Here is a 72,089-nt window from a genome sequence, read left to right as displayed (position 1 = left end):
TGGCCCTACAGGGCTAGGAATCGGCTATAATTTTAATTCTGGTCTGGTCTGGTCCTCCATAATGACGTCTCAAAATGTTGTGCATGATATAAGTACACGCACGATTGAACTTGATATGAGTGGTGTTGAGTCCTCTCAAGACGAGATTAATGAAACAATAGTTGAGGAACCAGAAGTCAATACTTCTGGAAGCAGAACTGTTCATAAGTCTCAAATTACTACATCTAAAATTAAGCTTCCTATTGCTGAAATGTCACGTACATACAAATGATACACTCATAAATAAATTTGGAAAATTACTTGAATCAGCTAGCATTGATCCGATTAAGGTACAGCTGATTATTTCAACTTCGATTCAAATTTTATAACAGCCTAACAATAGCTCAAGTATTTAATGCCCTCCCAGGACCCAGATTTCCAAATTTGATGTAAATACTTGTATATATTTGGACTGAATTGTGTTCATCTTTCTTTTTTTTTGTATCTTCATATCCTCGAGTAGTTTTTCATTGTATTATTGGCACCCTATGAACGCGCACAAAAGTTGATTTTTCCCTCTGCATATAGTAATTTTAATTTATTTTAGTATGAGCACTTACTGAACAGAACATATATTTTTTTTGTCTTCTTGTCTAATATTGTTTGTAAAATCACATGTGTATTTTACTGAACATTTTCGATTTTCATCATCCAAAATGCATGAATAATTTTTGAATAACATCTAATTCAGGGGTTCTTTGCGATGCGACACCCATTCAGTGTTTTTCCTACCTGATTCGAATGTGACTTTTTTTTTTCTTTTCAAGCCGAGCGCAACTCAGGTCTATCGCCATGGGCAATTTACTACCTAGTGAGTTGTACCGGAAGTGTAAGTATGTGTATCTAACAGTCTGAGTGCGTATCTAGTGTTATGTTGGATTTTTTTAGTGCTGCCATCTATATCTCAGAAGTGAAGTGAGTGAAGTGTAATGACTGAACATTTGTACTGTTTGTAAAACTGTTGCTCTCTGTGGCGAGACTTTTTAACGGGGAGATCGGCTCGCATTTGCGCCTTGAAGTTGGGAACCAAAGAAAACCAACTTCAGCCAACCACCACTGTGGTGACGGTGGGGCTCGAACCCGGATCCCCGCGATGCGAGTCCGTCACTATGACCACTCGACCACCACGGCGGCGATTCGAATGTGACTGTTGAATGGTGCTTTTTTTTCCTTGGTGAAATTCGTGAAATCCCACAGAAAGAGCGTAGATGGTTGTGGCGGCAATGATTTCTCTGGCTTAATTTAGGACAGCCTGAGAAACTGAGAGATTGTGACCATATTTTTCTTTTATTTTTCTTTCTTTCTCTCTTCATGGGTCTTCCTGGCCGATTTGTATGCCGATAGTTGTCCTTAATAGGATGGGAATCGGCTGAAAATTTCATTCTGGTCTGGTCTAACGTCATAAAGGTAAAACGTCTCCGAGGAAGAATCTCGGGAGCTGAATAGAACAGCAAAACACTCGTAGGAAAACGAAAAACGATACCAATACGAGTTGAAAATTGTATTACGTTGTACATAGAAATAACCAAAAAAACTCAGAATTATTTAATCATATTTAATCAAAAATTGTAATTAAACAGGAATATTTAATCTATTAAAACACGAATTTATGCAAGATAGAATTACTCTATATAAGAGTAAAGAATTTAAAAAATCAAAAAGAGAAAATAATTTTCCTTCCGGGGAACCCCGTATGGCGAATCCTATTCGCCGGGCAGGGGTAAGTTACTCATGTATATATATGGGAAGCAAATAGAAAATGATTTAAGAGAGAAGGAAGTATGCAACCAATATTAATCTCAACATTAATCCATATTTAATCAAGATTATCCTCTTGATTACCCTCATTATAAATAAAGTTCACACAAGATGTTAAATCAGGGGACCTCAAACTGAGCTCCGCGGTGACCTCCTCATGCACAGCCAACTTTTTCCGGACCTGACAAATGTTCTTTGAACCGAGTTTTTGTTAGTGTTGCTTAATGAAGCCGCAAATAAGTGTTGATTAGGTAAATGGGGCACAAGCGAACGCAAAAAGTTTGAGAACTCCTGCCCTAAATTAATCTTCAAATTCTATTGTTGAATGCTAAATTCTGCAGCTATATATATATATATTTCTCTCGCGCCTTTTTTGACTTAAAGGAACAAAACTTCGAGTTAAGGAAACATTCCATGATTAAAATACGGAAAATTTTCCGTATTTTAATCCGTGTTTTTCCGTATTTTTTTCCGTATTTTTTCCCGTATTTTTCCGTTTCCGCTCGAGTGAAATTTTCGACTTAAAAAGATATTCGAGTTATCGGAGTTCGCAGGGCCGCAACTACGGGGTAGCAGGCGAGTCTGGTGCCCCGGGCGCCGAACCGGGGGGGGGGGAGGGTCGTAGATTTCAACAATAAACCCCTCCTTCAGCATTACATGGGGGTGCCAAAATGCGCTCTTGTCCTGGCTGACCAAACGTCTAGTCGCGGCCCTGGGAGTTCGACTCACTCAACACGAATTGACTGTATACGTCTCTAACGTGGATAATGACAGCGAAATTCCTCACAAGTATAAATAATTTTTGTCGAACTGAAAGTGATGGAAGGAGAACCCCGTAAAAGCAAAACTCTTATTCCTGAAACAATCCAGGTAAAAATTTCAATCTTGATTATTTCATTTTAAAGTTTTGTTTAATAGATGGCGCTTCTCCTCATCTCTCAGTAAATCTAAAAAGCAGGGATTCCCAACTAGGGTTACCAGTCGTCCTTCTTTTTGATGTCATTTCAAGCATCCTCTTACGTTTCGGAAAATTCTCCGTTTTATCCTCCTTTTCAGGTTTTTTGGGGAAATCTTTCTATCCTGGGGAAAAGGTTTTTTTTTTTTTTTCACTCTTCATTCATATAAGAGTTTTGTGTGCTTTTTTTTTTTTACCCACACGTTAGCTTTGACCAATCGCTGTCTAAATTCCCAGAATGAAGGAACCCACGTTGTGCCTTAAACCAGGGCAGATGTTATTCTACCAAGGTCCAGCTTGCCTCAGGAAAAAGACAAACCGAAAAACCAGCTATGGAAGAACAAAATAGGGGGGGGGGGGAAGCGCTCTTTCATGGATATATTCTTATGTATTTTATTTCGTAAAACACCAGAAGGAATATAAAGCGCTTGCACTGGATAAAAACATGCAAACAAGACATAAAGTTTAGAAGGGCAAGCACGTTGTAAACGAAGCAAGGTCAAAGTCAGCGACGGTTGAAGCGAATCTTGAGTATGATGAGCACACAAGGTCTGATGGTAGTCTATTCCATATTCTGGCTGATCTGCTTCTGAAGCCGTGGAAGAAGCCGTCTTTTCTGGCCATCGGGATATGTATTTGATATGGGTATCTCTCCGCAGGTTAACCTTGGTGTCAGTGATGACAAAAAATGGGACGCCCGATGGTAAATGTACCATGTTATGGACCATTTTGTAACACAATTTGAAGTCGGAAACGATTCTGCGACGTTCTAGGGAATGTAGACCAAGAATTTCAATCCTCTCAGAGTAGGACAGCCCAGGGATGACAATCGTTTTGTAAAAGATCTTTGGGGCTTTTCTAAGAGCATTGTGTATTTGATCTTATATACAAATACAAATACAACAGGCAAATTGCCCGAAGCTGACTTAAGAACATCATGGATCCCCGAGCCATTTTTTGGAGGCCCTACCTACTACTACACCACACATGCACCCCGCCCACTTCCCCCCCCCCTCGCGGAACCCCCCCCCCAACGAATCGGTACATGCGGGAATGTGCGTGTACGTGTAGTGAAACCTGACGTGAAGTTTTGTTGTTTCTCTGTAATGCTTGTTATGTGTAGTGCTGCCATCTGCCACTAGTTTTTCTAACTATGAGTGAAGTGTTATGATTGAATGATTTGTCGTTGTAGGATTGTTGCTCTCTGTGGCGAGACTTTATAACGGGGAGATCGGCTCGCATTTGCGATTTGAAGTTGGGAGCCACAGAAAACCAACTTCAGCCGACCACCACTGTGGGGTTCGAACCCGGATCCTCGCATCGCGAGTTCGTCACTATAAATTATATGGTCTCCAGACGTGTGAGCAAAAAACCTTGATGTTGCAAATATTAACCAAGTACAACATAAAAATGACAACACGAATAAATTATTTTCTTAGTATATAATAAATTAAATATATATTGATAGGTATGTATTGTTCTTATATTAATTTATATTTCAGCGTAAATCATGGCTGCCAGATCTGAATATAGAGCTGTAATTGAATAAAGGTATAAAATTGAGAAAACGTGACGCAAAAACTGGTATGAATAAATCATACGCATCATCCGAGAAATTTGGTGGAACTTTGTTTTATGTGTCTTCCTTTTATGAGAAACTTTTTCTTGTCTTTAACAGATGTCGCTGATGGGGAAATTTTTTGGTGTTTGTTAAAACACATATTCGCTACACTTACTCAAAGATCATTTGTATAAAAATAGTATAACCGTTTTGTATTTTTTTTTAGCGTAATGATTCAATAATAAAGCTATTATAAATCATCTGTTTTCTAAATCGCTGATGAATAACAACTGCCTAAGATAGAGTTGAAATATAACGTCACCATACTGATCGACCAAGAATGTAATTCATTATAGACATTTATTTTACGTAATGAGTTGGGGACAACAAGGATGTTGTTAATAATGATAGTTTCTTAAGACACTTCAAAAAACATGCGTTAACTTTGTTTCATAGTCGCTTCAACTTCCCTGCTGCCACTCCACCAACCACTTCTTAAACATTCCCCCCACTAAACCCAATCTCCATCGGAGGATTGTTCACAGGCTGGCTGGTTCATTTGACCAGCCCTGCATTGCGTAGTCATATATAGTAAGGGCTGTGTCATCTCTTCGATTTGGCTCAGTGGGCGTGGTCTCGGAGGTGCTGTGTGACGCGACACTGTCCTGCTACTTTTTTATAGCTGTCGACATCGGAATATGATTGAGAGAGATTTCTTGTTTATGGTGTTGTTTGTTGTTTTTGCCAGAGGCGGATTTAACGGCCAAAAACACCGGGTGCGCCCTGAGCTCTCAACTTCTGAAGGACCTGGAAAACCCCAACTCTACACTTGTTTCTAATTTAAGGGGCCTACTGTTATGTTCTGAGCCCGGTGCCTCAACACAACTTCATCTAATTCTGGTTTTAGTGGCCCAGGTATGCGCATGTAGTATTTTTATAGTTAATCTATTAAGCTAAGACTAATCCATGCAATAGTCGGTGAGTTACAATGTCTTTTGATATATCATTCACAATAATAATTATGAATCAAAACATTGTACATTATGAATATAATTTGTATATATTATGAATCTGTCCCAATTTGGCTATCGATCAACCCAATGAATTATAACCAATGCATGATTCCACTGAAATGGATCCGAGAAAAATATTCCCAGCGGAAGTTACCTCATAAACAAAAGCGAAATTTATAATGTTAAATGTTGAAATGGTTCAACGGAGCGCAAGCCAATAAATAAACGGATAATGATAAAGATAATCGAAAATATAGTTCTGGGAAAAATTCGGTAAAATAGGCAGTACAGCGAATTGTACAAACTACCTCAATTAACAAGGTAGCAAACACAGCGCACTCGGTTTTGCAGGCTAATGACGTCAAGCGTGCCATCTGGTACCGACTCCGGCACCTCATGAGTCAGCCTTTATTATATGGGCCTGAGTCAAACTTGTTGAGAAAATCGGTTTTGCGATGGAGTTTTGAAAGTCTTTTTTAGTGGTTCCAGGGCCGGTTCCTAACTTCGAGGTGCAAATGCGAGCCGATCTCCCCGTTAAAAAGTCACGCCACCGAGAGCAACAAGCCTACAACGGTACAATTATTCAATCATCACACTTCTTCCATAGTAAGAAAAATTGATGGCAGATGGCATCATCGCACATAACAAGCAACAAAACTTCATGTTAAGTTCACAACACGTAAACGCACATTTCAACACGTACTAGTTCGTTAGAAGTTCCGCATAGGAATGTGAACGAGGTGCATGTGTGGTTTAGTAATAGTAATTTCATGGGTTTTTTTAGCGTGTGACCTTTCCTGTTGTGTGCGCGCTTTCAGCCCATTGCGTATTGTTTTTCTAAATCACTCGTAGTTAGCAACACACTAAGATACAGTTCAATACTAGCGTCTCCATATTGTTCCGCAGAGAGAGAAAGTTCTTCTCAATAACTTGAACCTTAAAACATTTCATCAGTCTTCTTTACTTACCCTGTCACCAAAATAAAATAATTCGCACATGGACATTGGAATTTTTCAATATAGTACAGTATAAGCAGTCGCATGTGAATATTATAGTGTAACTGTAGCATTGTATTGTTGGACACTGATGTTCATAATGATTCCCTATAATATTGCTCTGAATTGTGCAGACGGACATTGATGTTCATAACGATTTCCGATGCCATCATTTTCATATTTTTTTGGATGGTTATTTTGTGTATATTTTTTCCTTTGCAACATGTTTTATCCTACACATGTGAATATCATGGTGTAACACTGACACATTGCATCGCATTGATGGACACTGATGTTCGTAATGATTTCCTCTGCCATCTGTATTATATTTCATGGAGGCATGTTATTGCTACGTATTATCTGTAATCCATGTAAATCTGTTATCTGTATCGATATAATTTCGGTTATCCTACCTTTTGCTTCGTATCATATTGACGAACATTGTTGTTCGTAGTGTTTTCCGCTGCAGTAATTTTCAGATTTTTGTAACAATATGTCATATAATATGTGTATTTTTCCCCTTTTCCCGGAGGGGTGATACCTGAGGCATCACTTCTCCGGGGGCTAAAGCTTTTTATGCTGGCTTTTCTGAATGCTTTAGGGGTTGGTTGCTGCTGTTGCGACCTCTGTGTGGTGGCTCTCCCGGCCTGGATGCTGAAAGGCTTTTCCAGTATGACTTCTTAACCGCTTATATCCCCTTTTGGGACAGAGTGGGAGTCATGTTCTGGTTTGGTAGGGGTGTCACCAAAAGCAAAATGCAAGCGTACTCTTACCATCTTTCCCATAATATTCTATGGAAGTTATACTTTCCATCCCATGTCAATACATTGAATACTGACTTAATCCAGGACCGCAAGTTTCCATGTGGAAAATGTATTGCCCTAGCAATTTAATCCTTTAACGGCCCACGGCCTTTCCACATTTCATCAACTGGATTTTCAAAAATTATTTTTTTTTCAAAATTACTTCTTTCATTAACTCTGAAATTATTTCTCTGATTTTTCCTGAAATTTTCATTAATACCGAAATAACTGGTTTTATAAACTCTATTGCCTTTTTTCATTAATTCCGAAATTACTTATTTCATTAATTCAGAGATTATGCCTTGTAATGATACTAAAAATTATTATTTTGCTCAAGTCTGAAGTTATGTTCTCCATTAGTCATGAAATTATCTTTTTGATCAATTCTGAAGTTTTTTTCATTAAATCAGAAATTATTTCTTTTCCATCATTGTGGGAATTATTTCCTTGATTAACCTGAATTTTCATTAGTCACTAAATTATGTTTTTTCTTATTTCTGAGATTATTTCGATTTTAATTTGAAGATAATTTCTTCAATTAATTTTGAATTTCCATTAATTTTTAATTTATGTCTTCCATTAAATTATGAATATTCATTTATTTCTTTATATCTTCCATTAATTCTGTATTTTTTTCATTTTTATCATTAGATTTCTGTTCAGGTACTTATATTTTCATATCGGTATTTTCCTGAATTCCAGTAAAATCTGTGGTTAACCGTTGGCTGCGTATATAGTTGAAGATGTACTTCTCCACACCCACTCTGCAGGGCCACATGGGGGAACGTGGCACTTCGATTAAGGCCCAGAAACTTTCAGGGACCCGAAATTGGCTGCTCTTTGTGTCATGGGCACAGGCCCTTCCTCACGCCCCTGCCTCAAAGAACACAACATATTAGGGAGTCCCAAAAATCCGTATTTACCCAGGACCTGAACTTGAATAGCCTACAAGCCCCCGGTCCCTCTGCGCAAAGCGGAAAATTTTCAAAAATTCCATTGGAAAAAACATCATGCCCACCGCAAATTCCAGAACACTTGACTAGAGTCCTCAGCTCGGGATTTACCAGAGGCCGCCTATTAAATTCATAGCACAAAAAAAATTAGAATAAGGTTAAGTTTGGCCCAAAGGAGGGAACCCCCCCCCCCCATGTTTATTACAGAGCGCAAGTTCTTATAAGCGTCCCATTTGCATATTTCCTCCGAAGTCGCCCGTACCAGCGCCACCTGCCGGCTGTTTTTTAGGGGGGGGGGTTTCCTGATAAAAAAAAATTTCCGTGACCTTTAGGGGCCGTTCAAGTATTACGTCACCATCGATGGGGGGGGGGTCCGATTTGCTGACTGTTGATGACGTGGGGGGGGATTTGGATAATGCTTACGTCATCAACCACCTTTTATGAAAATATGAAATATTTTTAATGGCATCTTACTCGGTGCGCCGAAAACGGGAAAAACCTTTCGATAGTTTGAGGGCATTTGAAGTAACATGCCCTATTGATAAGTGCCTTACAGGGCCACTTTAGTAATCTCAATGTTTCGCGTATCCAAGTCATCTGGAAATGTGCCCGGGCCGCTTAAGTGCTCTGGAACTGAGCCACGCATCACTTGAATAATCTGAGAATGTGCCGCGGGTAATTTGAGCGATGTAGAACCGCACTGGGGGCCAGTTAAGTGCTCTAAAACTACGTGACATGTCACTCAAGGGATCCTTAAATGTGTCACGGATCGCTTAAGTGTTCTGGAACCGTGTCTCGGATCATTTAAGTGATCTGAAAATATGCCACGGGCCGCTTAAATGTTCTGGAATTGTACCACGGGACACTTAAGCGATCTGTAAATGTGCCGCTTAGTTCATTTTTACAAAATTAGGTTTGAAGAGGGCAGGCCGCATCAGATAACCCCCCAGGGCCATATCTGGTCCGCGGGCCAAGGAACTTTGTGTGATTTATCATTATATGGCTAAGAGGGTGGGTCGCAATGAATGTATTAAAGATAAATTTTGAGTTCATAGCCTTCAAATAACATGGAAATTAACAGAAGTTGATTATAATAACATATAAAGGTATTTTCTTCCGAAATTTCAATTTAAAAAAATTATTTCTTTTTGCATTAAAAAAAATAAATTTTTGATCGTGGGAAGAGGCACGAGGGAGCCGCCAATGCCCCCCCCCCCTCCCGTGTACATCTCTGATCCCAACAATATGCGTTAGATTGCAGAAGGGCAGAGCTGATGCCGAAATTTTGCTGACGGGGGGGGGGAGGGGGGTCAAAAATGGCTAAAAATTTGCTCAAGTAATACTTGAACGGCCCCTTAGATGCTAACCCTGCAAACCGTTTTTCATTTCGGTTATTTTTCCGGTTTTTATGAATTTTCAAAGCTTCTACGTACATTTTTGCCCACCCTGTATATAACAATATGACTCAAAAATAAGCATTTACCCAATGAATGTATGTCCTAAGAAAAGAAATTACGAAAGTATTTGTAATAGAGAGATATTGCGCCGTTTTCGTCAGATATTCATGAGGGCCAATAGCAATTATAGTGAACTTTTAGTAGAAAAAGCTTTCAGCTAATCGATGAAGAGGACCGACGAAAAAGTATTCGTTAACGACATTAAAAAAAAAAAACCTATAGAAGTATTTTTCCCCCCGTGTTCTACTTTTCCGGAACGAAAAAGGTTTTCCTGGGACCAGGGGGAAAAAATAGTTCAAAGACCCTAAACAACAGGGGAAAAAAAAAACTTGTCAGAGGATATTGACCTAGACGTTATCGACTACCTTCGTGGGAACTTATTCCGCGATCTTTCAAACTGGGAAAATTTATACCGTAAACTGGAATGACTTGGTAACTGCAGGATGACTTGAATGAAATCGGAAGATTCAGGTTCGAACCCCGTTGACGGAACAGTGGTGGTCGGCTGAAGTTGGTATTTTCTGCGGTTCTTCCAAGTACGAGACGAGAATTCGAGCACACATTTGAAAAAGTCTCTCCTCAGAGAGCAGGGCAGATCTTCTACACGAAACTTACACAACATGAAAAATTCAAGCATTTACCATGTTTACTTTAAAATATGGAAAATTAGATGGCAGCACCAGCAAAACACAAAACGGTCACAATTCTAATAACGTAAATACGTTAGGGCAGTAGTTCGCAACCTGGGGTTATATGCCCCCCATCACGGTCCTGCGATATTCTAAGGGGACCACGGGTTGGAATCAGGTGAAAGGGGAGAAGCCACGACAAGTGGTAAAGGAAGATCTGAAGAGAGAAATATGATGGAGTTGTACGTGGAGCAAGGGCCATCTTAAACCATGTGGGCTATTATGATTTCCGAGTGCAAATATGTAAGCTGTTACGGTTTCTTCCAGCTAACTATAGGACCCAGAGCATAGCTTTGCCCAGGAACCCAGGATGGTGAGACGGCCATGCACAAGAAAAAAACTCAATGAACTCTAGCCGAGGGTAGGCGCGGACCCATAGGGATGTGTCGGGAGGAGCGATTTATTGTGCAGGTTCACTGGATCGTTCCATTTTTACATAGACATTTCTTTTTATATATAATTCGGCTCTTCAGAGCGATGATTATCACCTACTTCCCCCCTTCCATGTGAGGTGGACCATGATGGCCCAGGGCAACAGAAATCGATCTTATTTATAAAATTTTTGTTCTTTGTAAAAATTTAGTTGGGATTAAACTCAAATTCAATAGTTGGGAAGGGTCTCACTCCTTCTTGACGGTGGGAGGAGGGGGCCATGGGCTGAAAAGGTTGAGAATCACTGCGTTAGGACCATGTGTATACATGCACTCACACAACACGTTCCGACAAGTACCGATTCGTTTGAAATTCCACGGAGAAGTGTGTACGAGGTGCATGTACATTTAAGAAGAAGGGTTACTTGGGTACATAGAAAAGGAAGTCCATAATTAAAAGACCCTATTTTAAAATAGCCTACTGGCGAAACCAGACATCCGAAAATGGCGAAATTTTGGGGAGGACTTCACGAAGTGATGAAAATTTGTTTCAGGGGGAAAAATTAGTTGGCACATGTCGCCACCAGGGGGCGTTTCATTAAGGAATGAGACACATTTAGGCAAACGTTTACAATTTTAACAATTTCTAAACACTTTTTACAATTGTTACTGCAACAAAACATGTTCCACATGATGGCCATCATCTTCAGATACCATGTGAAATCGCAAGATGGCATGTTCCACAACTGACCGAAGTGCACGTGGGGAAATGTTCAGCACGTTGCGTGAAATGTTGCTTTTAAGGTCAGGTAAATTTCTTGGATTGTCACGACTTACCAATCGTTTCAAATGCCCCCAAAGCCAAAAATCGCCTGATTAATCACATTTTAAGGTGATAAAGAGACAAATACCGCTGTTCAAGACAAAGAGTCAAAAAGTCCGACTGTTTGTCTTGAACGGCGAGTAACTCCTGCAATAAAAGTTATTTTGTCTTTCCACTATTTGTCTCTGCTACTGAAGAAGGAACTTCATACAGTTCCGAAACGCATCTAGCTGTTGTTCTCTTCTAATTTTGGTATGCTCACGTTGTTTTCCCTACTATATTGTCTCACCCAAAAGGTAATTCCAACATTCTAAAGGTAATATTCTAACGATAGCTAGCATTACAAGATTTATAATAATTTATATGTTTTTATCATTATAACATCATTTTCATTTCATTTAATTCCTCCCATCAAGTACGGAAAAAACTGATAAGTGGTTCAATTTGATGATATTTCTGCATGATTTGGTCCATATTTATGTTACTTATCAACTACATTCGGGAATTATGCGTAATCCCTGATAAAAGTGATAAATGTAGGAAAATTAATCTATTTTATACCGACGCGATTGGTGATTACGCATAATAACTGCAACATATACACATGAGTTCATACCATTCGCACAAAATGAATTTTGATAGCTTTTCAATGAAGTATTTTCTCTAACATACAAATATGGGGTAAACGAAGTACTTGAAAATTATAATGAATATATAAGAAAGACACCTGAAGTAGCAATTATTAAATTTGTGAATTTTTATTAAATTTGTGAACCGATAGTAGAAAAATAAAAGAATGAGAAAAAGTCCCCACATAAAAATACACAGTAGGCTACAAAAATTCAGTAAAATGTTCCGCATCGCGAGGCATTGAGAACTAGCGACACATTTGCAATATTAATAATATTCTCGCATATTTCTCGAGGATTCCTTGCATTAAGTTTGCACCAGTCCATATTACATCATTTATGTCTTCCTCTTCCGACTCGGAAACGGAGGATTTAGATCAGCGGTTCTCAACCGGTGCTCCGCGGAGCCCTTGGCGCTCCGTGTGCACTTCCCATGAGCTCCGCGACGACCCAAGGAAAATAAATATGTAAATGTGACAGATAAATAAAAAAAGAGGCCTACGGAGTTCCGCCATAAAAATTATATACAGAAAAGGCTCCTCGAGTCAAATAGTGCTCCGATGGAAAAATTATGTACTGATCCGCGAGTCAAAACTGGTTGAGAACCGCTGGTCTAGATCGTAATCGAACACGATCCATTGAGAGAGAATGGCATTTAAATTAATTTTACAAAATTCATAAATTATTAATAATAATTGGCGCGTGATCCACCTGCTGACACTTCATCGTGGCTCGAACCATATTTGAACAGTCATAAAATTTTGTCATACTTTTAAAGCGCTTCATCATTTCTTTGTCAAATATACGTTGCAATTCGATAACTTTGATTATTTTTCGAATATTTTATTGCTATTTTTGTTTAATTAATGTAAATTAATAGAAGTAAAGGAATCAAGTACTGGAATTCCATGACCCCCCCCCCCAAAAGGGTGGGGTTGACAGGCAGGATCGTCTTAGGAGCATCATGGGCCCCCGAGCCAAGGGATTTTTCGGAGGCCCTACCTGAAAAATTCTCGAAAAATTCAACTACGTCTCGTTTTTCTGAGGCACCTCTTCTCTTGAGGCCCTTCGGGCACGGCCCGGGGTCGGGGAAGCATGCGTTAAGACGGCACTGCATAAGGTTCGCAACAGGCGTCCTATTTTTTTCAGTTTTGAATTTGGTGCCCCTATTTGAAGACGACATAATCAGTATTTTCACTTTATTTGTTCGATCATCCATATTGTCCGAATGTTTTTGTTGAAAGAAATAATTATTTTTTCCTACATAAAATCGATTGTTGCAAATGTACGAATTTTGTTATCAAAATTTTCGTCTCATAAAAAAATTTTATGCCAAAAAATAACGAACAACTCTCTCTCTTTTTTCATCATCGCACGAGTTGCCTGAAATTTCGAGATTAGATGGCAGCACCAACAGTATATAAATCCATCGAGCTTATATTACTGGAGAGAGTATGACATCAGCGGTCTCCGCCTTGGCAGCGCTGAGAAATAAGGCGACTGTATAAGGATAGGGCCCTTATATAGTGGCTATGTAGGGAACTGTGCCTAAGTGGCACAGTGGTAAAGATGCTCGTCTTCCACTACGAAGGTTACCATCAAGGTCCATGGGTTCGAATCCGGGCATAGAACATCGAAGCTATGCTGAGAACTGTCGCCCAACACCTTCCGTCGTGACATCACGCGACTCGGTGAAAGCAAACACGATTCCCCGTTATTTTCTTATGGCATAAATAGGAGTTTAAAACAATAAATGAAAAAATAATTTCAGCATCGATGAGATAATTCCAAAATTAATGAACGAGATAATTCCAAAATTAATGAAAAATAGATAATTTCAAAATTAATGAAAAAGAGATAATGTCAAAATTAATGAAAGAGATAATTCAAGAATTAATGAAATATAATTTCAGAATCAATGAAAGAAATAATTCCAGCATTAATAAAAAATAATTTCACCATTGATGAAAGAAATAATTTAAACATTAATGAAAGAAACAAATCCAGAATTGATGAAAGCAATTACTCCAGAAATAATAAAAGAAATAATAATTAACAAAGGAAATAATTCCAGAATTAACGAATGAAAATTCAAGAAATAATGAAGGAAAAAATTCCAGAATTAATGGAGAAAAATATACAAGAATTGATGGAAAGAAATGATTCCAGCATTAATGAAATAAATAATTTAATCTTTTTTCACCTTTAGATGAGTTCTTTATCCTTTTTTTTAATCTTTAAAACCCAATATTTAGAGACCGAACTGTACATTTCTATGGGCAAATTGCCAGGCGGGAAGTTTGTTTTCACTGAGTGACGTCATTTCCTTGCATTTGATGTCGCTGCAGTCGCGGCGGCTGGATGCTCCCTTCAGTAAAAGTTCGATGCAAGCCTCTGAATCTCTGTCGTCTGCTTCTCTCCGGGTTACTTGTTTTGGACGTCTCCTTGTGTTCCTGAAAAAATTACTGAACTGGCAGTTCGAACTTCCAGTTCTGTTCCAGCCGCTGTGGTGGTCGAGTGCCGCTGTGGTGGTCGAGTGGTTATAGTGACGGACTCGCGATGCGAGGATCCGGGTTCGAACCCCACAGTGGTGGTCGGCTGGAGTTGGTTTTCTGTGGTTCCCAACTTCAAGGCGCAAATGCGAGCCGATCTCCCCGTTAAAAAGTCTCGCCACAGAGAGCAACAGTCCTACAACGGTAAATCATTCAACCATAACACTTCACTCATAGTTAGTAAAACTGGTGGCAGATGGCAGCACTACACATAACAAGCATTACACAGAAATAATAAAATTTCACGTCAGGTTTCACTACCCGTACACGCACATTCCCGCATGTACCGATTCGTTGGGGGTTCCGTGGGGGGGTTGAGGGTGGGGTACATGTGTGGTGTAGCAGTAGTAGGTAGGGCTCGTAGGTAGGGTAAAAAAGGGTTCGGGGATCCATGATGTTCTTAAGTCAGCCACCTCGTTGGGCAATTTGCCTGTTGTGGCGTTGTATTTGTATTTGTATTTGTGAGCTTAGCTTGTTGGGAACCGACTTCTTGTCTGTCGTCTGCTCATTAAGACGTCTCCTTATGCTCAAATAAAATAACCGAACTTTTAGTTTAAATTTCCAGTTCAGTTCAAGAGCTTCGTTTATAAGGAACTGAGCGGAATAAAGAATATAGTTTTTTTTTTCACTTTGAACTTCATCATCACCACGTGAGTCACTTTTAAATTTGACATTAGATGGCAGCACATTACTATAAAGTGCAGTGTGGAAAAATTCACTTTTTACGATCTTACCCGTCGTTTGCTTGTGTGGGGAACCTTTGTTTTGGATGTCTCTTTGGGTCATGAAAAAATTACTGAACTGGAAGTTTGATCTTTCAGGCCAGTTTATAAGGAACAAAGCTGAATGAAGAATTTAGTTTTTTATACCTGAGCTGCTCATCATCACCACATAAGGCACTTCCGATTTTCAAAGTACCAACAATATTTTTAAAAATTAATGTCTTAATGTATTCTAGAGCAGCGGTTCTCAACCGGTGCTCCGTGTGCACTTCCCAGGGGCTCCGCGGCCACTCGAGAATAATAAAATAAATCAATAAATAAATGATATACTAAAAAGGGCTCTTCGAGTTAAACAGCGCTCCGCCAGAGAAAGTATTCACTGAAAAGGGCTCCGCGAGTCAGAAAAGGTTGAGAACCGCTGATTTAGATCAGTGTTTCTTAACCTTTTTCAGCTCGTGGCTCCCCCCCCCCGTTCTATCCAGCCCCCCCCCCAATACCCTCATCCAAGAGTGAGTTCCAGGAATCAAATTATATGGTAAAAAACGGTCTGTGTAAAATACGGGATGATCCAACGAACCTGCACGATAACTCGACCCTCCCAACACATCAACCGTTTCTCTGGCGGCCCTCCATACTTAGCTGGAAATAACAGCTTACATATGAAAATCATAGCACCAGATCCCATATATCCCCTCCCTCCATTATAGACATGAATACCCGGGTCATGCCCACACAGACCCAAGGGTTAAGATGCCCCCTGGGACGAATCTGATGGATTCTGAAAGTAGTAATATTTTTCAACCATGTTTCATTTTTAAAGCTTTACTTCTGATTTTCTCCCGTGGCCCCCCTTAGAACATCCCAGGACCGCAAGGGGGCCATATGGCCCTAGGTTGAGAACCACTGATTTAGATGATTCATTTTCTGAGCTTGATAAAAGCTCTTCTCTGTCACTCACTTCTTTTTACTTTGTTTCAATATTGTCGCGAGTGAAAATGAAGGTGATGAAGCAATCAATTGATAATAGGCAACTGAATAACCGTTTTTGAGATGGTTTCTTACCAGGAAAGAAACAATTTTAGCTAACAATAAAAGGAGGGGGGGGGGGGAAAGAATTCGAACTCTTATATACTGTGGAAGAGGATTTAGAGGGGAAAGGAAAATATTTATCTCTTGCACTTGCTGGTACTGACGTTACGTTTCTTTCAAACTTGCTAGTACAATGAATAGGAAGAATGTATTTTGTACAGGTAATACGGGGTATTTATCTGTATTTTAAGAATGGTCTACTTATCTCAACGCAAAGCTAATAAAAAATTATGTTGAACCCCCCCCCCCCCGTGAAATTCCGTATCTCTGCTCATTACTATGAGCAACATTACAAGAAAAATAAATCTGACATCAAATTTTTTTCAAAGAGTTATTTCCTCTATTACAAACGAAAAACTCCTTCTTTACGGTCGCTCCTCTTTTACGGACAAGCTGTTTTGTTCCGCAGGGTGTCCGCAAGAGAGGGGATTCACACTGTATTTCATTCATAAGCGGATGCCGGCGCTTCGAACGAGGGGGTGGGGGGGAGACGGATTTTCCTCCTTCACTCTCCGCGCCTATGATAACACAGATTTATTATTTTTGGAGAAACGGAGGGCGGTAGGGGCAAACGGGCAGGGGAGGCTGTGGCCCACGCACCGACCCCCCAAAGCCCATTAAAAATTACGAAAAAGAAATTATGCAGTGGAACTCCTCTAAGACGACAGGTTGGCCGCTGATCGCATACAGAGGTGGCCGCGAAATAGGGGTTATTTTTTGTATTATGTCTATGGAGCCTATTTTCCGTTCCGAGAAAAACTTGCCGCAGAGGTAAGTTGGCCAGAGAATAGTGTTGGTCGCTTCTGAAAGTTTCACTAGATTTATGTAAAAAAAAATTGAAATATCAAAAGAAAATACTCTTTATATGTTATATTTACTAATTTCTGTTAATATCAATGCTTTTTTGAAGGGAAGAAGAATTTCTCAGGAAGAAAAATTTTGTGCCCCCCACCCCCGGAGTCTTTTATGCCTCTCCCGAAAGTTGTTCCTGCGTACGCCACTCGGTAGAGGCGACCAGTCCCTCTGGGTCCGCTCATGATTTTATTGCTCTGCTATAGGTATTTAATTTCCAATTGCAACATACAATTATTGAAAGGTTGCATAAAATTTCTAATTTGATCATTTTTGTCGCACCACGGTCACTTTCTGCACACGAGGGCTAATTAGACCGGGACCTACAATTTATTGCCGATTCCGAACGGCAGGCTTGTTTTTCATACTCATCGAGAGGTTGGTGCGCTAACCCCTCGATGGGGGACTCCCTGCGGTAGCAATTTTTGCTGCGGTCAAGTCGCCGTTTTTCGTTGTACCCCTGTGTCAGGAAAGTTTTCTGACAAGGACGAACTGGGTATCGAACTCGCGACACCTCTAAACATCCTTTGGTACTTTAGGCGAGCATCTTATCGACCGGGCTACCGCGCCCCCATAAAATTTCTATGATAAACACAACGTTTAATAAAAATTGGCGACATTGATAAATTGACAGAATGAAATATGCTACAGAGTCTATCAAGGCCTTTTACAAGAAAATCTGTTTCCCTTTGTTGACGGGAATTATCTGATATCCAAGAATGCTTCTATTTCACTGCTGAGTTCCTAATACCTCCCCAACCCAAAGTAGTCTTCCTGATAATCCTCGGAAAAAAACCGATGTCAAACAACATTCAATTGTTCATTTGTGCTCTTCTATGTATGAGTATTTGTGTTATCAATGTGTTATCAATGCAAAGGTACATATGCCCCAGAACTCTTCTTTTCCCGTGTCCTTTTATTTTAGAGATCTTCAAGTGAGGGGCAGTCTGAAAGATTAAAAATGGAGGAAGGAAAGGTGCAATACAAAAGATATGGGGGAAGGCTTTCTCCGACGCAGATGTGCGTTCCTGGCACTTTCGAAACCATTTTTGGTGAACGCATGTGTGAGTTACTGCCCCTTTTGGTGCACTCATAGACTAAAGCTATAATAGACTAAAGATATTATTCTAACTCTGTGGGTACACTAGAGTTTTGACTCACATGTGCGTCGCGTCCCCTCAGCTGGTTTTAATACGGCATTTATAGACAACAGAATAATTATCTTCGACTAGACAAATTTACATTGCAGACGTAAAGGAATCCGAAATATTCCCTACAATAAAATTTGTAATAGAAACTTAATTTATGTACTTTTTTATAGGGACAAATGAAAATAACTAAAGAACCGGTATTGTATTAGAGACAAATAAGTCCCTTATCATTTTCAGTGGGCTGAGATTGAAACCCTGTATATAAATTATAACCCAATAAAGTTTGGCTACAATTACACGTAATTTTTTGTACATAATTGTTGACATTTTTTGAGCAAATTACGACAGTTTTCATCATGGCGTTGCCTTCATCTCAACCGTTATTCGTAGCCTGGTTTGCATCATCCCCCCCCTCAAAAAATTAGTGACAATTGAGAGGAGAAACGAATTGTCTCTAATACGACCCATAAGCTCTAGATTGGGCTTTGATCATCACTATGTACCGGCCAATTCAAGAGTCTGAATGCCTAGTGTTTGTCTAACCAGTTTGCACTGTCTCAGTTCAATGTAATTCCACTTTGGCACCCCGCACCCCGTATAAGCCATCGTATCCATAGAAGGAAATGCCTATTAATAGATAAATGTAGTCATTAAGTATGCTTAAGTACTAAATTTTGTTGACGCAATATTGAAACCCTTGTCAATATAGTGCTGACTCTTGCCCAGCACAACAGAACCATCTTCGATTCCAACACTCGCAGTAGCGTACAACGTATCGTGACTGTTATTTTTTCCTTTAGGCCACTCAGTGTACCTTTAATTTGATCCTATGTTTTCAGATAAATATACAGACAGCATGTATGACAGGAAAACACTGTCAAACCCCGTTATAACGAACTTCGAAGGTTTGCAAATGCGATTTGTTATATCTCTGATCTAATTAGAGCACATCCTACGGGAAGGGACCAAAAATTTCTTTCAGTGTAAGATGGGTTAGCTCTTTATCGGTATTCTGAAGAAAAATCATTATTATGGCCCTTTGCTAAAATGATACGTAACTTTTTACATATGTACTATACTGATACGTTTTTCTTTCATGAGGTCATGTGAAATAACCTCAACGGTTATTTCTGTCCTAATTTTCACCATTGTTTCTCTGAGATTCCTGATACATGTAAATAAGGCTTTGGATCGGACCGAGATCAGAACTATAGTTCGCTTCAGGTTAACTTTGCAGTGAAGAGAAAGGTAGAGAGTGTATTCTTTCGCCACAAAATATAGTTCCCATACATCGGAGGTTTACGGTGATCCTTTATGCAGAATATTTCAATTTTTTCTATGTGGTTTTAAAAAATATACTGAAAAAATATCGTTTTGAACCGATGTTTAATCGTTTAAAATCTTTAAATTAGAAAAAATATTGGCCACCATTATCGAAAATCCATAGCAACGGCAACAACATTCTGGCGCGATATCCTAAAAATTTTCTCCGCCAATATCAAAGCACTGTCGTGCTTTTTTCGTAACACCGAATTATATACTGAATAGTCCCTTATTACATATTTTACATCGTAATAAGAATATTCACTCGATAAGAATCATCCGTAATAACCCCATGAGCGGCCGTGTCCGGAAAATTCACCGCCAGCAATTCACCGACAACAATTCACCGCCGGAAAATTCACCGACCGACAATTCACCGCCATGCAATTCACCACTAGGAAAATTCACCGCTAGGAAAATTCACCGACTAGCAATTCACTGACAACAGTTCAATGCGAGGGAGTGAGCGATTGAGTTACTGAGTGAGTGAGTGACCCAGTGAGTCAGTGATTGAGTGACCGAGTCAGTGATTGAGTGACTGAGTCAGTGATTGAGCGACCGAGTGAGTAAGTGATTGAGTGACCGAGTGAGTGAGTGACCCAGTGAGTGACTGAGTGACAGAGTGAGTGAGTGACCCAGTGAGTGACTGAGTGACACCCAGTGAGTGACTGAGTGACAGAGTGAGTGAGTGACCGAGTAAGTAAGTGATTGAGTTACCGAGTAAGTAAGTGATTGAGTTACCGAGTGATTGAGTGACCGAGTAAGTAAGTGATTGAGTGACCCAGTGAGTGACTGAGTGACCGAGTAAGTAAGTGATTGAGTGACCGAGTGAGTGACTGAGTGACCGAGTAAGTAAGTGATTGAGTGACCGAGTGAGTGAGTGACCGAGTAAGTAAGTGATTGAGTGACCGAGTGAGTGACTGAGTGACCGAGTAAGTAAGTGATTGAGTGACCCAGTGAGTGACCGAGTAAGTAAGTGATTGAGTGACCGAGTGAGTGAGTGACCCAGTGTGACCGAGGGGGTAAGTGATTGAGCGGGTGAGTGAGTGACCCAGTGAGTGACCGAGTAAGTAAGTGATTGACTGACCGAGTGAGTAAACGATGGAGCGGGTGAGTGAGTGACCCAGTGAGTGACTGAGTGACAGAGTAAGTAAGTGATTGAGTGACCGAGTGAGTGAGTGACCGAGTGATCGAGTAAGTAAGTGATTGAGTGACCGAGTGAGTAAGTGATTGAGCGGGTGAGTGAGCAATGCAGTAGTGACTGAGTGACCGAGTGAGTAAGTGATTGATCGAGTCAGTGAGTGAGCAATGCAGTAGTGACTGAGTGACCGAATGAGTAAGTGATTGATCGAGTCAGTGATTGAGAGGGTGAGTGAGTGACCCAGTAGTGACTGAGTGACCGAGTGAGTAAGTGGTTGATCGAGTCAGTGATTGAGCGAGCGAGTAAATTCGTTAGTGAGTGAGGGAGTGAGTGAATTGGTAAGTGAGGGAGCGAGTGAATGGTCAGTAAGTGAGTGAGGGAGTGAGTGAATTGGTAAGTGAGGGAGCGAGTGAATGGTCAGTAAGTGAGTGAGGGAGTGAGTGAATTGGTTAGTTAGTTAGTTTTTAACGTAGTAGTGTCACAAATTATTAAAAAATCCGATTGTTCCGAAAACGTATTTATGATGAAGTGTTGATTTGAAGACACTTGGATCGGGCGTCCTCTTCGTCGTGGTGGTCGTCGTCAGCCGCGCTTTGACATCGACATTCGGAACTGCTTTCAAGGAACGCGTAACGATTTACCAACAATTCTATAGAAGGATGGCATCGAGCGTTCCAACAGCAATTATCTGCTCACCACCCAGATATATGGAAGTTCATCGGTGCCATAAAAAGAGAACAGAGTTTGAATGAAGTTCGGATGGAGCAAATTGTAAGTGGACAAAACCATCACATTGATTAGGAGAAAGAAATACCGGGACTCTGCGCAGAGATCAAAGAATTTAGTTGATAAGTATCATCAAAGATGTGACATTAAAGACTATTTGAGAGGTATAGCTCATAATGTATCATTTTAATTATGATATCAATATTTGTGAGAAATTAATATTTTTCTCCCGTTTTTCCTTACATTTGCGTGTTATCTGTTTTTCTAGATTAGTAGATTGGAACCCTTTAATTATAAATATGTAAGGGAGGAAATCATGTCGATAATTGTTAAATAAATACTGTATGTTTTGAATGAAAATTTTGTCAGATATTACTAATTAAATATTGTAGGTTTTGATTGAAAATTACCAATTAAATATGTATGTAATGAAAACTGTGTGAAAATTATCCTTCTAAAATACTCTTCTAACATTGCCCAAAAAGAATGCCATGTTTTATATCGTTTTTTGAAGCTGTGGTTCCGTGAGTTTCAGTTTTCGAAAATGTTATTTGTCACCCAAGAGGTTTTATGTCTAAGAATTGGATGTTTAAAACGAGATAATTTCATACGATTTTTGAGCTCACGCATATAATTTTAAACAATATGAGACTATGGCTTTCTTTTACCAGTTTTGCTGATTGAGAAAATTAAACTTATCTTTATATTCACTTTATTTCTTTAATTTGTTTTCCAGCATCAGTAGTAGGACATAATTATATGGTCTCTACAAAACGAACTGCGTCGTAGTGAACTAATATGAGGTGGGGATCATACATAATCAGCGGTAAATGTTAGAAAATAACTAAAAGAGCTCTAGAACAATATTCTAAAAGTGAAAGCAATACAGCCAGACTCGGTTATAACGCCGAAATCCCGCGAAATCTTCGATGTCGTTATAACCGAGTTTAACTGTATTTAAAATACTGGTTTTAATAGGTGTGGCATCATCAACAACCAATTTCAATCCACTGCTGGTGGATGTAGGTGTCCTCCTTAGATTTCCCCTCAAACGAAATGCGATATTTTATGAAATTTTCGAAACTTCTATATGGTAATATTGCAACAAAAAATTAAACAACAAATTCAAGAAAACTTCGACTATAAACGAGTAAAACCGTGACATTTTTCAAAAAGTCTGGATGGAGAAGAAAAAACAGAAAAACCGAACTGTCACGGAAAATACGAGACAAAATGCAGGACATGTGGTCACCGATGCTTAGACTAGATTTTTAAAGATTTGTAAAATCGCCCCTACCAATAGCGAGCTCTAAATCCACCCCCGTCTTCAACATATAGGCTTGTGTCATCTGCGAATGAAATTATTTTACCGTTCTACTTAATTTTACATAAATCATTAATATAAACTAGAAATAATTATGACCCAAGGGCCGATCCTTGTGGGACTCTTTTCATTATATTTCAAATGTGCTGATTTTACCATTTATTATGGCAGCTTGTTTCCTATTGTAGTAATATGTTTTAAACCAATATAGTACATTACCTCATTTGCCTGCTGAGAAGTGTTTTTATTTGTTAGAATATTTAAATCAACATAATCGAATGTTCGTTTTAAGTCTAAGACTGTAAGTCAAATGTCAAAATTCAATCCCCCTAATAAAGAGGGGGGGGGGGGGGGTTGAAAGGTTATATGGAGTAATCATCACTGAGCCGAAATCCCTGAAGCCATAAATATAAAATTTAGTAAGCATTATATTTTATTACCAGTTGTTATCCGCGGCTTCACTCGCGTGGATTTTTGCAATCTCAAAATTACTCTCACCTCATAACCCCCATGGGTGATGAACTTTCAGAAATCCTGTCTTAGTGTGTATGTACATTATAAAATATAATACTAACTAAATTTCATATTTATGGCTTAAGCGACTTCGGCTCAGTGCTGATTGCTCCATATAACTTTTGAAACCCCCCTTAGGGGGGTTGAATTTGGAAAAATCCTTTCTCAATGAGTCTATATTACAATATTGATCTAATGTCATATTTATAGCTTCAGCTGTTTCGGCTCGGCATGATTTCAACGTTGACCCCCCCCCCCCTCTTATGACGCCCTTAGGTTGTCGAATATGGAAAAACCATTTCTTAGTGAGTAGTGAGTCTTTACGTCGTGAAAAAAACTATTCACAAAATTTGATATTTACAGCTTCAGCGGTTTTGGCTCGGCGATGATGAATCAGTCAGGACATGGTATTTTATATACAGTACTAGGGGGCTCTGCCCCCCTACCACCTTTGGCGGCCAACCCCCCCCCCCTTTTCTCTTCATAACATATCTTGTTTATTTCGTTTCACTTCATCAGCGTGCTATGGAAAGGGACACGTGAAAGCACCAGCTTACAGAAGAAGCGAATTTTATAATAATAAAGCAACAAAAAACAAACGTGATTCATCAAGTAACCCCAGAAAACTTCCCCCATGAGGGGGTCCCCAAACTCCAATTCGTTGAATTGTAGTGGGGGCCCTGACTGGGTTTATCTCGGGCTACCGATGTGTTGCAAATTTTACAATGTTAAACAACAAAAATCAATGAGATTCATCCAGGGACACCCGAAATGAAACCTGTCAACTTTTCCCATGGGGCCCCGACCTGAAGGCTTGTCGGACATACCCCCTGTGAGTGGCCACGAAAATTTTTAATTTTTATCAATTTAAAAACGAATAAATCCAGGGCCCACATCCAGTAACGGGGACCCAATACGCAGATATTTAGTGGGGCACCCAGACACTGGATTTATCTCGGGCTTCCGCTGTTGAAAATTCTACAATGTTAAACGACAGAAAAGAATGAGATTCATCCAGTGCCCCCAAAATGAAACGAGACCCCTGACTCGGAAGCCAATCGGGCATCCCCCTGTGAGGGCCACTGCAAATATTCATTTTACCAACGAATAAAATCCAGCCCCCCCCCCCGCAATTACCCTTGATCGAATTCGCAAATTTTATGGGGTCCCAGACTGGATATACCTTGGGCTTCCACTATCGCAAGGACCCCTGGAAATGAAACCTTTTAACTTCCCCATGAAGGTATATGTGTAGTCCCCCGGGTATCCCGACCCTGTATGTTGGGAGCACTGGTGACATATGTATATTTTACGTATACATACCTCTCGGCATGACCCCCACGAGGGTAGGGCTGGCAGGGGCAGGAACATTTCTTATCGCTTTTTGATATTTTCACACTATAAATTAAGCACAGAGGGGCCCGTGAAAAAGCTGGTTTGGGGGCCCGCCATCTATTTCAGCTTAGAGGACCTGCTGTAGGATGTGGGAAACTCTGGGTACATGCACATTACTTGGTCCCGATGTGTCAAATGGGTCCCGATATATGCAAGAGTTAAATGAAAACTTGACCCCAAAATCGTAACCGACTTCCGTAACACAAAAACGTAACAGATTTCCATCACTCAAAAAACGTCACCGACTCCCGTAATAAAAAAATCGTCACTAATTTCCGTTGCATAGGAAGTATATATATACGTATATAGTAAATATAGAGTACATATACTAGATACGCACTAAGGCGGGATTCCTGAAAGTTCATCACGTGAAATCGCGGGTAACAGCTAGTTCAGCATAAAAAAAACCCATTGGTTACTGATGATCAGCGATGTTTTTTATAACATCAAAGTGATAACAGGAGATGATTTTAAGCATTTTTAGGAAGTTAATTCATCGCTTATCCACTTACTTTATTATCTTTTAATTCTGTTATTATCCCTTTTAACATTTCATTAGAAGTTTCTGAGTAAAACAGAGTTAATGGAATTTTGTTGAATATACTATCTTGTATTGGGCAACAGCAATTTGTAATTTATACAAATACAAGGCCACAACAGGCAAAATGCCCAGCGAGAAAAAGATGCCCAATAAATATGGATGTCATATATTTAAAAAATACAGCAACCCGAATCCGTATCATCTGAATTTATTCTCATGAAGTCATTATTTAAACTTTCCGCCATATCCTTAGGACATGGCACTTACTCACTCAATAGATCACTCACTCACTAGATCGCTCACTCACTTAGCAGCTCGCTCACTCATTCACGGACTGACTTACTCGCTCATTGAATCAGTAACCCACTCGCTCACTGAATCACTTACTCACTCGGTCACTCAGTCACTCACTGGGTCACTCAGTCACTCACTGGGTCACTCACTCACTCAGTAACTCAATCGCTCATTCCCTCGCTAACTGACTCGCATCGAACTGTCGTCGGTGAATTGCATATCGGTGAATTGTTGGTCGGTGAATTTTCCTAGTGGTGAATTGCATAGCGGTGAATTTTCCTAGCGGTGAATTGCATGGCGGTGAATTGTTGGTCGGTGAATTTTCCTAGCGGTGAATTGCATGGCGGTGAATTTTCCGGCGGTGAATTGTTGGCGGTGAATTTTCCGTAAACCATGAGCGGCACATCAACGGTAACCAAAGACTAAAACTGTCGTGAAAACAAGTGTCATCGACGTATGCCGTTCGGGGAGGGAGATGAGCGACGGAAATTTTGGCAAGAAAAGTGAGTAAAAAAATTATAAACTTTTCCGCATTATTATTATGAGATTGGCGAGAAAATCGGCCATACCTTATCAAGGCCGCGCATGGATACATTGGTTAAGAGGCTTTCGTTCCCATAGCAACGAGTGATGCGGTTCCCTCGTAGCTTCCCCTTCACTGCAAAGTTAACCTGAAACGGACTATAGGTGGCGTCCAATTCAAGTGTCTGAATTCCTAGAATTTTTCCATCCAGTTTCTACACTTCGAGTTCCACGTATCACGACCTTGTCATCCTGGAATATGCCATCGCCTTCATAAAAGAAAATTTCTATTGATGGATGAATATGGTCATTAAGTATGTCAAGAGACTCGGCTAACTGTTAACTCACAGTATTTGTGATTCTCTGCTATAGCGTCGATAGCTATCGCAGTCATTGAATGCTGGTCATTTCCAGTCCAGTGATATTAAAGAGAGAAAAGTTGAGCCTTGCTATTGCTGTTTATAAGTACAAAAACAAGCACAATACAGTAAAATTTTGATTAACCGTTACTCGTTTAACCGTCAGCTTCTTTTATCCGTCATCGTCTAAAAAAAATACGGAAAAAACAGCGCCAGGTTTTAAGGTCCAAAAAATTTCGGATCAATGCTACGATCTTTGCAAATGCCACCGACAGACCAGTCACAACCCAGGCTCTGTCCCTCCAGGGATATAAGCCTTTTACCCTTGCGGATTGGGTCGCGCTGGGGAGTAAAGTGATGCCAACAGCACGCGGTGTTCCCAGGTGGTCACCCTCCCAAGTACTAACCGCGCCCGATGCTGCTTAACTTCGGTGATCGGACGAGAACCGGTGTTTTCAGCATGGTATGGCAGTTGGCTGCAAATGCCACCGGCAATCATAGATTGTCCCTCCTTGTAATTGGTAAATCCAAAAAATCACGCACCAAAAAATTTAAATATGAACACTTTGCCTGTGTCTCGTTATTCTCAAAAAAGTGCTTGGATGGACCAAACAATTTTTTTTCCAAAATGGTTCCACAACGTTTCCGTGCCTCAAGTTAGAGCTCATATGGCAAAAAAGCAATCGCCGAAGGAAGCGCTGCTGTTAATGGACAATGCCCCCGACATAACCCTCTCGTGAACTCAAAAGTGATGATTCGATTCAAAATAACATACCCCTCTTTCTCCCAGCGAATACAACTCCACTTATCCAGCCTATGAACGAGGGCATAATTGAAAATATAAAGCGACGTTACAGAAGAGCTTTTACCGAAGGTTTGCTTTCATCTGATGATGCCACGACTGTCAAAGCATTTTGGAAAAGGTACAGAGTAAGAGACGCTATTTTCAATGTCGCCATTGCCTGGACTGGCCTTATATTGAAGTTAATATTGATTGTTTTGTAAAATTAAATACAATATGCATGTATTATTCACTTCTAAAGGATTTAATTTTCATTTTCTTCCCAACCCCGCAGTGAAATATATATATATATATATACAGGGTGATTATAAAAAAACTATCCCGACATATGGGCCCCTAACTATCATACCATTCACAGAAACTGAATGAAATTTTGGCATAAGGTATTTTGATGTATGCGCTCAAGAATGATATGGAAAACGACAGTGTCACTCTAACAGTTACGGTTACAGTGAGAAAATTTCGAAAATATCAAATGGCAACACCAAGTTTTTTGTATTGGAATGTGATCTCCATTGTGAAAAACCCTAAATAGCGTTCGAACGGCAACTGTAGCATGAAAATCACCGGCGGTAGATAGGCTAAAAGTGAGGACAACCAATAAGGACAGAGAAGCAGCATAAAATAAAGCATTTTATTGTGTTTTCCCACATGACCTTGTGGAGGACTAATCAGGCTGGGATCTCAGCCGAAGAAACGGTGTGACGAATGAAACGAACATTAATGCTCTGGTGCACGGCAAAGTCCTTTTTCCTTGCCTAGCTCCGGGGATTTTCGTGCTACAGGTGCCATTCTTTTTTTGAAACCATACTACCGATGGAAAAAAGGTGTTGTTTTCCTTTAAGACTTTACTTTTTGAATTTTCGTAAAAAAAAAATTCAGGAGCCGATTGAGTTAGAGGATGACTTACCTTTCCCATGGAGTAGTGTAAAGTAGTTAGATCGCTGGTTTCCCGGCATCGAATTTCCCATCGGAAGTTTGGGTATTGTCATCCCTGACAGATAAAAATGGAGAGAAAATAGAAAAAGGTAATAAAATTTCCTTACCACAATTTAAAATTATGGAGGTTTAACTAAAACCTCCAAATTGAGGGGAGGGTTATCAGAGGGAGATCGTGAAACCAAACATCAAAAAACAGTTTAAATATAATCGATTTTATTATAACATCAAATTTACAAATATTATTATTGAACATGTAGTTTTCTGTCTGTGCGATACGAAATTCTGGTACCGTAATTGTTTTGTTTATTATTGGATTTTTGTTTGTTTGATATAAACTGTTTTATGATTTTTTTTTTGTTAAATATTATTGAACATTTAATGGTAACATGCTCCTTTCTTTCGTGAGTCATCATTTACGTGTGTATTGGACCGCTTAAGGAACCTGGGTTAAATTTTGATAATTTTATGCGTAGAATTTTCCATAGGTTCAATACAATACCTTAGTCCAGCACAGAAACATCAGCATGCGTATCATTTCGATGATGAAATGCGGTCAAGCCTGTTATAAAGAACTACAAAGAATCAAAAACTTAATTCGTTATATCCGATTTAATGAGAGAACATCGTATGGGGAGGGACAAAAAATTTCGTTCGGTATAAGTTGGGTTTTTTAGTGGGATTTTGTGTGTGTTCGTGTGTGCGTGTGTTTGTGTGTGTGTGTGAAATTAAAAACCATAGGTCTGGTCACTTTTTAGTAGAGATTTGTATTTATTTTCGTGAAAGATGACCAGCTTCCACGGAGAACAAAGAGGACAGAGGAGAAACGAGAAATAATTCAGATGACCTCAATAAATTATGTACAATTCGTGCTCCACCCAAAAAGAGAAGACTTGACCGACCTAAATGCACAAGTAAATGGTCATCAGACGGAATTGAGAATACGACACACCACCATCGTATACAAAGTTAAGTAAGTGATTTCTATGGGAATAGCTGATGGCTTCCGGTTTTCCCTTTTCAAATTATCACATCACAAGCATTATTGTTATTAGTGTTATCACCCTGTTATTACCGTGAAAGATGAAAAAAAAAAGAAGGTGTTCTCGTTCTTTTCATCAATGTTATTTCGTCGCGACAACGTACATTATAACAGAGGAGGGTTTATACGTATTGTGTGCGATATCAGCGGTTAATTCCAGTTGTGAAAATTATATGAAATAGACTATGCAGCACATTGTCAGAATAATTTTTGGAAATATTCCCACTCTGCAAATTGAAAATAATCTCCTTTATAAAATTACTATAGTACACTCGAGCCCTACTACAGCAAACCCTGCTTCTAAAGACGATATTTCAAATATCTATCCGTAAATCCAGTCGCTTCCTGCAAAATGATCGTGTATTAGATCGGATGTAGCGAACATCCGGATATAGCAAACGAAATTTTCGGTCCTCCACAATAGCAAAATTGAATGTAATTTTTGTACAAATAAAGTTTTACTTTAATTTTCTGGACGAACATTGCAAATGCAATTATACCTTTATCATATAGATCAGAGATAAAGGGAAATTTTATTCTCTTCTTAGTACGCTAAGAAAACCTATGAAAATTCTGTAAATAAAGTAAAATTTCAAAAAAGAGTCACGTTTCTGGTAAAGAAGTTCATAGATCATGTGGGAAACAAAAACAAATTCTGCGAAAATTCCAAATAACAATAATGCTTAGAAAAATATTTCAAATATTTATAAATGAAATATGGAAAATTCTGTAACTCATGGAATTTTCGATAGAACATTAAAAAAGGGAAAACATAAACAGATATGTAAAGCAAATACCTTGCAATAAAAATCTTTAGACTTTTGAAAGTGCAGTATATTGAACATTTCAACATCGTGTAAAATTGTTAAAATTCTGTAAATTAATAGCATCGTAATTAAGAAAATATTTAAATTCTCCATGAAATGGATTTATTAAAAAGTGAATTTTCCAGAAATCTTTAAAATCAGAAAATATGCACATCTAGATATTTTTTTTACTAAAAATTACATAAAATCTGGAAATTCATGATAACCATAATTTTTGTAGGTAAAAAAAATTTAGAAGTCATTACGCTAAATAAATGCTGTAAAAATTCTATAAACAAGTATGTGAAAGATCTATAACTTTTTCAGGATTTTGAACTTTGAGTGTTTTAAAAATTATTTAAAGAAAACATGAGAGAAATGTTTTAAAACCCATTTATAGATGCATAAATAATTTGAAATATATCATTTTGAAGATAAAATATTAGAATAAATGAATTTTTATTTTCGAAAAATATCATTCGTGTAATAAGTGAAATAATATATAAAAAACGCTAGGTTTTGACGGGGAAACTAAAAAACATTTGGAAAAACTTTAATTCAATTATTTGTTGAAAAGCATTCACATATTGAACAAAATTTAAAACATTTAAACTAAAAAAACTGATGATGATAAACAATTTTTAAAGAAAGGTTTTTATAATATACAAATACAAGGCAACAACAGGCATAATGCCCAACGAGGGGACACGCTAAGGTTTTTTTTCCCTGCACCCCTTCAACCAAATTTATGGTTCTCCGTAGGTATGGTCTCCAAAACCTTACAGCATAACCTCCAGTCTAGGTGAACTAAGCCTCCGAAAAGTGGAGGAATGACTTTAGGAGAACGCGAAGACACCTTTTTGAAAATAAAACCGAGCATTCTATTCGATTTTTTTACCACCTCAGAACAATGTTCAGAAAACCTAAGCAGCTCGTCAATAAGAGTTCCCAAATCGGTCACCCTAGTTGCATCCGGGATAGTGACATCATTTAACTCGTACGAGAACCATGGATTGTTCGAACTAAAATCAGCGATCATGCACTTGCCAACGCTAAACTTCATGATCCATTCATTTGCGCATATTCCAATCCTGTTCAAGTGGGTCTGAAACAACTCCTTATCGCTTTAATTCCCAACTACCCACATTAGCTTCACGTCATCTGCGAATTTTCTAACAACCCCATCGATACCCTGATTGAATTTATCAATAAAACGTGAAAGAAGTATGGAGCCAAGGACACTTCGTTCAGGAACTGTGACGCCTGTCCAATCAGCGAATTCCCCGTTCACCATAACCCGTTGTGACAAATCTCTCAACAACGATTCTAGACAATTTAGCAAGTTGTCCCCAATCCCAATCTCGTGTAAACGTTTTAAGAGTTTACCCGATCGAATGCCTTCTGAAAATCAAGGCAAACAACATCTACATTTTTGCGCTTACCCAAAGCCTCAGCCACGTGATCATTGGAAGCAAACAAGGTTACTTACGCATGACTTCCCCTTCCTGAACCCATGATGATTATCCGACAATACACTATTCTCGTCTAGCCACTTCACCGACTGCTTCTTGATAATAATTTCCAAAATTTTCGAGAGGGAGCTTGTCAAACTCATTGGACACAGCTTCTCTACTACCCTTTTCAAACATCGGAACAACATTAGCAAGTTTCCATTCCCTTGGGACGATACCCTCATCACCACTACTCCTTTAAATCTGCGCGACTGTCTCCAACAATTCATTTGCACATTCTCTGAGGACCCTAGTATAGATATCATCTGGTTCTGGTGCTTTGCTCGCACATACATTTTTTAGAACATTTAGGACCTCCACATCTTCCACTTGAATACCGTTGGAGATTTTATTACCTTATGCATTACCCGTACTTTGAATATTATTTTCTCTATTAAAAACCGACGCGAAAAAGTCACTGAGAGCACTGCACATTCTTACATTACTCTCTACCTATACCCTCCTATCGAGAGGGGGCCAATGCTGCTTTACATCCATTATTGACGTATCTAAAAAATGATTTTGCGTCAGAGCCAATGTTGTTTGCCAACTTTCTTTTTACTATCCCTTATCGTTTTCTTTAACGCCTTTCTTTTATCAGTAAACAATGACGATCCACTTTTATATTCTCTGAATGTTTTAGGATATAAAATGTCTTAAAAAAAATAGCTTTTCAAAAAATCATTTCTGATTTTCGGAAAAGAAAAAATTCTAAATGTCCGAAATTAACTATTATTTTCATGAAACGCTGCTTTTCAAAAAAAATTTTAAACTAAATTGCTTTTTTTAGAAAATCTAAATGAATTAAGACTAATAATTTGCTATGATTAAAAAAGAGTGAAAAAAATGTAAGTAAATTATTTTTATAAAAAAACAAAAAAAAATCTAAACATAAAAATAAATCCTCTTGATTTTTCTTTTTAAATACCCCTACCCACCGTAGTTTTCAGAAGGAATAATAAATTAAATTCCATGAATTGGTCAATCGAAAAAATAATATAGTAATATAAAAGAATCTGAACAAATTGTAGTTTTTTATCTGAAAAATGAAGAGATACATATGTCTTTCTCTCCTTTTTTTACAAATGGCTCAAACTAAAATGCGAAAAAACGTTAATTTTTCAAACAAATTTAATAAATAAGCATTTACAATTTTAAAAATAGTTTTGCTCTATCTAAAAACATCAATTGTCCAAGGCAAAAAACCACATTATTCCGTGTGAAATTATAAATTTCAAATATTACTTGCAATTGATTAACTTTTCCGAGAATTTTTTTTAAAATTAATTTTCATACGATGTTGGCTTCCTTACACATATTTCATTATTGCCAAGAAACTTACTTATGGGATTCGGAAAGTTATCAATTGAAGCTAAATTATTGAATTACAATCCTCGGATGTAAAGTATCTATGATTGTTCCTTATTTGCCATTGTTTGATTAATTTTTATTTTGTTTATTGTACTGTCAAATGGAATAATTTCTATCATTGATTATTTTATTTAGATTGTTATTTTTTGCATACGTAAAAAAATGAATGACTTTCATCGCTCGCTTGTTTCGGATACTTCTTATTCCTAATGATCTCCAAACGAAATTTATTTGAATTATAAAATGGTAATTATATTCAACCTTTTGAAGACTTAAAACGGAAACAAAAAAGAAATAGTGTTGCAAATGTCTCTTCAGAAGATGAAGAAATTCAGGAAACGTTGATGGTTACAACTTTTAAGATATGAGAAACGTAAATGCAAAAGTAGTTATATTGTGAAACAAATTGACTTGAAAGGCTTTATTATTAAAATTAATAAAACGTGAAACTATTTTATTTTTTAGCCCCAATGACAACCACATTGTTCACAGAAGTTTTGCACTCGGAATTTAATTCAAGTTTTTGCAGTTTGCGAACAACACCCCCTCAATCATCGGCACTGATACTGAAAACAAAGAAACAAATATCTCTATGAATATGGAATTTTTTTGCAACTGACTGTTTGGAGCAAATTCTATATATATGTCCCTAATTAAAAGTTTAATCACGCGCAGGGCCTAAAAAAAACTAATTTTTTCATTTTTTTCTAAATTTATACGATCTCTAAAAAATGACATTTCAAGAAATTTCATGTCATTTAGAATTTTTTTTGTTATGGGAAGTATACATCAATTATAGTCGATGGTTGTGAAAATAGTCCTATTCACATGCAATTTGAGTCACCTTATACATAGAAAAATAACAAATCGGATCTCATGTATAGATTATAATAAAAATATAAATAATCCGTACTTACCTGTATAAAAGCACGTGTTAATTTCGCTGTTCTGCCGTCAGGAGGCGCGTTCGTCGCTTGTTCAATAAGCATGCGCGTTGTTTTCCTTTTTTTTATTTTTGTGAGAGACTGAGCTTTTGCTTCTCCTCCATCAAAGCAAAAAAGCATTTACGTTGTTTCCACTCGTTGGAGAGATTGATAATCTGATCTCCGAGACAACATAATAATCACCCGTTTCAAGACCTGGACAAGGTTTTTCCGAAACACATTCAAATGTTTCATGAAAAATACATCAAAAATTGAGGTAAGTCATCTCTCTCTCTCTCTCTCTTTACTTACATAATTCTCGTTAACTTCTATATAATCATTTTCCTTTTCTTGAAGCCATAAACGTTTGATTCGTGTTACTACTACACGTGAAATCATATTACCACGGAAATTAATTATTTTCATTCAACTTATTAAATACTATGGAAACGTGTAGTTTCCCGTATCAGCAATTGAATAAGAGCTTCTCTAGTTGGGGTTTTTTTTTCTTCTTCCCTCTTTGAATATTTACGGAATTAAATTGTATGTTATTTTGAGGATATCTCTATGTTATTGAAAATCCAGTTTCTTAATATTAGCATGGATAAACGTTGAGCTTTTTGATATTAAGAGGATAAACGTGCTGATTTTGAAAGCTAGGATGATAAACGTCCGGATTTTAAGATCTACCACATGCTGATTTTAAAAGCTAAGGACAAAAACATTCAGATTTTGGAAGCTAAGAGGAAGCGCATACAGATTTTGGTGACTAAAACGATGAGCATTCAGATTTTGGTGACTAAGACGATGAGCATTCAGATTTCGTTACCTAAGTAGATACATATGCTGATTTTAAAAACTAAGGGTTTCAGATACAATAAACATTCAGATTTTTGAACTAAGATGATGAGTATGCAGAATTTGGAAGCTAAGATGATAAGTGTTTAGATTTTGGAAGCTAAGATGATAAGTGTTTAGATTTTAGAAGCTAAGATGATAAGTGTTTAGATTTTGGAAGCTAAGATGATAAGTGTTTAGATTTTGGAAGCTAAGATGATAAGTGTTTAGATTTTGGAAGCTAAGATGATAAGTGTTTAGATTTTGGAAGCTAAGATGATAAGTGTTTAGATTTTGGAAGCTAAGATGATAAGTGTTTAGATTTTGGAAGCTAAGATGATAAGTGTTTAGATTTTGGAAGCTAAGATGATAAGTGTTTAGATTTTAGAAGCTAAGGGCATGACATTCAGATTTTCCAGGTAGATGGGATGCACATGTAGACTTCGGAGGCTAGAGAGAATAGGTATTCAGATTTTAGAAACAAGCGTAATAAACTTGCGGATTTTTAAGCGAAAATGGGGTAAACATTTATCCTTCAGCAACTAGATGATAAACGTTCAAGTTTTGGTAGTTGAGAGGATAAGCATTCAGATTTTGGAAAGTAAGATTGTAATTACTTAGATTTTCGAAGGGAAATGTAGGCTTTGGTAAATAAAAGAATACGTATTCAGACTTTAAAAGTTAAACTAAGATTATAAACGTGCTGATATTTAAACCAAAGAAGCTAAATATTCAACTTTCTAAAACGAAATCATTAACGTTCAGATTTTGGAATCTAGGGTAATACACACTAGGGTAGGCAGATTTTAAAGGCTAAGAGGGTAAGAGGATAAGATTTCGGAAAAGCTAAGTACATGCCCACGCTGTCTTTAAAAGCCAAGGACAGAAACATTCAACGATTTGGAAACTAAGATCATGAATGAGTAATACTAATGATAAACTTTCATATTTTGGAAGCTGAGGAGAACAGCAATATAAAGAGAAATAAAGAACTCGTTTATTCGAATACGGGAAGAAAAAATCCCCACTACTTCGTACATGCATCTCGTAAGCATTCCTCCTCCAGAGAAATTCTAACGAATCGGTGCATGCCGGAAAGTTGCGGGTGTCGTCTTATGATATCAAAGATATGAAATTTTGAAGACTTTTTTTAAAATTTTCCAGATTTAGAAAGATAAAGAAATAAATAATGTGCTTTTTTTTGAAGGATAAGGGAAAGTAGAATGCATATTTTGAAAGCTAAGCCAAGGCATGTGCATGCAGATCTTGAAAACTTAGTCAAAGGATGTGCAGATTCTTAAAGACAAGAGGATGTGCAGATTCTTAAGGACAAGAGGATGTGCAGATTCTCAAGGATAAGAGGATGTGCAGATTCTCAAGGATAGGAGGATGTGCAGATTCTCAAGGATAAGAGGATGTGCAGATTCTCAAGGATAAGAGGATGTGCAGATTCTCAAGGATAAGAGGATGTGCATTTATATTTCGAAGTTAATTGGTAGACACGAGCATATATATTTTGAAGTTTAAGAGAAGTGCATGCAGATTTCAAAATCTAGGGATTTTTAAAAGCATATTTTTTGAAGCACTGGTGATTGATGAACCACTACATCAAAATGTTTTAAATCCCCTTATTATAGTATAAATATTTTTAGATCTAGGAATTATTTATTCATACCTCCGTTTTGCAATTCATTATGAAAAGTGGTAGGGAATATATACATTGTGAGATATTTTTTTCACGAGAATGTTGATCGATTTTTTTTTTCACAAAATAAACGGTACATTCAACGGTTCATCAGATTATTATTGACACTTTTCTGTACGCTCTGATAATTTCAGGGATCTTGACTTGTCACTCTGTATTCGAGCCACGGTTCGTTTGTTGATCGATGCTTTTACTTAATTATTCTGGGTCGAATCGGGTCATCCATTCGATCAACCCTGGTCGGAATTAGGTCAATGATATTTTGGAACCCGAGTGGTCATTTGCCTAGCTAAAATGTATTATCAATTTTTTTGGATAACGGTGTTGCTTCGATTTTTTGCAGGTCATTTCAGTTTCAATAGGGTTACCCGAGGTTTACAATTTTTGTTTGGTTTTCTTTTATTCTGGATGGATGCCAAGTATTATGCGTAAATTATTTGAATTATTCGTTTTGCTTGCTAAATAATGTCTTTGAAAATTCTGTGTTTTTTACTAAAAACTAAAAATTTCAGTTTCTGTTATTACTCATCGGATTACGTAATTTTTTCCATATTATGTAGTTTATGAATTAAATTTGTTCTGGACTCTTTCTAGAATCAGTGAGTCTAGATTGTTGTGAGGACTCCATGTAATAGTGCAGTACTCCAGTTTCGGGAGCACATAAGTCCAGAAAAGTGTCGATGAATTGATTTGAAATTGTTGCTGCTCCTCACAACAAATCCTAGGAGTTTTAAGCATTTATTGGTGAGATGGCAAGCTTGGTAAATGCAAGCTTGGAGTCAAAGAAAGCACCAAGATCTTTGATTACGGAATAGGATGGTGTAGTCAAATTCGGTCGATGACAATTTTCTTGTATAGCTGATGACGTGGCATTTTCAAACATTGAGCTGGAAGAAATTAGCCCCACACCAATCATGGAGAGACTGTAGGTCTCTTTGTAGAGCCATGCAATCTTCCAGACTACCAACTTCGCGATAATTTTTTTTGAAAAATAATCATAATCAACATACGCGGATACAGACGCCCCCCCATCGAACGGGGGCGGGGGGAGTGATGTCAACCTCCACTCATCCGCCTATTGTAATAGTAAAAAATTTTCACTGAGAGGGCCTCCCCGTCCCACCACTATCTGTCTATTCTCCTCAAAAAGTCTCACGGCGTTTGGGAATCACTGATCTACGGGATAGCTTTGTCGTAGTGAGTATGAATACTATTTTTATCTCTCTATTTTCCACCATGGTCGAGTATAAATAGTCGGTCATAAGTAATCGGGTGCATATGCAATGAATAAATATTTGTTTCAACCCAGAATAAAATTTCTTATGTATCAATTTACTAAAATAAAAGTATGATGTGTGTTGGCTTTCTTACAGAAATATGATTGATGCCAAGAAACTTAATAACAGGTGTTTAATTGGAATAACATCACGCGCGCGCGTGTAGGTGTGTGTATACGCGTGCGTGCGTGCTCTCAAACTTTTCTGCTTGTGGACCATGGAGTGTAGGAGTTTAAAAAAATATATTTCCTTCAGACCCGAGCATTCATTTTTTTTTCTTTTTTTTGGAATCTTCAATTTGCATTTTGGATACTCAAAATTGCATTTAAAAACATTATTATCAACAAATCTTTATTTTTTTAACATTATCAATTTTTTTTCGAAAATTAGTAGCACAAAATCAAAAACAGTCAAATTTCAATATTTTTCGTCAATAGGCCAAAACCTGAGCAGATTGAAAAATTAAAATTAAAGACGAAATGGATGAAAATTTATACAAAATTAATAAAAAATATATTAAAATAATTTTGCATAATTTTTACAGTAATCGAATTTACAGTAAATTAGAGTATATCGAAATAGTGTTACATGACAGTACTATTTAATAAAAAAAGTTTGATATGAGGCAACCACAGGCATATTTTTAATAATTTAATTCACTTCTGTATTTGAAAACATACATTAATATCGTCTTTTGTTATTAGAAATTCAAAAAGTGATTTTTTAAATGATGCAAACTTAGATTAATTATGTATTACCAAAGGTAATGCATTAAATAGTTCAGGAGCAAGATAATAAAAATATTTGTGAAACATTTCTTTTCTAAATTTGTGAAGAAATATAATTCCCTTCCTCCACATTTTTTCAGCCAAAATGATGCAGGGTATATTCACCTTCACATACAATTTTTCCAGAATTTTATTGTTAAATTTTATGAGATAAATCACACCTTTTCCGGAGACACTGTCTCCTAGAAGCCATATTGAGAAATTGATTTTTCACATAAATACAAATACAAATGCAAGGCCACAACAGGCAAAAGGCTCAAAGAGGTGTCTGAGAAAAAAGATGCCCATAACAAGTACGGATGCCATATATTACTAAAATACAGAAACCCAATTAAAAATGCAATCAAAAAATTACAATAAATGATATATAGATGATAAAATATCACACAATGCCCATAAAATGTATTTATGGTTGTCTTATTCTAAGTATGGATAGCTTCTCGATTTACCCCAACATGTTTATCATATTTTTTTAACGCGTCAATTGTGTTAGAATTTACTACCTCCGGGGATAAGCTGTTCCCTTCATTAACAACCCTATTAGAGAAAAAACTCCCCCGCGACACCATAACCTAGAATTGTACCTTACCGAACGATACTCGTGTTCCGTTGTAAAAGCAGTTGATTGATGGTAGTCCATCCTCTAAATACCGTTGAAAATTTTGGACAATTCCACCGGGATACCGACACCATTCAACTCGTAAGAGAAACGGGGTTGTTCGAAACAAAATGAGCGACCGATCACTTGTCAACGCTAAACTTCATGCTCCTGCATTTGCCCATGTTCCAATCCTGTTCGAGTTGGTGTGGGGCAACTCCCTACCGTTTTGATTCCCAACTACCCCTATTAGCTTCACGTCATCTGCGAATTTGCTAGTAATCCCATCGATACCCTGATCGAGTTTATCGATAAAAAAAAAAAAAGTATGGGGCCCAGGACGCTTCCTTGAGGAACACCACTGGTGACGCCTGTCCAATCAGAGAATTCCCCGTTCACCATAACCCGTTGTGATGTATCTCATAACCACGATTCTATCCAATTTATCGAGTAAAAAAAAAAAAAAAAAAACCACATACTCTCTTGTCTTTCTCTTCATACGTAGTCTCCGTGGCTACAATTTGTAAGCCCGCAGTTGGCCCGGAAGGGCCAGGCCCGGGAAAATAAATTTCATTCTGGTCTGGTCTGGTCAATTTATCGAGTTTCCTCCCATCCCCAATCTCGTGTAAACGCTTCAGTTTACGATGTTGGACCCGATCGAATGCCTTCTGAAAATCAAGGTAAAAATCATCTACATTTTTGCCCTTACCCGAAACTTAAGTCACATGATCATAAAAGCAAACAATGTCACTTACACATAACTTTCCCTTCCTGAATCCACGCGTTCTCCCCCCCCCCACCCCACCCCCGGAACACGTTCAACAAGATCCTCGGAACTAGTAAGAACTAAATCCAAAATAGCAGTAGTCCTAGTGGCTTCTGATACATGCTGATACAAAAAATTATCGAGCACCAACTTAAGAAAGTCCCTTTCATATTGATCTCTAGCTGAAAGGTTCTCCCAATCAATACCTGGGTAATTGAAATCCCCTAGTATGAGAACCCTCTTACGCTTACACATGTACGAAATTTCATCATGCATTTTGGCGATGTAGTTTTGATCCCTATTCGGTGGATTGTAACAAACCCCAACAATAAGCTTATGACGTCTTTTGTTCTCAAGCTCAACCCATATAGTTTCAATATCACTTCTCTGTGTATTACACTCCCTAGCCTTCGAATACGATTTCACTGTATATGAACACTCCACCCCCTTTCCTATCCGATATATTTCTTAAAAAAGTATCGTACCCTGAGATGTGTAAGAAAGATTCGTCCCCATCGTTCGCCCAAAATTTTCTAATGGCTATAAGATCCAGGCCCTCCACAGCGATCACAGTTCCCAAAAGATCTTTCTTATTACCCAAGCTCCTGGCATTTATTTTAATTTAATTTGCCCTGTGAGGAAGGAAGCGCTCCATAAAAGAAATAATAAAAAGTAAAAAGACATCACCAAAGTTTATTCGTGCAAAATCATAAAGTATCATGTGAAAATCAAAGATGGATGACGCTAAAAAACGAAACCGAGTCATTTTAACACGTATAATTATCGAAATTGAAATTGTCTGGAAACGGACGCTCCGTTCCACCTGTTTTAATGATAAACGACGGTGGTTTATTGATTTCTTGCTTCGAATCTTTCTGATCTTTGTATGTTCCATTTGGTCTTTTGAAATAACTTTTCCAAAGAACTGAAAACATTTTTTTATCCAATATAGAAATCTATATATTGATACAATATTATATTATTTTTTATAACATTGTTTCATTGCTTGAGGTTCACGAAGATACGGAAGAGAAATCGTACCAATCGATATTTCAATATAACCGATTTCGTTGTAAGTGAGCTCTTCTTCCTCATAATGATATATATTACAGTAGATATATATATATTTAAAAATAAATAAAAAATATTGCTCAAATACACATAAAATCAGAAAGTATTTGCCGTAGTTGGCAGTAGATGTGCCTCGGTGAAACCGATACTAATTTAACATCAAAACGCGCAATTATCGAAACTATAAATGATCTAAATATGGTTTTTTTAAAACTAATCTAAATCTCTGTATGTTAGAAATTAATAGATTTGATTTGATTTGATAACTGTCTTGAAACTAACGTGAGTACGTATACTCAAATGATAGTGAGCTTACAAATACAAAGACCATGACAGGCAAATAGTCTAACGAGGTGGCTGAAAAGGGATGCCCATAAAATGCACATGCCAAATATAACTAAAATACAGCAACCCAAAATAAGAGAAAGAATCACGAAAAAAACAAACAAACGCACGCAAAAAACTAAAACGGAAGAGAAGATACGGAATATTTTTGTCGCACCACGGTCATTTTCTGCACACGAGGGCTAATTAGACCGGGACTTGAAATTTATTGCCGATTCCGAACGGCAGACTTGTTTTTTATATTCATCGAGAGATTGGTGTGCTAATCCTTCGATGGAGGACTCCCTGCGGTGGCAATTTCTTCTGCGGTCATGTCACCGTTTCTGTTGCACCCCTGTGTCAGGAAAGTTTTCTGACAAGGACGAACCGGATATCGAACTCGCGACACCTCTAAACATCCTTTGGTACTTGAGGCGAGTATCTTATCGACCTGGGCTCTACCCCGCGCCCAAAATGATTACAATGAAATAAAATACACTGCCCATAAAAAAAGATTATGGTTGTCTTATCTAATGTATGTTTTCTCGATTTTTCCCGATACGTCTATCGTATTTATAGAGGCAAATCTTAGATGGCATGGTTATTATTATGTAAGCACTTCATGGTTCCTTGCCTTAGTTTAAATCTTCCGAGTATCCCATAAATTTTATTTGTTTCCCTTGAAATGAGTTTTCGATAACTTCAATCAATTTTCAGTGTTGGATAAAAATCGAATTTTTTCGACATTATTTTCAATTGTTCTAGGCCAGAAGAACAAACTCAAGACAGTTATATTAACCGATATTTGGCTGTATCAAATTTCACTATTATTGAGCCCAACTACCATCAATGTTATCAGAAAATAATAACTTACGACATATATTTCTCCAAAACAAAGAAAGAGATAAACATATACAGTCAAATCCCGTTATAATGAACGCCAAGAGACCAGAGGAATCACATCGTTCAAACGAAATTGCGTTATAAAGGAATTCCAGGTTACCTAGCATTGTTTCTATGTAAAATTATTTGGGGGATTAGAAAAGTGTTCGTTAAAACGAGATTTTCGCTGCAACGGTATTCGACTGTATATGTCATAATATGCATCAATTCAGAAATTAGTGTTTCAAATCAACAGCAGAAGGCGCTGGTAAAACTCATCTGCTACTTCCAGTTGAAAGTAACAGTTAAGCGCGTGATTAATATGTGCGTACGCAGCAGATACACCAACGTGTGTTTGACAATCACTGAAAGTTGAATGATTTTTTTGTACGGCTTCCTATAACCAAAATCTGCAACTACGCGTTTCTTTTAACCGCCCGATAATTAAAGTTTGACAGGGCTGTCTGCAAAAGTAAATAATAACTAATTTGTGTGTAATCTTATATATAAATGTGAAAGTATGTATGTATGTATGTATGCTCTTTATACAAATCTACAGTTTTAGACCGATCGTCGCCAGATTTTGCATATATACCAAACAGGTCCGGGATTGAGCCGTAGGCTACTTTAAAAGTTTGTCAGAGCTGGGCAAATGCCCGAAATGGGCGAAAAACTGTCGGGCAACAATGGTTTTGGGGTCTCAACAATCACTTTCGGAACGTTTACTTTGGTTACCGTGGTTCCCAACAATGCGTTTCAGATGTGTATATATGCCTTTACAATGGTTTGTCAAATCTTTAATTCTGCCATTATAATGGTTTGTCACTTTTCCAATCCACCCAGTAATTGAAGAAAACCCGGGAAGCGCCGGGTATTATGGCTAGTAAGTAAATAATAATAAGTACTATTAGTAATTTTATTTACTAATAAATAAGTAATTTTTGTGTGTGTGTGTGTGTGTCGTGATTTCCCCTCACGAGGGGGTAGCGACCAACAGTTTGGGAAGTGGAAATCACTGCCTTAACACTTCAGTAAAAATGCTTCTAATAAGTATGGTTTTTAAAACATTGTAAAGAGGAAAAGACTTCGAAATAAGGTTGGATATTGTTTTTTTCCTTCGAATATTTTTCACAAAAATCCATTACGCGTGATAGATATTCACTATACTTAAAGCGCACATGTTATCGATAGTTGTATTTGCCATTTGTGACAACATGCGTTTTTGTGTTTTGAAGAAATGGCCGTATCGATATCGAGGTAAGAAAAAGAGGCTGTCCCGATGGACATCTCACAAACAAGAGACAAAGATTTCCGATTGGCGTGACATGATTGTCACATCCTTACGTGATAATGTCTCATCGGCCGAAAGGACAATACAAAGGGACTTCGTGATGTTTTTTTTTTCATTATTGGTTTGAGAGAAAAGATGATGGATAGCAATTTATTTATAAATAGCTTCAATATTCATCGATAACGAAATTTCTCTCGACAAGCGGTCGTTAGTGGAAAGCTCTTGATGGACTTTCATAGAAAGTCTTGTTTTCGTGCTAAATATACGATATCGTCGCTTTACTATAAACACGTCCGTTAATGACTCTATTATTCACTTAGATTTTTGTTTTTATTTCTCGATCATTTTCCTGTATGATTATTACAGAAGGATCTGGCACATATGGCTACAATCCAGGCAGTCCGAAATCCCGACATTTCAAAATTTATTTTAATAAAAAAAATATTGAACTGATTTGACTTCATTAATTTATTAAACAGGATATTGCGGCAAATTATAAGCTAATACAATAGAAAATTATGGACACTAAAATTACAAACTGCTGTAATTTGTAACATATGGGGGGAAGTGCATAACACCTTTTTTTTCTTCGAAACGTTAATTTTTCGCACATGCGAGCCGTGAGGAATTGCAATGCAAAATTAACCCTTTCCGTGGCTGGGTTTTGATCACTGTAATAATGTCTCTCTGACGCCTGAGTTCATCCATTGTGATAATATTCAAAAGATGTAGTCCCCCTTCGTAACTAAAGCCCAGTGTGCCAATAAGAGCACGCGAAGCTCTTCTCTGCACCCCTTCAACCAAGTCCCTCCGCAGATATTGTCTCCAAAACCTTAGAGCATATCCAGTCCAGGACGAACTAAAATTCCGAAAAGCGGAAGAATGACTTTAGGGGAACGGGAAGAGACCCCTTTTGAAAATGAAACCGGGCATTCTACTCGGTTTTTTTACCACCTCACTTTTTGGGCCTCAACTATTTTACAACTCAAGCTAACTAAATAAACATTTTCGATCCTAATGGTCAGATTTTTCCAAGGCCTCTTAAAATCATTTTCGGGGGTTAAGTTCATTGCACACAATTTTTCGATATATTTTCCAGTTTAAAGAAGCTTATCGTTCAAGTTCAGTGAAATCCCTCTTAACGGACATCCCCCTCGGATGCTGTCACTCCTCTTTTACGCCCAAATAATATAATTTCCCCCTTTATAATAAAAGTATGCATTTCAAACCCCTGATTTACGGCCGCCCCTCTTTTATGGACGATTTTTTGTTTGTTTTTTTTTTTTGCCCCAACAGTGCCCGCAAACGAGATTTTTTACTGTATCGGTAAATAAATTGTAGTAAACAACAATGTTTTCGATAAAACCTCGCAGATGTTTCCAGATTAGATTCATTCCTAATGTTGTGTGTATGCATGCATATCGGTCAAAACAATCACAACATTCGAAGTTTCCTTATAATAAACTCGTTTTCTGGAAGAGAAATCTAAACGAGATTCGATTTCGTATCGATTTTCCATCAAAATGAAAAAAACAGATGACTGAGTTTTTCATTCACGTATGCAAAAAGGAAAAGAAATAGAAGTCGTCACGACAGGTAGGCTACAACAGCTGAAATCAACTCGCAGGTTGGATCGATATCAATGAATAATGCTCAGCTTTTTCTAATTCTTTACCTGTGCCTTCTAATTCCAAGCAGCCGTATATCAGGATGAAAAAAATTATTTAAAAAATCAATAGAAAAGTAATAAGGTTTCCACGGTTGTCATTAATTGAGAAAAGTTTTTCGAATCCAAGTGCGATTGTATATATAGGCACGAGTTCATTTTCTCCTCAAAGTTTCACCCAGTGATGGTGCAGATGTCAACAACGAAATGTGAGAGATCACCAATCAAATAACTCCGTGCCTCCCATACGATCGCAGCCTTCACGAATCATTCAAGTTCACAACGACCAATCAGGACAAGTCCAGCTGAAGACGCTTTTTTTTTTTTGGAAGGCTTCAGTTAGCAGCCAGAATCATCTAATTCAGTATTTAGTGCCGCAAATCAGACACATTCTGATGATGTCAGCTATTAACGTTGGCAATACGTTGAGAAGAAAATTAAAATTAGTGCGAAGACCACCCTTAACCAACATGGGTTTGAGATAGGAACTTCGTGTCAATTCAGCTTCTTTCACTTCGAAGGTCATATGATTGAAGCTTTATGTAAGGGCGGAAATGTTGACGTTGGGCTTTCGAAAATAATTTTATGTGTTTTACCATGATGAACTCATGAAGCATTTACATGAAATCGCGTTGGCTGCTGGGCTGTACCGATAGCTCCAGAGGCCCCGGGGCAGATTAACGATCGTGTCATGGATTTTTTTATCCATGACAATGAAAGTTATAGTGCAGTCTATGAGCCATATATTATCGGTTATTCTTTAATGACTACCGCAGAATTTCAGTAATTATTTTTTATGTGCCGAGTAGGAATATAGTTGAAACTAACAAGGGCAATGTAATATTTTGCAGTAGAAAACCAACTAGGGTTAACAATTTTCTTTATATTTTGTAGATGACAAGTTTGTATACATTGTAAGTGTAACAAACTGCCTCTATATTAGAGATTTGTATATTTAACTAGTCTCTCTCCTCTGTAAGAAATGCTCTGAATAGCAAAAATCTCCAAGCCCAACATTGAAAGTATTTACAATGTTACCATGCAATACCAGTCATGGTGATATACAACAGGTCACATGACATCGGTGAAACGCTTCATGAATCGAAAATGTTGACTGCTTTTCGTGATCTCGGGTAAGGGCGGAATATATATTTTTTTTATTCCAGATGTAATGTAAAAAGCTCGTTCCATATGCATTGTTCCGATAGCGTGACCAAATCTCATTAATACGCGACAACTTATAGCGAGAAATAGAATAAAAGTTTCGTTTTTTACGATGAGAGAGAAACGCTTTTATTTCGCTTTTCACGCTCAGACGTTTTTTACTTCATTTTTTACCGATTTCAGACGTTACATCGAAAAAAAACAACAACTTTGTTCTCAACTTGTGTTTACCCTGCGTAAGCAAAAAAAAAATTATTATTTTGTGTTCATTTACATTTTTTAGTGAAACAATATTTAGATTATATTCAAGTTTTAGTTAGTTTGTTTGTTTGTTTTAAATTTACATGAAATCACATTCGAAAGTTTGAATTATTACACACTTTACGGGCAATGGTAACCCTTAATTAACTTTGTTGTTAATCAAATTTTATGTAATAATGTCCTAAAGGTGCAAAAATGGAATCAAGTTTCAAGGCTACAGAGTCAAGGGAGGCTCTAAATTAGTGAAAAATTTTATCATTTCTCAAATAGAAATTTTAAATGTAGTATAAACTACGCTTATATAACTGGGCCCTACAAAATGCTCGAGTCCCGGACATCTTCCAAGCTCGTTTAAACAGCGTTGCTTAATGTCTGTAACTCTTGTCTAACGTATAGACGGATAACCACTCTTCTATTAATGTTCAAATAAATTGATTTTGCCGGTGATGAATCCCGTAATTGAAATTTTCTGCTGATCCAAACATAGATCAGCTGTAATTAGCCCCATTGTTTGGTTTTGTTGTTTGTAAGTTTCGATTTATTTGATGTTTTTCGTACAATAAATGTCATAAGCAGAAACGAGACAAAATTTGAAACATTCAAATGATATGTACATGTTAAGGTTAAAGCTATAAATTGGTTATTATAATAATAACCGGTTATTATTTTCCTTACTTATCAATCGTCTTGGTAAGTTTGATAAATTTATCACTTTTGCCGACTAATATGTATAATACTAAAGAGTAGTTGGTAAATTTAAAATAAATACTAAAAAAAAATATATCACTTTTACCGGAGATTATGCGTAATAGCCAAGTGTCGTTGGTAAATTTGATTAATACTTGAAATTTATTGTCTCTATCTGTGATTATGAATAATACCCTGGTGTAATTGGTGAATTTCAAAAATATGAAAAAAATTCCAAACGAGTCTAGTAAGGGTAATGAACCCCGGTATAATGATACGATACATATATGAATTATCATGTTTTTATACCATATACAGTCGACGCAGCTCATGGAAATCACGGATAATGTTATAATTCGGGTATTGTTATGACTTTTCCAAAGAAACAATATCATTTAACATGGGGAATTTTTTTTTTTTTCATCGGGACTTTGAATAATACACTCATTGCCATAAAAATTTGCGCACCAAGAAATAATTGTGGGATCGAAACGAAAGTTGGCCTGAAGGTACATGTCGGGCAGATATGAAAATGATTAGAAATGCAGCGTGATTGCGCATTGCGTAATGCCACTAGAGGGCGTTGAACTTCGTTCTCCTTGGAGTATAAAACAGGTAAGCAGAGCTTGCTGGAGTGTATTTAATCGTTTGCAAAGGAAATGCTGAGGTAGACATGCCGTTACACCGCCGTCGAAGACCATATGAGCAGCTGTCAGAGTTCGATAGGGGAAGAATCATCGGGATGATGGAAGCTGGGTGGTCAGCTCGGCGAGTAGCTCGTCAACTAGGCCGTTCCGATTTTACTGTGAGGAGGTGTTGGGACCAGTGGACAGAAGAGACGTCATTTACACGGCGACCAGATTCAAGACGCCCTCGACAGACCAGTCGTCGAGAATACCGTCACATCATCCGAAACGCACGCGTAGAGCCAACTGCCTCATTGGCCGCTATCCAGACACAGGCAGCAGATTCACTACGTGCCCCTGTGTCTTCCCGAACCATCGCAAGGCGCCTGGCTGAAGGACATCTGGTATCGCGGCGCCCATTACGCGTGCTGCCAATGACACCCACCCACCAACGCCTCCGTTTGGAGTGGTGTCGAGCACGACGGGATTGGACTGCAACGGAATGGAACCAGGTCGTCTTCAGCGACGAATCGAGATTCAACTTGAGCAGTGATGACAATCATGTTCGTGTGTGGAGGCCCCGTGGTGAACGCTTCAATCCTGCCTTCGCTTTACAGCGACACACCGCTCCCACAGCTGGTGTCATGGTATGGGGTGCCATTGCTTACGGTAAACGGTCACCCCTAATATTGATCCATGGCACAATGACAGCCCAGCGGTACGTCCATAACATCCTTCAGCTACATGGAGAGAGCGCCATCTAGAGTCGTCATCGTCAGTCACCGTTTTCAGCGCTCTGTGCTTTTGTTGATTATTTAATAGTTTATACTAAAAAATTGTGCAATAAAATGTAGGTAATGTACGTAAGAATGTGTGAGGAGTATTCTGGTGTTTGTTTGAGGGAATCTGTCTACAAATTCAAAAGTTATTGCTGTTCCACCGTGGCGAAGTTTTAACGGTCACCGTTGGGTCTGAGTTGAAAGAAAGAGATTGGAAAGAGAAAAAACATTGGGTGAGTTTCTTCAAACTTTCATCGAAAATGAATAATACGCCTCCGGATTTCATTTAAACATAATTGAAAAATAACTGTCAACATAGTAACTGTGAATGTGCCTGTGTCTTCCCCCCCCCCCTCTTCCAAAAAAGGAAAAAAAAAAACTTCTCGGCGACAACGATCATGGGCGACCTCTATGGTTGAAAATGTAAACAAAAGCTAAACTGCCAGTTGAGTTCAAAATTATATCAAATATAAATTGCTGTAATTAATAGAAGCCCAATGCAACATGTTCCTCTTGTTTTTTGCCCCTGGTATTATTGTCTGCCATACAATATTTTGGAAAATTTGTATTTGTGGTTATATCAATGATCTGCCCTAGCTAAAGTACAAAATTGTTGCCACCGACATTACTATCCTGAAAACTGTTGGCTCGATTTCATTTGTTCGTTTTGTAACGGTCTTTAATTAATTTGCACATTACTTTCATATCCTATAATTTTCTGTGTTTGCAGCTCAGTAATTTTTGTCAATTTCGCGGGTTACCGGGTTGGATGTGACAATTTATATATTGGTGGTGAAGAAAAGCAAAAAATTTGCATACTAACTTATATGTATATATAGAATGATTGACATCCAATTTTACATTTCATAAATTGCAAAATTTGAAAAATTTATAAAAAAAAAAAAAAGTGTTCTTCGTATATTTTTGAAACTATTTTTTTATTTAACCCACCTTCAAAGAAAATTATGAAAAACCACACAGAATTTGATGTCTCACTGGACTTGGATTGTAATTACAACGAGGCATCATTAGTAAAAATGGGGAGGAAGTCAAGGTATTATCTTAGATCCTACCTGCAACAACAGGTAATACAAGACTCAATGACGGAATATCTTGATAAAAGATCGACGGAGTGTTCCAATAGTTCCCGTATTGAAATGATGTCACCTACGTCGTCCATATTTGAAACCGAGACAACAGAAGGCTCTCTTAAAACAGAGACAACAGAAGGCTCTCTTAAAACAGAGACAACAGAAGGCTCTCTTAAAACAGAGACAACAGAAGGCTCTCTTAAAACAGAGACAACAGAAGGCTCTTTTAAAACAGAGACAACATCTGAGCAAAAGGACCCACTTGCTGATGGTCAAAATTTCAATACCGACTCTATTATACACCCTGAACTGAAGATACAAGATGAAATTTCTGGGGTGGAAGCTCAAACTGATGAAAATGTTGATGATCACCTTTTGGACTCTCCAAGTTTTCTTGTATCAGATATATTCTCTGGTATTGTTGGACTTTCGAATGATCACCATTCTACTCCAAACAACAATGGAGAAATCAACAACTTAATCATGGACATTATCACCGAGCTATCAATGGAAGAGAAAAGACATCATGTAGAATTAACTGATGCATATAAGCTCAATAATGAAGGAGGTACTAATGCACAGTCATCGTCCCCGGCATCGGTCTCCAACCACGTACCTTTGCAAGCGGAAATAGTAGCACCGACAACTGAGTCAGAGAAACAGAATACCAGATTGTTATTAGGATCACAGACAACTGAGTCAGAGAAACAGAACACCAGATTGTTATTAGGATCACAGACATTTGTTTTTACTCCTACTGATGTCATTCCATCCAAATTCTACATGATCTCACCATTTGGAAACAATAATGATAAATACATTAATGATGGAAATAAGCTGGGAGGCGAAGATGATATTGATAAGTCAACGGAAAATTCAAATCCACGAGTTGTATCTGACAAACAGGATCCAGAGAACGGCACCATTATTCGTGACCTTAAAAGTCCTGAAAAGTTCCTGAATACCAACAGGGCAAAAACTAAACAGAATCCAGATGACAAAGACAATAATGAACATACAAAGAAGAAAATCAGCAAAAAGACCAATAGACCTGCTGTTAAAGGTAAACTATCCGACCCATTGAAAAGAAAACCAACAAATTCTAATGGGAGCAAAGAAAAAAATAAAAATGATCCCATAGCCTCCACATCACATGAGTACTCTGAACAAGACTGGATGGAAATCATTGCTACAGAGCGTTACAAGAATAATGTCTTGAACATCCAGGACATCTTCCAGGAGATCATACAAATCATAAGACATTCCACAGGCGAAGGCAAGACGTTTAAATTCGGAATTCCAACTCAAATGCGGAAAAAAGCGGAAAAATTGTTGGAAATTGTCAATTTATGGGCTCTTAGCTCCCATAATGATTTAAAAGATGCTTCTACTCAGACTTCGGACAATGTTGAGAAGAAAACAAATACTCCAGAAAAAAACTCTACAACTAGCGACACAACTTTGGCAACTAGGAAAGACAAGATGATACAAGTCCCATGTCCAAGAATTTCTTCTCCTTTAACACAAAAAACCAATTCGTTAACCTCACATAATGAAAACGAAGATGACAGTGCACCTTCATATGTCATTGTAGACGAGTTAGATTGTAATACCTTGCCCTTTCAAAAAGTCACTTATAGGAGGAACCAAAAGAATCTAAAACAACGAATACATACAGTATTATTATACAAAAATAAAAAATCCAACTCGAAACAATTTGATACCACCGGTCCAATTATAATAAAGAAATTTGAAAACAATATCCATGCCATCAGACATATAAAAAATGGCACGGCAATTGACTGCTATACCATTCAGGATTGTCTCAAAATAAGAAAATTTATTCTCAACAATCACTTATTGAGACAAACAATATATGTCATTTGTCCGGAGAAGAATATTTCTGGTCACCCACAACATTGGACTCATGATAAAAAGATTTTCCAGGAAAAGAATCCTCGACTCATCTCACAACCTAAGAATTTCACTACATACCTTCAGAATAACCCAAACCCTGTGAATAATCACCCGCCAATTTTCAGGTTTGGATCTGGTAGTGTATTGTATAATCGCCAACAAAATGCAAGTTTGGCCAAGCAGCGAACAGGATGGAATCGCACTACAAATTTTCGCAATATGGACATAAACAGAACTCGACTAACTTTCAACATCCTTGATCATGGTGACATCAATAGAGTCGTACATGATTTGGAAGAACAACTGACATACAGTAACCTGCATGAATACATTATTAAAACAGATGCAAATGGAAATCAACTCGTACTGACTTGCACAGATCCATTAGCAGCGAAAATTATAAGTTCGGAGGTGACCAATAACTTCAAACTTAAACTTCACTTAGAAATAACCAGCGACATAAGATATAAATTTTAGAAAAAAGAAGGGCACGCATCATCGAAATCAGTGTGTCTAAAAACGCAATTTCACTGAATTCAAATTAATCCTGAATAAAAAACAATTTCAAGCTAAAATTTATCTACTGCACACTAAAACTATGTCTCAGCAAAGTCTTAAGGGGCCCATCAAACTTTTACAGTATAACGCTGACCGTGCACTGGACACAACCGAATCGTTCGTAACAATGGCCGGAAAAGAAGGAATTGATTTCATAATGCTGCAAGAGCCGTGCACCAAAAACGGACAACTGCACGGTCTTCCACCGCACTGGAATAGATGGTCATCCACCAACAATAAAGCTGCAATAGTATGTACAAATTCCAACATTCATCCAGCCACAGTATGCAATACAACTTCCACCACAGCTGTTAGAGTATGTCTGAATAACAGTGATCTCATTATCATCTCGGCATACTCTTCTCCGTACGAAAACTTATCTTCTACAATTGATGAAATTGAAAGAACAATAAAGAGCAACAAAAATATACCTATATTGATTGGATCGGATCTGAATGGTCATCACTCGTTATGGGGCTACAGAGATGAAGATTCCAGAGGAAGAACAATTTTACAATTTCTACAAAAGAATCATCTCATACTACTCAATCAAGATCTACAAACTCCAACGTATGTGCACGGAAAGTCTAAAGGATGGCCTGATCTTTCCTTCTGCAATTCTCCAACGCTTTCGGCTTCTACTTCGTGGGAAATAAGCGACAAAGACACCTTGGGCCAACACAAGTACATTCGAATCAGCATTTCTGAGAGCATTTGTGTTTCATCTTATCCTCGATATCACGTAACAGAGAGAAAATTAAGGTTGCTTTGCAAAAAGCTGCAAGAACCTCTGAACAATTTATTGAACGAGCTGAAACACCAAGATACATATAATAATCAAGGATCACTAACCTTAGTAGAGAAAATTTTGGATCTTTTAACGACTGCATGCAGTAATACTTTCACTTTAAAAGTTCCCACAACTATTTCCAAATTATCATGGTGGAATGAACATTTGACTAAAGAAAAGCGGAAACTTCGTGCAATGGAAAGAAAAATAAATTACGTAAAAGAAGATGACAGACCAGGATATATACTAGAATTTAAGAAAAAGCGTGCTATTTTCAAGAAACTAATTAGAAGCACTAAGAAAAAACAATGGTATGAATATTGCAGCCGAATGAAAGAACCTTACGGGAATTGCTTTAAAACAACGAAGAACAACAAATATTTCCCGCCGCAGCTCCTTCTTCATTTGCAAGAAAACCAAAAAATAGATATTGTGCAAGCAGCTGGACGTCAATTAAATCTTATTTATCCAGATCCGATCCGGAACACCGATCTCCAATCTCGTGACATTCCACTGCACACAAGAGATAAGACTATCACACACATGGAGATAACAAGAATCATTAACAAGTTAAACAATAGAAAGGCACCAGGTGTGGATGGAATTTGTAACAGAACTATCAAAAAACTTCATTGTCAGTTCCCTTCTCTATTCTATATCTTGTTCAATAAATGCCTGGACATTGGAACCTTTCCGGAACATTTCAAAAATGGCATGCTATTATTATTTCTGAAACAAGGGAGGAAGCCCGAAGACCTTGACTCTTACAGACCCATAACATTATTATCGAATGCTGGGAAGATATTTGAACGTATACTCATAAATAGAATGGATTATTTCTTAAACAAACAGAATTGGTTCCATCCGCTACAGTTTGGATTTAGAAAAGGGAAATCGACAGAAAAAGCAATAGACAACATGATGCAAGAATTGAAACGACAAAAAGAAAAGAGTAATTTCTCTGCTGTGATCCTTCTCGATATCAAGTCAGCATTCGATAATCTTCGCCATGAGCTCATATATAATAGGCTATCGTCAATTTCAACAATACCTGATAATTTACTTAAAAGCACTTTAAGTATTTTAGAAAAAAGAAGTATATCTATCATGACAGATAGAGGGCCTGCAACAAAGACACAGAAACAGGGATGCCCTCAGGGCTCCTGTAGTGGTCCTTTTTTTTGGAATGTTATTATTAACGACCTTCTCAAACATCAATGGCCAGACGATGTATGCCTACAAGCATATGCTGATGATATCATTCTTATAGTATCAAGCAACACATCAAAATCCATCAATGAAATTGCCACCCGATGTCTAAAAGAAATAGAAGAATGGCTTGAAATTAATCACCTGCAACTTCAAACGAACAAGATTGCATATTTCTGGCCTTATAGAAAGAAAGGACGCCTGAAAATCCAATATGATAACCAACACATCAAAAGAACACGGAACTTTAAATATCTGGGAATCAATTTTGACGAAAAATTTAACTGGATCTACCACATTGACCAACAAGTACTTAAAGCTCATAAAACACTCCAGTCTTTCTATAGGATTGGGGGCAGCAAGTGGGGTATTAACAGGCTATTCAGAAATATCTATTATCGAACCATTATCATCCCCCAATTATCCTATGGATCGAGTATTTGGTTTGCAAACCCCACCTGCAGAATGAAACGCAAGATGCTGACAGCTCAAAGGCAATACTTACTTTTTGTAACAGGTGCATATAATACTACGCCAACTAATGTGTTACAACTTTCCACTGGAAATTTACCTTTGGACCTTCAAATAGAAGTTATATCGAAAAGAAGCCGACTCCTTCTATTAAGACACAATGTCATATGTAACGATTTCAGTCTACTAGCATCTGCATACGAAGAAAAAATAACCTCATGGCCTCATCATCCAGCCATAGATCTTCAAGATAATCAGCTCATCACTGAAGAAAAAGACATTCCAACTGCCATCAAAATATATACGGATGGCTCGAAAACTTCTAATGGAGTTGCTTCGGCTTTTGTCGTCTTTCGCAACAACGTCATCATACACGAATGGTCACAAAGGCTCCAAGACTTCAACTCTGTTTTCCAGGCAGAATTGTATGCTATTCATCAGGCAATTCTCCATATACTACATGAGAACGAACCTATTCAGATTATATCCGACAGTCTTTCCAGTATTCTCGCGCTTAGAAATAATTTTTCCCCCACCCGACTTGTACGACAAATCAGAGCAAATCTAATTGACAAGCCCAACACTTTCATCTCATGGACCAGGGCCCATGTGGGTAATCAAGGGAATGAATTAGCAGACGCACTTGCTAAAACAGCTACTTCATCAGAAAATATGAACTCTGATGTTTTTCCTCCCTGGTCTCATGCCAAACACAAGATACTTTGTGTAGCGAAAGAAACTTGGCAGTCCAGATGGATTGATGGTGAACAACGGGGCAGAAAGGTCTTCCAAATCATAAATAAGACCAAAATCTTCAACCAACCATGGATTAGAGAAAGGACAATCCTATATAGTGAGCATGGCCCTGTTCCGTATTACTTAAGGAGATTTAAAATATCTAAAAATAAATTATGTGCTTGTGGGGAAATCGGAACATTTCCTCACTATATTTGGTCATGTCCAAGCACTGCATCCTACCATCAGCCCCCGATTAATCTAAAACATTTCCACGTCTGGAAACGTCAAGTAATAAAAACTAAAAACTGGGCTGACATCATTAAACTTATCAACTTTCTAGAGGAAAATCTGTCGTTACTGCACAGCAAAAATGAAGAAGATCTCTTTGAATCTGATGAGAGTGGTGAAGACATCCCTGTCTTCACCATGGTGACTAGATCGATGGCCAGATCAGCATCGACACCCCAAATCTAATGACTACGCTGAAATTGTAAAAATGTGTTCACATTTTTTTCCTTCTCTCGGACTGTGACGTGCATTGTGCTTACCACAGATGTTTAATTTTCACTGTTTTTTGTTTCCCATAGTGATTTAACTAATTTTTATTTTCTACTCCTCATATACATATGTACTTGAAAGGACTGTGACGTGCATTGTGCTTACCACAGATGTTTAATTTTTACTGTTTTTTGTGTTTCCCATAGTGATTTAACTGATGTTTATTTTCTATTCCTCATATACATATGTACTTGAACGGACTGTGACGTGCATTGTGCTTACCACAGATGCTTAAGATTTGAATATTTCTTGTGCTTACCATATTTGCATTTTCGTGTTCTTCATATTTGCATTTTCGTGTTCTTCATATTTGCATTTTCGTGTTCTTCATATTTACATTTCCGTGTTCTTCATATTTGCATTTCTGTTGTTCCCCGTTTTTTTTTCTCTCGGACTGTGACCTGCATTGTGCTTACCACAGATGTTTATTTTTCATTGTTCTGTGTTTTCCAGTGTTATATAACTGATATATAGTATATATAACTGATGTTTTCCCCCACCCTTTTCATACATACTGAACTGTGACGTGCATTGTGCTTCCACAAATGTTTAATTTTCACATTATTTTGTAAATTACTATATATATTTTACGTCCCCCCCCCCCATGTACTTTGAAAAAGTGTTCTCATGTTTGATCGGGTAGGGTGGATGGATTTGATGGGCTGGGGAAGGTGTTGCTACTTTTCCAACAGATACCCTTTACGTTAGAGGTTCCGTAAGGAATATTAACGTGGGTATCTGTCTGGTAGTTCAAGTTCAAGCTACATGTGTTGCCACTCACGGCAGTGCTCCCAGGAGCCATCTTTCAACAAGACAATGTTAGGCCACACGCAGCAAGGATGTCACAAGACTGCCTCCGCCACATTACCACCCTTCCCTGGCCTGCTCTATCCCCAGATTTGTCACCAATCGAGCATATCTGGGATCATTTGGGACGGCAAGTTGGACACCCTACGAGGTTGGTCGAACTAGAGGCGCATTTACAGCAACTGTGGAACGAGATGTCATCATACGGAACTTGTATGCCTCAATGCCCGCTCTTATCGCATCGTGCATTCGCACAAGAGGGGGTCCAACAGATTACTAAAACTTCTGTTCTTCTGTACTTTTTTCTGCAATAAATGATCCTTTTTCTTGGATTTTCTAATCACTTACTTATATCAACGTAGTACTTACATGTGTAAAATTTCGTTTCATTTTGACGACTTCTTCTGGGTGCGCAAATTTTTATGGCAATGAGTGTATATTTTTTTTCCCGTCGAATTCTTTTTGCTCATTTTGAAGCTAAGGTTTGTCCAAACCAATTTTTTTCCTGTAGGCTATTGTTTTCAGACTGCCAGATTATATAGAAGGCTAGAAGGTGTGATCACATTAAGCAACGTGGACTGTAAAACGATTTATCATGTTTACCAAAGACGAGATGGCAGGGTATCATAATCGCCGGAAAAAGTGATGCCTGTTTCAGTACATTACGTATTGAATCTACCTACGATGTTTGGTACTATGCGTAATCGCCAGTAAAAGTGATTAATTTAGGAAAATTTATCAAATTCGCCAAGATTCTCGATTATGTATAATAACCAGTTATTGTGTACAATAACCGAATTTATCTCACTGTAATGTGCACATTTCTCCTATACTTTCACATATTACTCATCATTCTGTGTTTTTGATTTTTAAAAATACATAAAACATTTTGAAATCGGATGATTCTTTCTGAACCCCCCCCCCCCCCTGCACAAATATTAACATGTTACATGTATAGAAAGTAGCTGTTTAGCTGATTTGAGGCATTTTTTAATTCTGACATATTTTACTTACGTTGCGAAAAATTTAAATGAATTTCTTATATGAGCGTTTTCATTTTTGAGAATCTCTCACGACCCTTTCCCCCAGCTCATAATTGTGACCCTCTGGGGGGGTCACGACCCTTACATTGGTAACCACGGCTCTATACGATTTGCACCATGGATTTGTATTTTTATCGACGTAAAAAATTAGTTCAAAATATCGTTTACAGGTGACGCTTCTCCACTAGAATTTTAATATATATATACAACAGAAATATTACCATTAAAAAACTTTCAGTTATTATTTTCATAGACAGTTGGGATGAAAGAAATGCAATTTAAACATATTTTATTTTCAATAAATGTCACATCCGAAGAATAGGATTGTGTATATTGCCATATGTCTCTTACGAGTTGAATGGTGTCACTATCCCGGATGCAACTAGGGTCACCGATTTGGGAATTCTCATTGACGAGCGGCTTAGGTTTTCTGAACATTGTTCAGTGGTGATGAAAAAAGCGAATAGAATGCTTGGTCTCATTGTCAAAAAAGTCTCTTCGCGTTCTCCTAAAGTCATTCTTCCGCTTTTTCGAGGCTAAGTTCGTCCTGGACTGGAGTATGCTGTAAGGTTTTGGAGACCATACCTACAGAGGGACATAGACTTGGTTGAAAGGGTGCAGAGAAGAGCTACGCGTGTCCTTATTGGCACACGGGGCTTGAGTTATGAAGAGAGACTTCATTTTTTGAATATGTTTACATTGGGTGAACGCAGGGGTCGAGGAGATATGATCGAAGTATTCAAACTTTTCAATGGGATGGATAGGATGGACCATGAACTTTTAGTACACCGGCAATCGACTGCTTCTACAAGGGGACACCAGTATCGATTGGTGAGGGACAATGCAAGGTTATGGTGTCGCAGGGAATTTTTTTCTAATAGGGTTGTTAATAAATGGAATAGCTTACCCCCGGAGGTAGTAAATTGTAACACAATTGACACGTTTAAAAAGAAATACGATAAACATGTTGGGGTAAATCGAGAAGCTATCCATACTTAGAATAAGACAACCGTAGGTATTCTTTATGGGCGTTGTATAAGATTTTATCATGTGTATATATTGTTTATAATTTGTGTTAATTGCATTTTTAATTGGGTTGCTGTATTTTTGAAATATATGACATCCATATTTTTATGGGCATCTTTTTCTCACCCACCTCGTTGGGCATTTCGCCTGTTGTGGCGTTGTATTTGTATTTGTATTTTTATATTGCCATCTATTGTCGGTATTGTTATTTTTTCACTAGAAAAAAAATTTTGATTCGTAATATAAATTCCATCATGATAAACAACTTGTGGTAGACTTTATTCAATTCCTGTAAATTGTTATAAATACTCAATGATTATTATTTCTTTGTTTATTTTATCTAAAAATAATTTTGTTTTATAACTCTCAATTATTTAATATTTAAAGCCGCCATTGCGTTTTTTCTATTGTCTAAACATGTTCACGGGTTGAACTTTGAAAAGTCACCCACTTGGACCCGATTGAAAGTTTTTCAATTTACAACAACAATTTTCAGTACTATTTTAATTTTTGTCGGAGAAATTCGTGCCTTTGAGGAGAGCATAAAACTTTCGTTCAATTTGCAGGAGGAGGATGGGGGGGGGGGCAAACGCAATGTCAGCTTTCAGTGTCGTGTTTTGAGTTTTTTGGGTAGCCAATGGATACCAGTCGATGGTGCAAGGAAGAGGGGGACAAATTGCAATATTTCCACCATCGTTTTTAATAACGGCTAGTATCAGATACATTTGTCACGTCTGTGCTTAATGAAACAATTTTCAAGGGGAAAATCTCATCTTTTTCTGAGGCCCAGCTTTCCGGGAAAAATGTAATGTATTTCCGTGTTGTGTGATTCAAACACATTAAGAGATTTTGCCACAGCTCATCCAATCAAACGAAAACAAATTTCATCGAATCGGCAATACTAAAATTTTAGACACCCGTGGCTCCTTTGGCTTTATATATTACTTATCCGTGCTATAACCTGGAGTACGTGAACACAAGGGGAATATTCAAATTACCTTCGTGTTTCTAAGAGTACGCACGGATCTAAGGGGGCCATTCAAGTATTACGTAAGCGGATTTTCAGCCATTTTTGCCCCCCCCCTCCCTGTCAGCAAAACACTGACCCTCTCCGCCCTGTCAGCAAAATTTCGTCAGCAGCTTAGAATATTTCATATTTTCAAAAAGGGGTGGTTGATGACGCAAGCAACCTTCAAACCCCCCCCCCGTCATCAAAAGTCAGCAAATCCGAAACCCCCTCCCCCACCCCCATGATGCTGACGTAATACTTGAATGACCCCTAACGCAGTCGTGGCTACGCATTATAATTACTAGCAGTGGTACGGAAGGATTTCTTCAAGAGAGTGAGGGGAAAATAATCTTTTTTTTTTCTCCAAGGTCTTTTTTTCAGATTTTTTTTAATTGCAAAAAAGACAGCATAATCTCTGCTCTAATCCCATCCCCCACCCACCTTGTGCAGGGACGTAAGCAAGATCGACCTTTGGAGAGGGCACAAAACGCTTGGCAAAAGCACGGAAATTTTCTTTCCCGGAAATTTTGAGTTACCATCCTTCAAAAGCATTTAAATTAACAGAAAGTGGTTAATACAGCATATGAAGGGTATATATATATAGGTTCTTTCGATATTTAAATTTTTTTATCGAAATATACTTTTTTTTCTGGACATCTTGGGAGGGTCGGGGGGGGGGGTCCCCTGAGAATTCCCCCTCTCCCAGCGTACGTCTCTGACCTTACGTATGCCAGTGATTATGAGCATATTGTTTTAAGTATCAACCTGCAACTGAATCCCCCTTCCCCCAAACAAACACGTACTCCTGTCACGTTTATCGTAACGGCACGGACAAGAGATCGTCCAAGAACTCGACGAGACTGAAAACCAGCTTCCGAACAATCGGCATTCGAGGATAGAATAGCGCAGAAGACGCACGCGCCCACATGTTCACGTAAGAACAGGATAAATTGCGATAAAGTTCTTTGAAATACCAGGCTGACTCATGCGCCATCTCTGACATCTGTGTTACTGTTATAGCCAATCTCTGTTCCCTATCCTGCTATTTTTTAACGATTAGCTGTCACTTGGAGTGCCAAACTACTAGTTTTGTGTTCATGATGGATTGCGATGAGTTTTCGCTCTCTTTTTAGGCACCGTAGACCAGTGTTTCTGAACCAGCGGGCCGCGGCCCAGTAACGGACTCTGACACTAGTCACGCCGGGCCGTGAATGCTTCGCAGTTTCATTTTTTCCATTAATTTCTCGTTACTTGTGTGTATGACCAGACCTTTCACTTGCGCAAAAGAGGTTTAGCAGGCCACGGGCCGAAAGGGTGAGAACCACTGCCATAGACTGTAGCGTCTACCTTCAATGACGTCACCTTACTGCTCATCGGACATGATAAAGTGCTTGTAGAAAACAGCGTCCTTTCTACAAAAAAAACCGATTTACCGCTCCATGTGACGTCTCACAGTTGAAAAAAATAACAGAATAGGGTACAACAATTGGCTATAGCGATAATATAATCGCTCAAAGATGCCGGATGAGTTAGCCTGGGCTTTTGAGAAGCTCTTGATCAGTTTCCAAAACTTTTTTTTCGCCTCCTTCTTCACATTTTTTTTCCTCTCATTGCATCCAATTCAAGTCAACCCAAAGGCTCCTGTGTTATTTCCCTAGTTTCTACCACCCCTTGGACCATTTCATCGCCCCAGGGGAGCGATATTCGTCCCTTTAGGAAACACTGCTCTAGACCAAGGCAATACGCTTATACGGAAATACTGTTGAATTCTACTACTATTACTGCTTAACTTTACAAGCAGGTCGTAACATGCAACCCAACATTCCTCTGCGTAATTTCTAATGAATTGGTACATGCCGCAATGTGTGTTCTGATACTGTATATACACAGGATGCACAGCAAGCAGGAAGTATAGAATCAACGGTTCACCAGTAAAATGCCAAAGGGCATACTTCCAATTAGGAAAAGTTTCCAAATGACGTGTAGGCCTCAGATACGTCATTCATGTTAAAAGAGGCTCTGTACAGGACCGTCATTTCAACTTTTTCTGGGGGGGGGGGGCAAAGAACATATACTCAATGTATGTGCGCGTATATATATATATGTATATATATTTGTACATAAATACACCATTTCTAGTGTAATTTCCAAAGCCTCAAATGACGGGCCTGGCTGTGTAGTTATGAAAGCCCCGTTTACATGTGTAAGATTGGAGGTCGCTTTGGTGATTGTTACCTGCATGACAACTTTTGGACGAAGATCCGTCAAAAGAGTCACATCTTTGTTGCGGAATAATGGTGGGTGACTACGACCTCCTCTCCCATAATCCTTTGTGCCGCGAAAACCACTGTGAGCTCCTTCGTCAGCCATCTTGAACCAACCACTTCCGTTCAACCCACGTAACCAGTGACGACTTCCGGAAAGAAAAGGGGGAATACCGGAATAAACTAAAAAATCGCCATGTGAAGGGGTTGTAGCGAAAATCCCTGTTACGGGTAAATCCCGGGATATTTTATTGCATATGAAAACGGGGCTTAAAATAGAAAGGGTAACTTTACATGCGAACAACCTGTGCTCAAAAAAACCCGATTAGGAAGTTATTTTTAATGTGCCGGTCTCTTCTGTGATGTCAACTAAGAAAATTTCATTTTTCCAAGTGCAATATCTACTAAGATATTCGTATTCGAAAACAGAATAAAATCGGGTAAAAACAGCATTAAAAATGCGGTTAAAACCATTTTTTCGCTGCATTTAATGTTGTTTTTACCCAACTTTACTCCGTTTTAGAATACGAATACCTTAGTAGATATTGCGCTTGGAAAAGTGAATTTTTTAGTTAACATAAGGAGAGACAGGCCAACAACTTTCTAATTGGATTTCTGAGCACTGGGTGTCCGTATAAAAAGTTAACATTTTTATTTTAATAACACAGAGGACTTTTAACATGAATGGCGTATCTGAGTTGTACACGTCATTTGGAAACTTTTCCTAATTGGAAGTACGTCTCTAGGATCAACGGTGCGCCAGTAAAACACCATGAGCACTGTTACCTATGCACCCTGTATATGGCCCTAATGTATTTATGTTGTCAGAATTGTGCTTCTTTCGTGTTATGCTGGTGCTGCCATCCATATTTTGAAGTATACAGCGGTAAATGCTTGAATTTCATGTTATCATAGTATCGTGTTATATATGTCTCTCTGCTCTCTGCGGTGAGACTTTTTTTAAATGGTAGTTTTTTAAACCGGCTCGCATTCACGTCTCGAAGTTGGAAAAACCCAGGAAACAAACTTCAGCCGACCGTCGCTATGCCGCAACGGGGTTCGAACCTGGGTTCTCACAACGAGAGTCCATCCCGATGCCCACACGACCGCACGACTACAAAACGGGTGAATAATGGTGATTCCAAAAACTTTGATCCAAGATTTTTCGCAGTGAATACCATCTCGTGACCGATAGTTTGTTTTTATGATCGAAAATCTTTGTCCGAGAGAGTGAAACACTCTGTAATCGAGAGTCACGCCATAGAATCGTGGAAAACCAGATCATCTATGGATTACAACGAATATCCTCTATTGACTGGAAGTACTTGAGCTGTGATTACTTCCGTTCGATTCGCGTGTGGGTGGTCTACAACTGCGAATGATTGTGTGTAAAAATCGCCATTTTTATTAAAAATTATTCTATCTTTTTATTTTCAGTTGTTTACTCCATAATCGATCACTGAACTTGATCGGTACGTTAGTAGAGTCGACATCGATAGATTTATTCATGACTTCAACATGCCATCAGCAAAGGTTGCTCCAGCTGAGAACGTCCGCAAGAAAACCAGCGGCAAACCAGCTTCGGATTTCAGCGATACCGGATGGTTGGAAACCAATGGCAGGATAGAAGAGTTGTACGATGGCAAGGCTAAAGAAACCACATCCAGCAATGAAGTAACCCCTTACCAGAAAGTCGTCAACAGGCTGAACAGTGACGAAGAATGGCACAGGGAGATCAACCTGGAGAGAAGGATAGGTTTCTATAAGATAAGAGGTGAGATCGGGACCGGCAACTTCTCTCAAGTCAAACTGGGAGTGCATCATCTGACCAGAGGTAAGTCATTCAAAAAGCGAAACTAATTTCCAAAAAAACAAATAATTCATAACAGTTTATAGAATTCTTTAGAATATGAAGGCCGTAAAGAGCGTGGCATTGTTTCAGATCTTTCGTCTATGTCTATGGGGCAGCCATTAAGCTTTTACTGGTCATCCAAAAACGAAACTAATTTCCAATTGACGATAAACATTTCATGGTAGTTCATATAATTTTTTGGGATGCAAAGCCGTGGACCGTAAGGGACGTGTCATTGCTCCAGATGTTCCGTCTACATCTTATGGTAGGAAATGCTCAGTAGCAGAGACGCCGACACATCAACAAAACATGAGTCGTCCCTTTTATACGGGACTCAAGCTCGTACGCAGAAGGGGGAAGTGTGTGTTGCATTGTAAAGTATATTCATCAGATACGAAGCCGTGACCCGTAAAGGACATTGTATTGTTTCAGTTGTTTCGTCTACATCTTTGGTTGCAAATCTTCAGTAGAAACCAAGTGGTCTGGACTACGGCTCTGCAGCCATTTAGCTTTTACTGGTGATACCGGCCTTGAAAGCCTGCATTCTTTTATTACCCATCCGGAAGCCATATTAGCCGACCGATACGAGGCTTGGCTGAAGGTATAGAGAGGGTTCAAGAGTACGGTGAATACTAAATATAAAAACCATGGTTGATGGAATTGATTTACTAGAGATGTTGTTAGCGTTGGTTTCACATCGGAGTGGAGATTGAATGGAACATTGGCACGTCACGCAGTTCATTATCATTTTGGCACAGGTACAAGAAGCCACCAAAGTGATTGTTCGCCTTGCTTCCATTCATCGGAAACGTCACCAAGGTCTAATCGTAATTTGTATTCTGCACGGAGGGAAAAAAATGGCATTTGTGTGGGTACGACTTACATAATGTAATGTCAAGGGGAAAATGAAAGATTGTTACACGTTCCTAAAAATGGTGAATGTTGATGCAGAAAATATACGCCATTAAAATCGCGTATCAATCGATTTAAATGAGAAAAAAAATCACTTTAGAAGGTTCCCTTCATTCCATATCATATGATATAGTAAAACGGTGATCCGATCATATAATTGTTTTCAAATGTCTTTCTAGAATTGTGACCAACCAACAATGTCTTTTAGAAACAGTTCTATAATCGAGAATATCTTTCCCTAGAAGTTTTAAAACCAACACAAACTCATTCCCGAACGTTTTCATACCCAAAATATCTTTATCAAATGGTTTTACAAATAACACCTTTCAAACGGCTTCATAAGAATATTTTTTCGAATGTTTTTTAGCCAGCAATGTCTGTTTCTGTTTCAAACGGTTTCATTGCTAACAACGTCTTTTTCAAAAAATTTCATAGCTAACAACGTCTTTTCAAACGATTTCATAGCTAACAACGTCTTTTTCAAACGATTTCATAGCTAACAACGTCTTTTTCAAACGATTTCATAGCTAACAACGTCTTTTTCAAACGATTTCATAGCTAACAACGTCTTTTTCAAAAAATTTCATAGCTAACAACGTCTTTTCAAACGATTTCATAGCTAACAACGTCTGTTTCAAACGGTTTCATAGCTAACAACGTCTTTTTCAAACGATTTCATAGCTAACAACGTCTGTTTCAAACGGTTTCATTGCTAACAACGTCTTTTTCAAATTATTTCATAGCTAACAACGTCTGTTTCAAACGGTTTCATAGCTAACAACGTCTTTTTCAAACGATTTCATAGCTAACAACGTCTTTTTCAAACGATTTCATAGCTAACAACGTCTGTTTCAAACGATTTCATAGCTAACAACGTCTTTTTCAAACGATTTCATAGCTAACAACGTCTGTTTCAAACGATTTCATAGTTAACAACGTCTTTTTCAAACGATTTCATAGCTAACAACGTCTTTTTCAAACGATTTCATAGCTAACAACGTCTGTTTCAAACGGTTTCATTGCTAACAACGTCTTTTTCAAAAAATTTCATAGCTAACAACGTCTTTTTCAAAAAATTTCATAGCTAACAACGTCTTTTCAAACGATTTCATAGCTAACAACGTCTTTTTCAAACGATTTCATAGCTAACAACGTCTGTTTCAAACGATTTCATAGCTAACAACGTCTTTTTCAAACGATTTCATAGCTAACAACGTCTTTTTCAAACGATTTCATAGCTAACAACGTCTTTTTCAAATTATTTCATAGCTAACAACGTCTGTTTCAAACGGTTTCATAGCTAACAACGTCTTTTTCAAACGATTTCATAGCTAACAACGTCTTTTTCAAACGGTTTCATAGCTAACAACGTCTTTCGAACACAATGTCTATAGCCGCAATGTCTTTTGAAACGATATCATAACCAACAGCGTCTTTTGAAACGGTTTCGTAACCAACAATGCCTTTTCAAACGGTTTCTTTCTTTCTTTCTCTATTTTTTTTATTCTGTTTCATATGTCTTTTTTCATACGCTTTCATAGCTAACATTGTCTTTCGAAACTGTTTTGTCAACAATGTGTTGTGGTCGGCTGAAGTTGGTTTTCTATGATTCAAAACTTCGAGGAGCGAATACGAGCTGATCGCCCCGATAAAAAGTATCGCCACGGCGAGTTACAGGCCTTCAACGGTACAAATGTTCAATCATTGCACTTCACTCACAATTTGAAATGTAGATGGCAGCACTAAAAATTCGCACGCAACATCAAATACGCACTCAGACAGTTTGGTACGCTCGCACACACACTTCCGGCACAACGCAATCAGCAGTAAATTGTCCGTGGCGACAGACCGGATATGTACTCGTTTAAGAAAGAAAGAAGAAAGCCTATGATGTGTCTTCTGAAACGGTTTCATGATCGACAATGTCTTTTCGAAACGATTTCATGGCCAACATTATCTTTTCGAAACGATTTCATGGCCAACGTTATCTTTTCCAAACAGGTTCATAGTCAGCATGTCTTTTCGGTAAACGGTTTCATAGCCAATAATGTATTTTTCATTCGATTTTAAACGATCTCATGACCGATAATGTCTTTTTCAAAAACGGTTTATAGCCAATATATTTTTTTTTCATACGGTTTCAAACGTATCTCATTATCTCATAGCCGATAATGTATTTTTCAAACGTTTTCATAGCCAACAATGTCTTTAGCACACGGTTTCATATCCAATAATATATTTTTCAGACGGTTTCATGGCCAACGATGTCTTTTGAAATGGTTATACAACCAAAAGTTACTTTCTTAAATGGTTTTACGTAGACCGACAATGGGTTTCCAAAAAAACATTTTTTCCATATATATACCAAACAATAATGTTTATTTCTAAGTGCAGTAATCACCACCTATAAAAATCATAAATAATGTTATCATTCGGGTATTGTTATCAATCATTTTCGCAAAGTATGGAGAGGACCAATATAATATCATGGGAAAAAATTCGTTTATTGGGACTTTGGTTTATGTTATCAAGCATTTTCCGTCGAAAGTTTTTTTTCCCTTTCGATATTTCAAAGCTCGTTTTTGAATCAAATTCCCTTTTTCTTATAAGTTACCGTTATCAACCTGCAAGACTATGTAGGAGGTCAGAAGGTGGCCCCCCTTATATACTCTATAAAACAAGAAAAATTTTAAAGTCACCTAAAAAATTGCCTCTTCAATTTTCGGTAAAGTTAATTTTAGTGGAATGAGATGTACGAATGGGGAACATTAATTAACGCAATTAAAACTGTTTTGAATCAGCGGTTGTAGCTCGAACTGAAATTATTCAATTTCCCAACTGTCAAATGTATAAAAAGGCCTCTCGTAGAATTAGTAACGCAGTTTTCTTTAAATATTTTGGTTTCTGTAACGAACTGAAAGTTTACTGCCCAAAAGCATATCCCATAGAGGAAAAGAACTTGAAAATACAAATGTATCTATAAACTTAGCGCTAAAATGGAAGTATAGTCCTTAAGACAAACTTGTCCAATTTTCGCTTAGCACGAGTTAAATATTTTTAACGTTGGAAGTAATCAATTTACTTACAAAATTCATTTAGAGCGAAATATTTTCTGTATTTTGTCTTATTTTTCTTTATTGATGTGGTAATACAATACAGCCAAAACAACCTACTGATTTGTCGCTTCCGGATTTGTGTGAAGGCAGATGGCAACACTTCTTGAACACATGATAAATCAATTTTTATCAGCAAAAATTATAAATCAATCTACTGTCATGCATTCTTGAGGAGGAAAAGAACAGTGGAAGGAGAGAACTTCGAGAAACCTTGAGGATAAGACTAGCGAGCAACCGGTCTACTACTTCGTAAAATTTTGCCTTTACCTTGAAGAGGAGGGAGAAGAAATTGGTATAGTCACTAGGGCGAATGAACAGATAGATATTCTAGAGCAGCGGTTCTCAACTGGTGCTCCGCGGAGCCCTTAGGGCTTCATGTGAGCTCCCAGGGGTTCCGCGGCCGCTCGAAGAAAATTTAAAAAAAAACAATAAATTTGAAAAAAAATATATTATTTTTGAATAATAAAAATAAGTCAGAAACGTTGATGAATAAATAAAAAATGGGCCTCCGCCATAGAAATTACATAGAGGAAAGGGCTCCGTGGATCAAAAAAGGTTTAGAACCGCTGTTCTAGGGCATAGTTTCCCAACCTTTTTTGTCCCATCGCCCCCCAACGTAATCTAACCCATAGGATCCAAGGATAGGCCGCTGTGGTGGTCGAGTGCTTATAGTGACGGACTCGCGATGCGAGGATCCGGGTTCGAACCCCACAGTGGTAGTCGGCTGAAGTTGGTTTTCTGTGGTTCCCAACTTCAAGGCGCAAATGCGAGCCGATCTCCCCGTTAAAAAGTCTCGCCACAGAGAGCAACAGTCCTACAACGATAAATAATTCAATCATAACACTTTACTCATAGTTAGAAAAACTGGTGGCAGATGGCAGCACTACACATAACAAGCATTACAGAGAAACAAAAAACTTCACGTCAGGTTTCACTACACGTACACACACATTCCCGCATGTACCGATTCGTTGGGGGTTCCGCGGGCGGAGTGCATGTGTGGTGTAGCAGTAGTAGGTAGGGCCTCCAAAAAATGGCTCGGGGATCCATGATGTTCTTAAGTCAGCCACCTCGTTGGGCAATTTGCCTGTTGTGGCATTGTATTTGTAAACAATGTTATACACGTAGCTTCTACAGCCCCCTGGAACTTTCCATCGCCCCCAAGGGGCGTTAACACCCACGTTGGGAATCACTGTTCTAGGGGATGGCCTTGGCAGGTACAGCCCTGTGAAATATTGAAGTTGAACAGATGTGTGTGTTCTGAACACTCTTAACATCCTCTATGTTTTTTTATCTCAACCGTCTTTCAGTAGAAGCTGGGGTGGCAAGGGAAAAAAAAATATCTCATTGAAAATTCAAAATAAATATGAAAAATAATGTCTTTAAAATACGTCATTTGGCACCAACAACTTAATAATACAGCTTCGTAAGCAGGCATTCAGATGCATTTACCAAATGCTTCTAAGAAACCCTCAAGCTGTGCCTACGTCTTACTGGGAAGGGGTCGAGTAAATAGGCGAATACGAACATTCGTCATGTATTATTCATACAAAAGAATTATCTCGTATTTTTGCCAAGGATATTTATACTAGGACCACGAATCATAATGCATGCGCGTACTTGGTAGTCAGCCAGAATAGTTCTAGCTGTATGTATACATCCTATGAACATTTTTATGTTGTAAAAAGACGTACTTACACACATGCACTGTGTATCTATGTTCTATAAATATTGTTTTTCTCTTGTGTTTTTCCATGCAAGTCTGTTATATTTTACCATATTTGGTTCCGTGCCTTTTGCAGAACGAGTTGCCATTAAGATATTAGACAAGTCGAAATTAGATAAGAAGACGCAGAAAATGCTCACGAGAGAGATATCGTCGATGGAGTCACTCCATCATCCCCATATAATAAGACTCTTCGAAGTCATCGAGACTCTGTCTAAAGTTTACCTAGTCATGGAGTTTGCCAAGGGTGGAGAACTCTTCCATAAGATATCCAATGACGGCAGGTTCGATGAAGTCGAGGCAAAGCCACTCTTCGCACAAGTTGTGGACGCCGTAGATCATATGGTAATTTTCTAAATTACTTTGACATATACTGAAATTAGCACCGATGCCATAGGAAACTAGTAACACTCAATTGCTTTCTATCAATTTCAGCACAGGCACAACATAATCCACCGAGACCTGAAAGCCGAAAACGTATTCTTCTCTGGCCCCAACACTGTCAAAGTCGGAGACTTCGGATTCAGCATCCAAGTCCGTAACCGCGGCGAGGCTCTCCGGACATTCTGCGGATCTCCGCCTTACGCCGCCCCCGAATTGTTCCACGACGACAGTTATCTCGGCCCATCCGTGGATATATGGGCCCTGGGGGTCCTCCTGTACTTCATGATGACCGCATCGATGCCTTTCAAGTCCCAGACCGTTTCTGGTCTCAAAAAGATGATCGTCGACGGACACTTCTCCATTCCAACTTATTTGTCCAGTGACAGCCAGTGGCTTATATACGGGATGCTACGGAGGAAGCCGACTTCCAGACTCAGTTTAGAACAAATCAAGGCTTGCCGTTGGTTATCCGGTCAAAAGTTCCATTCGGGACTCCCGAAGTACACCATAAAACCTCCCGAGTCCATCCCGCCATCGAAAGAGGAGACGGTAGTGACCAGTAGGTTGAAGGAACTCGGCGTCACCGATTCCATGATCCATTATTCGTGGGAAAGGGGCGTCAGGAGCAGCATCACGGGGACTTACAGGATCCTCCTGCACAAGTTGGTCGATCCTGAACAGGATGGCGACGGCGCTTCTGTTTCGAGCGAAAGCGCGTTGTCACTGTCATCGTCTTCATCAGAGAAAGCCACCACAGTCGATCCTCAGACATCGCTCGAATGCCAGCAACAGAAGAAAAAGATTCCCGGGAACACAAAACGCAAGATGTTTTCTCGAACGTGCCAAATCATATGAAATGGGAACGAAGCATCTGCATTCGTAAAATTCACTGGAAATGGTGAACATTTTCAATTTCACGGCCCAAATGATTCAACACACACACTACAACGATACACGTATTTTACCTCCACACAAGATTTCCCTCCCACACCCTTCCTTTTATCGTGTCCGTCTTGACTGTCAAAATTGTTAATTTGTCAAAGTATCTAATAATAACGAAATATAAAGAGCTTATAATACGAGTCAAGAGTCTTCATTTCACACTTTAACAAACCGGATAAAATTTACATTGAATTAGGCCAGAATTACAATATAAAAATTTGATAAAAGATCTTTTATAAAACGTGAAGGAAAAAAACCAGTCAATAAGCCTATTACATTCGCTCAAATACAACCTATACGCTTATATCATTCATCATTTCTTCCAGCATTTATTAATAATAACCAGGTCACCGACTGAATTGGCAGCCATCAATGATACACATGACACGAAAATTTCAGTCATCTGCCATTTCCACTTCAAAATATGGAAAACAGATGACAGCACCACTGGAACACGAAAGATACATAATACCATACATGTTCCGGCATGCACCAATTCCCCCAGAGGAATGTTTACTAGGTGTATGTGCGGTTATAAGTAGTGATAGTATTCTGAAACTACTGGGGGGAAAGTTGCTTTGTTGTTTTTAGGTGTTGAAGTAGCAGTTTTTGACCGAAATTAAGTTTAAACCAGAGGCCACATTTGGTCCTTGGGAGCTTTTGTCATGGCCCACCGATCATTTTCAGAAAATGGTTAGAAACATTGATAAACAAAAAAATTCTAGAATTAATGAAAAATAATTTTGGAATTGATGAAAGAAATAATTTCAAGAATGATAAAAGAAATAATTTCAAGAATGATAAAAGAAATAATTTCAAGAATGATAAAAGAAATAATTTCAAGAATGATAAAAGAAATAATTTCAAGAATGATAAAAGAAATAATTTCAAGAATGATGAAAGAAATAATTCTAGAACGAATTCATGAAAACTCAGAATTAAAAGAAATTATTTTTGAAACAAATAACTTCAGTATTAGTGAAAAAATCAACTTACAAATCAATGAGAAA

General features: G+C 38.1%; 1 protein-coding gene and 1 non-coding gene across 2 annotated transcripts; one reads left to right on the top strand and one right to left on the bottom strand.

Annotated features, from left to right (window-relative positions):
• Positions 1-26,908: 26,908 nt before the first annotated feature.
• LOC149065275 (5S ribosomal RNA) lies at positions 26,909-27,027 on the bottom strand. The gene has a single exon (XR_016195654.1). It is a non-coding gene; the product is annotated as a 5S ribosomal RNA (ribosomal RNA).
• A 7,026-nt stretch (positions 27,028-34,053) lies between these two features.
• LOC149065274 (serine/threonine-protein kinase NIM1-like) lies at positions 34,054-71,219 on the top strand. Its single transcript, XM_089254163.1, has 4 exons — positions 34,054-34,221; positions 63,585-63,981; positions 69,830-70,098; positions 70,189-71,219. Exons 2-4 carry the CDS (start codon positions 63,666-63,668, stop codon positions 70,990-70,992), a joined length of 1,389 nt encoding a protein of 462 aa, XP_089110289.1. The 5' UTR covers positions 34,054-34,221; positions 63,585-63,665; the 3' UTR covers positions 70,993-71,219.
• The last annotated feature ends 870 nt before the right edge of the window (positions 71,220-72,089 follow it).

Source organism: Pholcus phalangioides, unplaced genomic scaffold, assembly GCF_987345545.1.
Source record: "Pholcus phalangioides strain wild (caught in Gottingen) unplaced genomic scaffold, Ppha-v1.0 ptg000040l_1, whole genome shotgun sequence".
NCBI lineage: Eukaryota > Metazoa > Arthropoda > Arachnida > Araneae > Pholcidae > Pholcus > Pholcus phalangioides.
The sequence above is the reverse complement of the archived record's forward strand: the minus strand, read 5'-3'. Positions and strand labels throughout refer to the sequence as shown.

Excerpts from the sequence above, each read along its gene's own strand:
- LOC149065274 (XM_089254163.1), top strand. The coding sequence starts at position 63,666 with ATGCCATCAGCAAAGGTTGCTCCAGCTGAGAACGTCCGCAAGAAAACC. Across the intron at positions 63,982-69,829 it reads AGTGCATCATCTGACCAGAG|AACGAGTTGCCATTAAGATA; the intron begins GTAAGTCATTCA and ends TGCCTTTTGCAG. Across the intron at positions 70,099-70,188 it reads TGGACGCCGTAGATCATATG|CACAGGCACAACATAATCCA; the intron begins GTAATTTTCTAA and ends TATCAATTTCAG.